At 41.1% G+C, this 60,948-nt stretch overlaps 1 protein-coding gene across 1 annotated transcript; it reads right to left on the bottom strand.

Moving 5' to 3' along the window:
* Positions 1-1,915: 1,915 nt before the first annotated feature.
* LOC135748571 (guanylate-binding protein 2-like) lies at positions 1,916-19,198 on the bottom strand. Its single transcript, XM_065266790.2, has 12 exons — positions 19,134-19,198; positions 18,902-18,965; positions 11,106-11,287; positions 10,892-11,019; positions 10,484-10,593; positions 10,168-10,379; positions 9,720-9,962; positions 9,300-9,448; positions 8,456-8,587; positions 3,205-3,417; positions 3,017-3,119; positions 1,916-2,825 (listed from the first exon to the last, which is right to left on the bottom strand). The coding sequence occupies exons 2-12, from the start codon at positions 18,904-18,906 to the stop codon at positions 2,455-2,457; spliced, it is 1,848 nt and encodes a 615-aa protein (XP_065122862.1). The 5' UTR covers positions 18,907-18,965; positions 19,134-19,198; the 3' UTR covers positions 1,916-2,454.
* Between the last annotated feature and the right edge of the window lie 41,750 nt (positions 19,199-60,948).

The raw sequence follows: 60,948 nt of genomic DNA, 5'->3' as shown, positions 1-60,948 counted from the left end.
ACGCTCAAGTTTCACACACGTTTTCAAAAGACGATTTTCACCTCATTATTCATTCCACGATTGCTGGATATGTGATGAAAATAGACGTAAAATAAGCCTTATTCCTGAGAGTGAGAGCTTTCATTTGATATAAGACTTGCCCATGTTTGTCATACTTATGAAATATGTGAATATTAAATGATATAAAAATATGGGGGTGATAGTGTACATTAAGTGTAAATAACTTTCTTACAGTAAAAGATATCTGCAAAGTGATGTATATCTACAGAAAGTAGAGATTCTAAGCTTTCAAACAGTATCTGTGGTACTGGGTCCGTGACAGACCATTAAAAATTAAAGGAATATTTTATACTAAGTCATGATATTTAATTTTGGACCCGGTACAGGGTCCACAGATTTAAATTGGTTAAAGCACAAGTTTAATCACACCGACCAGACCGCTGAACAGCAAGAACGATTGTCATGTGTTCACTTTCACTTTCTATGCCGTCTGTGTATGTAAGCAACGCACTTACTCATGCTTTCAGTCTCACCCTCTATGGTAAGCCAAATTAGCTTTTTTTCATGATATGCATTTTTGATATCAACAATTTGATTGATCCTTTATACCAGTAAAAATCTATTCTTGATATCACACATAGAATTGTTACAATCAAAAATTAGATAGGCTACTATTAAAAACTTAAATGCTTGATATCAAAAATAACATCATCACTCTGAACCATAATCCTCTGTATGATACCGTAGTAATCATACAGAGAAAACATAGTTGCATACCTTTATCTTTTGCTCGTTTCTCCTCTTCTTCTCTTTCTAATTTGGGCACCTGATGGTTTTTGACCCTTTCCTGTCCATCTCTGTGTTTTTTTGGCACTAGGAAACCAACAGATTTGTATGCAGCTGTGAATATGGGCAGGGAGCAGGAATATGATGCCACAAGCCACATTATTATTATTATTATTTTTTTAAGTTATTTTGTAATACTGTAATGTCATGTTATATAAAGTAGCACGACGTGACACAGCTTAAATTACAGAAAGTTAGGCAGAAAGTTTTTGTGAGAAGTTCAAGTGTGCGTATTAATACGAAAAACGTACGCAATTATTAGTAAACAAGACCCAATGTTTCCCTTATGCTTTTTCTCTGCTCTTCTGCTTCTTCGTGCTGATCTCCATGAGCTCTGCTCTTGGACTCTGCTCTCTATGCTTTTCTTCTTCACCTAAGTTCTTGGGTTCAGGCCGTTAGGCCAAGCTTCCAGTTCTCAATGGTGACTCTTTTTTTCTTTCTATCTACTATCAGGTAATATCTCAAATACATTGGAAAAAATGTATTATGTACCATTTCATGCATTTTTGGTGTAACCATTTCAATTGTAACTTTAAGTCAGTTCTGATATTAAACCTTTTCATTTATAAAACTGTTGTTTCGTTTTGATTAAATGGTAATACTTTAACGCTACCTATTGCAATACAATATATTCATACTCTGGCAAAGCACTCCGATATATTGTGTCCGAAACCCGGGGAAAATTGCAGTTTGAATCTCCTTCCGAAACCAGAGATCACTTACACTAAATACACAAAATAACATTGTATTTTAGCAATGAAATATGTGCCCTTTAATCTATAAGATTAGCAAATCCAGTGGATTACATGAACATGGTGACTGCATCAGCGAAGGTGGCCTGGGTTGGAGCCAAATTCCCTTTGAATTATTGTCTCAGTTCGCCCCTGTTGACCTATGTAGTACTTGCTGAGTGATATATTACTGACTGTGGTAATGCTGAGGTGTGCTTTTGGTCTGTTTGAGTGTTGTGTAAACGGATGTTGACTATGTCCCATCACATTTGGTTGGTGTCCTTTCTAAAAGTCTGTTTACAAACTGGATCTGTCTTGCAGCTGTCCAGAACTATAATGTCCACACTGATTTATGAGACACAAATTTTTCCACATTTATTGCAATACAGATAAAACATTGACAGCAATGACAATGAGAAGCACAATTCTCTAAAGGCCTTAGAAGATGAGAAGAAAAAAGCACTTCAGTACTTGAGTCTGAAGCCACTAAACGCTTTAAAATAAATGCATTACTTGCTGTAGATATGACTGATATGCAAACTCTTTTATTTCTTTTTTTAATTAAATTTTTGGTGAGAACAAGAAAGTACAAGGTGGAGAGAAAGGAGCGGGATCAGCAAAGGATCTGGAGCTGGGAAGAGAACTTGGATCACAGAATGCGTATTTGCCCCACACGTCGGAACATTAGCAATCACCATAGGCTCAGACCGTATTAATTCGTTAAAAAAGCAAGGGGATTAAAGTGCATCTACAGTAGGCTTGACTGTAAAACTCCAATAATTTCCCAATCCAAGTGAAAATATTTTTTATCTGAGCAAGTAAGCAAATATGTACAATTGTAGCAGAGCAGTTTGCAGTATAATGTATTTATGCCAATTTAACGCCATTGAAAGCCCTTGCCAGTGAGAAGATTGGGAACTATGTCTACAACATTACCCACAAATTTCCCTACAACTTCTCCAATACTCTCTTTTTCTTCTTGTAACTTCTTTATCTCTTGACCAAGGAGGTCAGCTTTTTCATTAAAGCCTTTCTTTAGCAGCTCTTCATGCTCCTTCAGTTTGCTGCACACAGCTCTCTCTATCTCCTCCTGTTGTTGCTTAATCTCCTTTCCAAACTTCTCCTCCATCTGTATCTTGATTTCCTCCTGGCGCTTTTTCTCTGCCTCCAACAGTAGCTCACCCTCAATACGTTTCTCCTCTTCCTCTTTACACTTCTGTTCCAACAGAGTTTTCTTTTCTCTCTCCTCTGGCCATACAGAAAGAAAATGAAATTAATAAGCAAGTAATTAGTCATGTATATAGCACTAAATTAAATCAAACCTCCAGCACACATACTACACAAACACTTCCAGTATTATTTCATATTGTATGTTCCAGAATAAAACAACATAATGAATACATTGTTAACTACATTTGTTGATATAAATGAAGATTTACCCTGAACTTCTTTCTCTTTTTTAGTCAGCTTTTCATCAGTGTGAAGGATGGTGTTTGCTTCAGCTACTTTCCCCTTTATGAACTCATTCAGCACAGCTTCAGCCTGCACATAAATAGTTTACAACTCAAGAGCACACAGAGATGTACAGTAAACTCCACACATACACATTCAGAGTAAATGTCCCCACCCTGATTCCTTTGTTTGGTTCACTGTGGTACTTTTCAATGTTGGCGTCTCTGTCTCTACAGTAAGCTGCATATCCTCCACACCGACTGTATTCTCCATTCTTCAGTCGTTCACTCATTTCAAAGAATAGATCCTTTAACAGCTCTTTGCACTTCTTGTCTGACGCCATCTCATTCTCATCCAACAGGTTTACATAGTATTGACCTATGTTTTCCTATAAACATACAAACACATAAATAAATAGTCGCATACCACAAATGCACACATAATTACCACATACAAGTGGTCTGCTGACTGAGTAACTAAACTCCTGGTCAGAGCCTGACTCCACCCACTGGCAATATTTGAAAAATGCAAGAAAAGTGGGCAGATCCCAACGGAGATAGAGGGGACAAACTAAGCTTGTACCAAGTGTGTGGTGAGATCGTAAAAAGGGCGTGGTGAGCTTGAACCTGCTTACATCACGAGGTATTTTTTGGACCCAACATCCAATAGGAAAATTCAACTGCAGTAGCCATTTAACCTGAACGTTTTTACTAGCCTGGTCCAACCAGACTCTCGTACATTAATTTCATTTGTACAGAGAGTCTGGCCACGCTCCATTGGAAAGCGTTACTTCCGTTAAGGAGGGTCCATTGTTGAAGTTTAAAACTATTGGATCTGCCCAGAGTCACTCAGGATCTGCCAAAGCCAATCGCTAACGTGTGGTCGTGACGTATATCATGCACCGAAACCGGACGGAAACAACAAGTCAGAATAATCAGACAAACAAAACTTAGCAAACCTGGTTCTTACTCCGGCTTTAACTTCTGTATATTCGGCAGTTTTGCAACAACGGACCGAATATCTTTTCTCACGTTTTCTCCGCTGCCATTACTGAACTACAACTCAAACTGACGCGCGACCTCAACGTCATCGTTCTTAGCCACCCCCATCTGTTCGCTGATTGGTCCTGCAGATTTTTGCAGGGGAAAACGAAACTCTATAGAGAAATCCCAGACGTACTGCTGAAGGGAAATGAAAATTAAGCGGAAGCACGTAGGAGGGCGGAGCCAGGCTACGTTTTTACACCATGTATTGTGGTATTGAAACACTTTATATTCAAATGTCAAAAAAGGTTCTCAAATCAATGAACAGAACTAATAACGCCCCAATCTTACAGATCATTAACTAATAAAAGTTGGTTTAAGGTTAAGTTACTCTTTTAAGGGATAGTTTACCCAAAAATGTAAAATGATGTCATTAATGACTCACCCTCATGTCTTCCAAACTTGTATCTTTCTGGACATGGACAGTAAACCGTACATAGATTTTCAGTGAAGGGCCAGCAAGCTCTCGGACTAAATCTAAAACATCTTAAACTGTGTTCCGAAAATGATCTTAGGTCTTACGAGTTTTTTTATATTTGGGTGAACTATCCCTTTAAAGTAGGGGTGAGCAAACTTTTCTTACTCGAGGGCCACATCGGCTAGGTTTTGAAATAAAGATGAAGGGCCGTATACTATGAATGACTAATGTAGCTTTTTTATCCAAAATCCACACTCAGTTACCATTGTACTACATACTTTCATCTTTACCCTTCTTTTGTGAACACTTTTACTATTTTCATATAAAAAAGTCTACTCTTGTGTATCACTGGATATACATACAGTTTTATATACAGTTCTGAAGAAAACATAGTATTACTGTCAGGATCCGTCTGAAACCATCTGTTTTATTACATCTAGTCTTTGTGTTCGGGGTCCTGGCAGTACCATGTTTTATGTGGGAAATGTGTGGTTTTTGTATTGGTTTATTCTGACCACACATTTTCCAGGTCTCGTCACTTTTTCCCCGATCCCTTACTCGTGATTATTTTCCAGGTGTATGTAATTTACTTTCTCCCTATTTAAGAGTCCTTGTGTTTGTTGTCCAGTGCGCGTTCGTATTGTTACTATCCTGTCGTGTTCTTCAGTCGTGCATCTGTGAGTATCAAGATCGTTTAGTCTAGTTTGTTATTTGTAGTTTTATGTTGGTTCATGTCTAGTTTTATGTCAGTTTAGTGTAGCGTTTATACTGTCTTGTTTTGCCCCCTCGTGGGTTTTGTTTTCCATGTTTTGTTGTCAATAAATCATTATTTTAGTTAAGTCTGCATTTGGGTTCATTCTCTGCACAAATCCTCACATTACGAACGCGCCAACAAAGAACCCAGCAGACATGTATACCGGTAGTCGCCTGGCGAGACGGGGAAGGGGTTCCTGTCCCGCATACGAGTCGGGTTACGAGTTTTATGACCCGCTCGTATGCGGACCCGAAGTCAATGCCAGGCGGAACCCGATCCGAACCGCCGAACCCCATCGACTCCAGTCCATCCGAGAGGGAAGAACCGTTGGGATGTGGGGGTTCGGCGACCCTGAACTCTCTCCTCCGGCTCCAGAGAGCCGCTCCCCGCCTCTGTCCCTTCGAGGGAAGCGTGAGAGGAGGATCTCCTGGGAGTCTTCGTCTGGGGGGTCCTCCTCCGACTTAAGAGCACCACCACATCCTCTATCTGCTCCGCGACCCCGAAGGAAGAACAGGAGGAAGGGGAACCTGGTTCAGCCTTCGACGCAGTCGCCAGAGCGCCCAGAGCCGTCGACGCAGTCGCCAGAGTGCCCAGAGCCGTCGACGCAGTCGCCAGAACAGCAAAAGCATATTTAGCTAAATCAGCATGAATGAACAAATTAGATTTTACTTGGATCAGGGTTTCGCTCTAGATTAAACAGATTTGCCAATATTGACCATTTGATATTGGTGAATTTAGGGACCGTCTATAAAGTAACTCCATATATGTTTATACTTTAAACAGCATTTAAATGGAATAACTTAAAGTCAACAAACAGTTACAAAAACAACTGTAAAGTGTTCACGTGGTTGTCAACTATGCACAGTTTTTTAGATTTCTTATATTTATTCAAATAAACTGTTAAATACTTTTGAAGATAGAAACATGTACACTGTTACTTTAGAGATGGTCCCTAAATTCACGAACATCAAACATCCAACTTTATTTATTTATTAAGTCTATCGACAATTAGCTACGCGTGGTAATGGCGAAGACCCCAACTCATATATGCATCAGCAGTCCAATCAGACTTTTCAACACAAACTGACGCCCATGCGCGGCCCACAGGTGACTGATTGCACACCTAACTCCATCCAAAAATGACTTTCTACACATCTGACTACATCAAGGGTTCTGAACCTTGTGGTGACACAAAACACATAACCCAATGAACCTCATTTATTGTTTATTTAAAAAAAAGTTTGCCTAATTTACAGTGCTATATAACCTGCATATTAAATATGCAGCTTAAAGTGTTCCTGTAGCTAAATTGGTAGAGCATTGCTAACAGTGCAAAGGTCATGAGATTGATCCTCAGAGAACACAAAATCTCATGTAAGTATATCTTGTACAGTATTGTTCAAAATAATAGCAGTACAATGTGACTAACCAGAATAATCAAGGTTTTTAGTATATTTTTTATTGCTACGTGGCAAACAAGTTACCAATAGGTTCAGTAGATTCTCAGAAAACAAACAAGACCCAGCATTCATGATATGCACGCTCTTAAGGCTGTGCAATTGGGCAATTAGTTGAAAGGGGTGTGTTAAAAAAAATAGCAGTGTCTACCTTTGACTGTACAAACTCAAAACTATTTTGTACAAACATTTTTTTTTCTGGGATTTAGCAATCCTGTGAATCACTAAACTAATATTTAGTTGTATGACCACAGTTTTTTAAAACTGCTTGACATCTGTGTGGCATGGAGTCAACCAACTTGTGGCACCTCTCAGCTGTTATTCCACTCCATGATTCTTTAACAATTCATTCACATTTCTTGGTTTTGCTTCAGAAACAGCATTTTTGATTTCACCCCACAAGTTCTCAATTGGATTAAGGTCTGGAGATTGGGCTGGCCACTCCATAACATTAATTTTGTTGGTTTGGAACCAAGACTTTGCCCGTTTACTAGTGTGTTTTGGGTCATTGTCTTGTTGAAACAACCATTTCAAGGGCATGTCCTCTTCAGCATAGGGCAACATGACCTCTTCAAGTATTTTAACATATGCAAACTGATCCATGATCCCTGGTATGCGATAAATAGGCCCAACACCATAGTAGGAGAAACATGCCCATATCATGATGCTTGCACCTCCATGCTTCACTGTCTTCACTGTGTACTGTGGCTTGAATTCAGAGTTTGGGGGTCGTCTCACAAACTGCCTGTGGCCCTTGGACCCAAAAGAACAATTTTACTCTCATCAGTCCACAAAATGTTCCTCCATTTCTCTTTAGGCCAGTTGATGTGTTCTTTGGCAAATTGTAACCTCTTCTGCACATGCCTTTTTTTTAACAGAGGGACTTTGCGGGGGATTCTTGAAAATAGATTAGCTTCACACAGACGTCTTCTAACTGTCACAGTACTTACAGGTAACTCCAGACTGTCTTTGATCATCCTGGAGGTGATCATTGGCTGAGCCTTTGCCATTCTGGTTATTCTTCTATCCATTTTGATGGTTGTCTTCCGTTTTCTTCCACGTCTCTCTGGTTTTGCTCTCCATTTTAAGGCATTGGAGATCATTTTAGCTGAACAGCCTATCATTTTTTGCACCTCTTTATAGGTTTTCCCCTCTCCAATCAACTTTTTAATCAAAGTACGCTGTTCTTCTAAACAATGTCTTGAACTACCCATTTTCCTCAGCTTTCAAATGCATGTTCAACAAGTGTTGGCTTCATCCTTAAATAGGGGCCACCTGATTCACACCTGTTTCTTCACAAAATTGATGACCTCAGTGATTGAATGCCACACTGCTATTTTTTTGAACACACCCCTTTCAACTAATTCAACTAATTGCCCAATTGCACAGCCTTAAGAGCGTGCATATCATGAATGCTGGGTCTCATTTGTTTTCTGAGAATCTACTGAACCTACTGGTAACTTGTTTGCCACGTAGCAATAAAAAAATATACTAAAAACCTTGATTATTCTGGTTAGTCACATTGTACTGCTATTATTTTGAACAATACTGTAGGTATCTGCTAAATATGTAAATGTAATGTGAGCTTTCAATAATTTATACAGTACAGTATATGAAAATATGCAGATGTGTGCATAAATATTACTTAATGTAGCGCACATAGAAAAAAAGCTTTGCATACTTTTGGCATTTTCTAAAAAAGCTAAATTGACTTCATATCGATACTACATATTGTGATTATATCTAGAACTCACCTCCAACTTCTTAAGGTACTCTTCATTGTCATCTTTAAAGGAACGTTTAATGAACTCAGATGTGGCCAGACTGCTGACGCTCTGATGCTTTTGGGTAACATCAGTCACATTTACTGGAAACTTCTTCTTCACCTAGAAAACAATTAGACTTTACATGCTGCTTGCACACTTGTATTCGGCTGACCTGAATTTTCAATTTAATTTTGACACTCTTAACCAGAGCTACAGAATCTCAAGAATTTTCATCTTAAGCTAATAGGTTCGTAAATATTTTACGAGTTGGCTAATTCATATTAATTCATACAACCACATTTGTAGATTTTTGTATGATTTTGTCTATATAATGACTTTAATCTCGAGATGGTTTAATTTTTTTAATTTTAGCTAATTTGTTAGTACTGTCGCGTTGCTTTTAAAACATTTGATGAAACTTAAAATGAAAATGTAATTTAATATTTTTTTTGCGAAGATAAACGACAAAATATGTTTACAGTTACATATAAGGTCATAATCATGTATATTTACTAAAAACAAGAGTAACACAAAAATCTGACTTGTTCTGTTACTTTTGACCTACCTGTGTGTTACTTTTTGTCCCAGCTGACAGGGTCGAAAGTAACAATGCGCTACTTATATTTAACATGAAATTATACTGAAGTTATTTTACATTTGTTCAAAATTCCACTTAGTAATAGACCACACTTGTGAGTTACTGACCACAGCAAAAATATCTCTGCGTAAAACATGGTATTTTCGTCCCTGCTCTCCTCTACACTAATAAAAACAGAGCAGCATAATGAGTTAAAGGGTGAACAGGTGTATATAATCAGAATGTCTGTCTTACCTCTTCCATGCCATTCTTATAAACTTTTATAGCTTCTTCAACAGCCGCCTGGTTCTCCAGATTTGCAAGAGCAACCACTGCATTGTCCAGACAGGCCACATTACCACTGTTGATTGTGTCTACATAAATCCGAGCCAGATTACCAAACACTAAAATCACACATACAAAAAACTGTTAAAAATAGACTTCATGCCCTCATTGTATTTTTTCAGCCATTAAGATCAAGGTTTGCTTGAGAAACATAAAAATGAATTCATTCAGAAAATGTGATTACTTAGCCCAGTAAATTTTATCTGTTAGACTGCATTTACTGCCAAATGTTTAAACAGCAATGTTTTAATCAGGTCCTGTTTTTACTGTAGAAGTTTAAAACACTATCATCTTTCAATGATGCTGTTATTGTCAACGGAACATACTTACTTTTCCCAGTAACTTTGTGACCCTCTTTCAGTGTTTTCACAGCACTCTCTGCAAAGATGTATTCACAGAAACGACGTGTGGCCTCCAGGAAAGCTGGTTCAAGGTCCTGCTCTTTTAGGCTCTCTAAACGCTTCATGTTTTCCGGTGAGGCTGGAGATTGGAAAACAAAACACTTCCGGGAAGGGAAATAACTCCGAATACATTCACGAGGCAGGTTGTAGTCACTGACGATTCTGCTTTTACCTAAAAAAATTATTCAGAAGACAACCCTTAATAAATCAATTGCATTAAACTGAATTGGTCATCTATAGCACAAACAGGACTGGTGCATGATGTGTGTGATAAAGCATTTCGGACTAACTTCCATCATTGCTGATAGGAGTCTATTAAATTTGCTTCAAAGCAAAGTGGGATTTTATTGGTGGTAAGATGATACTGCCAGACATACCATGTTTTAAATTCAGGGCAAAGTCGAGATATTCATCCTCTGTCACTTGTTTTCCAGCAACTTCTAATTCCAGGGTGAAATCCCTCACAGACCAGACAAATGATGGGAAAAAGCACACAAACTTATAATCATCTTCCCCTGCCACATCATCTTCTTCTGATGGAGATGATAGGGATTTGATCTTGATTTGCTCAGCAAGATTAGTAACATAGCTGAAGAACATTGAGGAATAACAGCATTTTGTAAGTGTGTGTGTCTGTGTGTGTGTGTGTGTAAAAGAGGAAGAGGGTCATGTATGTAAGATGATAAAGGATACTGGAGCTTTTGCACTGCATCATTATCAATGGTTCCTCTGCTGTTGTACACCAGGGTGCTGCTGAGCAAAACCGCCAGACAGAAGATCCAGCCGTCATTCTTGGAGTCTCCCTGAAACAAACATCTCTTGTGTCTCTTGTGTATATTATTACCTTTGGATAAGTTAGTGGCCTTGTTTATACATCTCATGTTTAAAAAAAATAAATACAATTATTTGGATGGTTGTAATAGATGTCTTGCAATCACCTCACAGAATGATCAGAAATGTACTCACACTTAAGACAACTTGTTTTGGCAAGTCATTACTATTTTAAGTTTTGACTTGTGATAAGTTGACATACTTGTTGACACTTTTTATGTTTACATATTTATTTAAGTTATAGTAACATAGCATTATTTTTCAGTGCACCTTGTCTACGTCACCCAGTCCTTCTGTGTCCAGCAGCACCAGAGTCTGTCCTGCTTTAGATGGGTGAGGTACACACCACATCCAGATACCTTTGGTCTTCGACTCAATGGTGTTGCCAAGAGCAAAGCCTGTGAAGTGTTCATTAAAAAATTCTCAAACATATTGCTTTGTCTTTGTTGTCGTACAGAAAAAGAGTTTTTGCATTTTATCTCACCTGACTGTTGTCCTGCAAGACGGTTCATAAGATAAGACTTTCCAGTACGGTAGAGTCCAACTACAGACACCACCACCACCGGCTCATTAATTCCATCCAGAATGTCTTTGCCCTCTTTTCTCAAATTAAACTTTCCACTTTGATCACTTTCAATCAAACACACTGGTGCTGACATCATGACTCTGTGCAAAAGAGGAGGCAAATAAAGAAAATAATAGTTTTGAGCCTGTTCAGTACAAAAACATTTGAGTTTTAGTGTTGTAAATTTGTTTATACAAGAAACTAAATCAACTTTTAAAACATTTAGGGCCAGATTTACTAAACAGGGCAAATTAGCGCATGAGCGCAATTCCAAAAATGCGCTGATGGGAGTGGTGATATCTGCGGGTTATTTACTAAAAAAGCGCTTTTTAAATAACACAGGCGCAACAGCTGATTTCCATAATGACCAACCAATCTACTAAGAGCAGCGCAAATTAGCGCATGGTTGCAAATAAGCAGAGATGATGCTCCTGCAGGTGCATGTGATATACAGGCCGATTAATAAAGGCAGAGAGACGCGTGAACTTATCTGGTAAAATGATCCTGGAAATCCTCTCCCTTCTACCATGCAGTCTCTGATTTCTGCGATGTCTCCTCCTAGCAACAACAATTGCAGCCATTTCGAGCGCAAAATGATTTAAGACATGCTTTTTTTCGGCGTTAAATAGTCGCGCAAATGCCATACATAACACATGCGCAAACATTAGTAAATCGCGTTGCGTGAATCATTTAAATAGTCTCCTCCCAAAATGTTTGCGTCTGAAAGGGAAACTCCTAGAAATGCATATGCAATCAGGTCAGTCGCAAGAAGAACTAGACCACACCTTTTCAGCGCTAATGATCCACTGCGCGTCTTTAGTAAATTCCGACATCGCTATTTACCGCCAAAATGATGGTTTACGCTGGCGCAAGCGCTTAGTAAATCTGGCCCTTAGATCTTAATCAAAAGGTTTGATAATCAAATATAAAGGCAATCATTCCAGTACATTTCTCTGTGAACTTGTTTCTATGGGTGTACTTACATTATGTGAACCGTACTGTACCAGAGTACGTTTGACCACACAGTACGGTTTTTGTTTGGCTAGTGTGATCGATCATACTGTACCATGGTACGCTTTGCACAGGTGGTCTTGCATACAGTTTGCTCCATTACCCTTCAAATTACAAATTGAAAATACGGCCAATGGAAACATGCCAATTTCACGAAAGCTCCAATATTTCGCAAAACTTTTTACATACGCATAAGGTGGTTTCTCAGGCAATTGAGAAAAAGGTGTATTTCGCAAAACTGCAATGGAAATAGTTTATTGGCATTTTCAGGTCACCTGATGTACGTAAGTCACATAATCATTATTTAAAGATGACGCAAAATCTATTAAAACCTCCCAGAAACACCTCATACGTGTTTGCTCCCAAGTATTAGAGGCTTTTCTCACCAATAATGTTTGGATAACACTCCTACATCTCCTTCGATTAAAATAATGGCTTATAATAACCAACATCAGTCAACCTGTGCAATAAAACCTTTTCCATTGTGCCTTTTACTTCCTGACCTCCACCTGAATTTCATGCGTCATCAAAATCACATGACTGCAAACAAGCTATATAAAGACAGATAGAAAGTGCCGTGATTGGCAGGTATGGTAGCCCACACTCGCAATGTGACCTGCATTTCATTCAAGTAAGTTGACAAACGTAAGCAAATAGCGAAAGAACGAACAATCACACAAGACGGAGCCAATATACGTGAGAAAAAAATGTGTGTGAGAAAGAACGAGTGTGCGTGCAAGAGAGAGAGAGCGGGGCTGTGTCCGAAATTGCATATTGTGACAATACGTACTGAATTAGATGAAGTACCTACTTATCGACCATTAAAACAGTAGTATTATTTAGTGTGAATATGGATAGTATGAATGAATGCGGACGTACTACATCCGCCATGTTGATACATCACATGACATACTGGGCCCTATCTTGCACCCAGCGCAATTGACTTTGTCAGTGACGCATGTATCATTCGTATTTTGCACTGGCGCACAGCGGGTTTTTCCCTCCACAGACGCACATCGGCAAACTAGGGAATGAACTTGCGCTCCCTGGGCGGTTCAGCGCAAAAAAGGAGGCATGTTCCGGCGCAAACCATCCTTGATGCTATTTTGCAGTTTCAAAAAACAATTGTGCCACTGACCAAAAAAAAACTAGTTTAAAGTCAGTGGCGCGTTGCGCATTGTTCATTATGCTATTTTAAGGGCGCATGCTTGACCATAATGTATAGCGCACAACGTGCACACACTTTGCTTTTCTAATCTACACAGATCCAACAGTTATTTTTGCAAATCATAAATTGTTACAATAAAAAATATTAACACATGAGATAAGGGGAATCATAGTGGTGAGTATTGTGGTGATAGTTTTTATTTATTGTGTGGCTGCGTTAAAAAATTCTCATGCAAATAACGATTAAAATATTTATAATTAATAATAAATAATAATAAAGTTTGTTGTGTGGCTGTATTATGTTTATTTTATGTAAATAATAATTCAAATGTTTTCATAAGAAACCTTAATGTATGTGAACTGGATTTGTAAGAGTACTTTGGGGTTGGACTGCTTGCGTTTCTTGGGTCCGATTTCAAAGCCACCAAACCCTTTCAGCGGTGAGGGTGGATGCAGCGATGTCCTCTGCTGGCGTCAGGTCCTGAGGCAGATCCACCTCCTGTTACACGGCGTGCCCGATTTATGCTGGCAAGCTTGGGATTCCCCCGTCTCCTGACATCATTGTAGCGCTTGGCGCAACGTCCTGTGGATGCCAGCTGAATAGACAATTGTGGCTATTTCCTCTCATGCCTGTTTAACCGACACTGATTTGGGCGGGTTTCTCCTATCCCCATACAAAACAACTTCTCTGCCTTTGACTGCTCTTACAAGAACGTCGGTCTCCTCGGCTGTGAACCGCTCCTGGCGTGCGCCTGGTAAATCCGTCATAATAATAGCAACCCGCCATGGAACTTGCGCACTTGCGTTTAAAGGGAATGTTGGATAGCGTTCTGATTGGTTTATTTGACGTTACGCCCAAACCACACCTATGAATAATGAACCTACTTCAGACCAACCCCTTATTGATTTGCGCCTGGCGCGAGAGTTATTTCTCCCGCCGGGAAAATAGCAACAGCGCCCAAGATCCGCCCACAAAGTCACTTGCGCATTGCGCTTCGCACTTGCATTTCAGATTGTTAAAATAGGGCCCACTGTATGTCATCATTACACCAAGTTAGTCGTTAACTGGAATGACGTTAAACTAGCACAATTTAACCACAAGGGACAGCTGTTTAATATATGTATTTGCATTTGAATAGAGCCATGTCAACGCTTTTGGGCATTTCTGCATAAAACAACACATCATCTTCTTCTTCGTTTGATAACTCCTTTCCACAGATCACAACCAAGCCACATGTGTCTCAGACACTGCTTGGTATACTTCCGAGTTTTTTGTGTGTACGTCTAATTCCACTCACAGTATATATGGCAATATGCATAAGCAACCTGTGGTCAAGATGGCCGCCGCAATGTCTGTCTCTGTTTCTAGAACGGATATTGTTTTGCCTGCTCCAGTTTTCGAGATGGCTACCGCCATTCCTGCCCCGGTTTTCCAGAGAGCCATCACCACGACTACACCTGTTTAAAAGAGGGCTACACCTGCACCAGATTTCAAAATTGCTTCCACACCTGAGACACTTCACAAAATGGCTGCTTCACCTGATCCATTTCACCAATTGACTGCCTTTCCGATTTCTCTGTTTTTTGCTTTAAACCGGCAGCTGATCTCCAGTCTGTTGGATACCCAGGTGATGTCTATGCGGGCGACCAGGATTTATAGCCAAGTTAAGTCCAGCTCCCTGCTCCTTATGGCATCAGAGGTATGTCCATTAAATTCTGTACTTTCTGCATTTGCTTTGGCTCTGGGGTGAGTATGGTCTGCTTTCTGCTCGTCTGTCTCCTGTGATGTGTCTCAAGTTCTAGAATCTAAGCCCGGTGAACTGCCTAGTGTGCTGTCAGTGAACTGCCTAGTGTTCTGCCCAGTGAACTGCCTAGTGTGCTGCCCAGTGAACTGCCTAGTGTTCGTTTGAGTTTAAACTCATTAACATGAGTCTCCTGAACACCCTCTCACGGCTGGAAGTTTCGAACCTGTGTCACCTACCATCACGACTAGAAGGTCCAAAACTGAGCCAGATGTATCTCCTGCTTCAGTTGAATCATCAGAGTCACTACCCTGCAAGTAAGCTTACAATGGGCCTGTATGGGCATAGCCTAAGGGCCCCGCACAGGTTTGCTCACTGGCGAAACGTTGGCCCCTTAGCGCTGGCCCTGCATGGGCAGCCCTCACTTAGCCCCCAGGAAGCCCTCACTTAGAGAAATCCAGAGTTTAATGAACACTGTTGGATGTATATATTGTCCCAATCTTACAGAGTGTTAAAAAGTAACAATGAAGCAGAATTAAAAGCGCTGTTATCCTCTCTCTCACCATCTCTGTCTGAAACCTAAAATTGCATTTTACATCTTACTTGTAGAGTCATTTTCTTACTTTAGGTTGAGATTTTTTTTCATTTAAAGTCACCACTGTTGTGATCAGTGTTTGATTTAGTTAAACTTGACTCGTGACTCTTACATTGTTCAATCGTTTGATTGCTATAACTTTGTGTGTTTAAGACATGTTTGTTATGGCAGCGTGTGATCCTTTGGTGGTGGTCAGTTCAATAAATAAAGTCTAAATATCATCATATAAAAACGTATGTATTAATTTATTGTTTGCACACTTATCAGAAGGATCTTTCTCTGACAATGTGATACTATGAGATCCAGCTCTCTCTTAGCGGTTTGTCTTTCTGAAGAATTTTGAAACACTGACACTCAAAATTAACTGCTCTACAATGTAGACACTTAAACATCAAGAATCAGAGTATGAATCACAATGATGGTGACAATAAAATGAAAAGCTTCATGCTGCAATGCATGCTGGATATCAACAAATTACAAATCTCATCCAGGACTCCCAGAATGCACTGCGGCATGAATAAATAATGAACTTTATTTACCATTTTCTTTGTCACCATTGTTGAGATTCATACTCTGATTCTTGATGTCTGTGCAACTACATCATTCAGCGGTTAATGTTTACGTGCAAACTATCAAAATCCTTCAGAATAATAAACTGCTATGAAAGTTCTGGACCTTACACTGTAGTATTTCATTATTAACAGAAAATGATGCGTCTGATGAGGGGGGAAAACTATATTAATTAATCTGTTCATTAAATGATTATGTTTGATGTTGTTTATGTATCAACCATCAATACTCAATTACTATAGCCTTTTTTTGCTATAACATGTGTTTTAAACACACTTAGATATAGCAGCTAGAAAACACTAACAAGCCAACGGTCAAGAGTCAAAGTCCAATTAAAACAACCACTGATCACAATAATGGTGACTTTAAATTAAACAGCCAACATCTTAACATAAGTTAAGAAAATGACTCTAAAAGTAAGATGTGAAATGCAATTTTAGATTTCAGACAGAGATGTTGAGAAAGAGGATAACACAGCTTTTAATTCTGCTTCATTGTTACTTTTTAACACTCTGTAAGATGGGACAATATATACATCCAGCAGTGTTCATTTAACTCTGGGGATTTTTCTGTATGAGGGCTTCCTGGGGGCTAAGTGAGGGCTGCCCGCGCAGGGCCAGCGCTAAAGGGCCAACGTTTTGCCAATGAGCAAACCTGCGCGGGGCCCTTAGAATAGCCCTAAGTGGGCCCATAAAGGGCCATCGTAGGCTTACTTGCAGGGTAAGGTCACGTGAGTCCACTACACTTTCTTTTACGGCTGAAAGGTCAGAGATTGAGTCCCATGAGCTACTGTATCTGCCTCGACCAAGTTTGCTAAACCTGAATTTCCCAAGTTTCTTGCCCCGACCATAAGGCCTGTTTCTGAATCCCCTGAGCTCCGTGTAAAAGCTGAGATGGTTAATCCTGAGTTCCCTGTGTCATGTAGGTCAGCTAATACGGTCTCGCTTAAGCTCTTTTAACTCTCTGCCCTAGCCAAGATGGCGGTGTATCACTGTCATGAACTGTTTGCCGAACCTAAAATGGCAGATTCTGAACTGTTTGCCCACCTAAAATGGCTGATTCTAACATCTTTACCCTGCCTGATATGGCCGACTCTGGACTCATTGTTTGTTCTAAAGTGGCCAGTTATGATTCGCTATGAACATTTTGAACTCTCTGTCCTGCCTAGAACAGCCAATTATTAACTCTCTGCCTGGCCCAAGATGTCCCCTTCCGGGTCCCATGCACTTTATGCCTGTTCTAAGTCACACAAGGTCAAGCTAACCAGTCAATCTGTTTTATTTGCTCTGTGTTCTGTTTATTTGGCTTCGACAGTCTCTCTCTCTCTATTCCCGTCCTTGTCTACTGGTCCAGAGCACCACCTTGGTTACCAGTGCCACCTGGATCACTGCTGTCTTCAGCGCCACCCTGGCCGCCAGCTCGGTTATGGTCTCTGGATCTGCCTGAGGCACCACCCTGGTCTCCCACACTGCATTGGTCTCTGGTTCCACCAACTGCTCCGCATTGGTCTCTGGTTCTGCCCGCGGCTCTGCCTTGTTCCCCTGGCTTCCTGCTAGGCTGGCTCCGCCCTGGCTTCCTGCTCTGCCGGCTCCGCCCTGGCTTCCTGCTCTGCTGGCTCCGCCCTGGCTTCCTGCCCTGCCGGCTTCTCCATGGATTCCTGCTTTCCCTGCTCTGCCTTGGACTTGGTCTCTGCCTGCGGCTCCACCTTGGACTATTATTATGGTTTCTTGGACATTTGTTTGCCCTCCACCTCCCTCCTGGACTCTTGTTTGTTTTTTAGTTTTTTTTTCTGTCTGGTAGCCATCCCTTGGGGGGGTTACTGTTGGGGTTTGTGTCTGTAATGTTTTTTGTAATTGCACTATGTCCTGCCTTGTTATGTTTCCTATTTTTGTCTATTGTTTCTAGTGTTATCTTGTGTATAATGTTTGATTTGAGTCTTGCCTGCATCTCCCCATGTTGATGATTTGTTTACGCCTAGTCATTTGTTACAATGGTTATTCATTGTTTTTGTCTTCTAACAGGTTATTGCTTTGTATATTGTCACATCCTGTTCCCCTGTCGTGTTACAGTTGTTTGCCACGTTGTTGCCCTGAGTGCCCTGTCGTGTTTGTTATTTTTTGTCTTACCTTGTTTTTTGCTCTCTCATGTCCTCACTCGTTTGTGAGCAGCTGAGCCATAATTACAATATCATCATGAAGAAAATTAACCATGGCTTTGTTTTTGTAGTCATTTGTTTAACTACAAATAAATATTGTAAAAAAATACCATTGTGTTTTATTTTAAACAAAATGACACGTGTTAAAAGCATAACACAAAAATGTGTAAAAAATTAACACATCCTTTCTTAAGGTCAAAAGATCTGAAGTGCATTGCTTGATAATTATTACATATCTGTTATCATGAAAAAAATCTATGTTTAAAACAGAAAAGCTGGATGTTGCAAATCACAAATACTGACTTTTCAAAAGGCGTGCTATTTATACCCAATTCATGAAAATGGGTTAAAAAAAATGCATAGGCATAAGTATGCAAAGATCTTTCTCTTAAGTAAAAAACAAATTGTTTTACAATGTGACAGTATAGGCCAACAGATGATTTCCTTTTCTAAATCTGACTATTGATTAGCCTACCTCATTGAGATGCAGATGATCTTTGCTGAGTTTAAATTCTGCTTTTGAAGATTCCGGATTTTAGCTGCAATTAAAGACAATCTTAAAAAAACTGTGCCTATACTCAAAATGTAATAGGCACAAATAAACACCTTTTAATGCTCTCTAAGAAGATTGTACTCTCCCTTAAGAGATGTGAAAAGTTTGGTTTACTTTGTATGAGGAAATATAGCAAAAAAAACAAAAATCTTACAGTTGCTTTCTTTCTCTCATGAAGTCTCTCACAGAACTGAATTGTGAACGAGATCGTGTCTTATAAAGCAAGCGGAGTGATTTTGTGGTTGTTTACCATAGGTTTTAGTTTTGGTTTCAAATTCGGAGTTACTGATCATGACAATTCCCTTCTAAAAAACATAGTTACATTGTAACTATGTTCTCTGTGGGTTTATTCTGTGTTGGGTTCTATTGTTGGGACCATTAAATCCTACTGGAATATGTCCCAAAACACACTACAGAAATGAATTTTGTAGTGGTGTTAAATGGTAAAAACTAATGGTTTCTAATCGTATTTTAATGGAAACCAATAGAATTTCTGTGATGGTTTCTATTGTTTTTTCATAATCTTTTCCTGTTTATTTGTGTCACTTTTCCCTTTTACCTTAAGTGGTGTCCTACCTTTCTTTTAGGTCCACACTATAAAAAATGACGTAGCATACAGCTATAGAGCTAAGCAAGGTAAGACTTTATTTCGATAGTCCACTTTAGACATTTTACTAACTATAAGTAACTTTGCAACTACTTATCAACTACCAATCTTTAGAGAATAAGTAGACTGTCTGCTTACTATCTACTAACACTTTATTGTGATGATATCTCAACAGACATTCAACTGTCTATAAGTATCTTTGCAGGTGCATGTCAACTTATTCCACTAACCCAAACCTCCTCCCTAACCCCAACCCTTACAGTCTACTAATACTCTAATGACAGTTAGTTGACGTATAGTGGCAAATTATTGAAAGTTAGTTGATATGTAGTTGCAAAGTTATTTATAGTTAGTAGAATGTCTAAAGTGGACTATCAAAATAAAGTGTAACCCTAAGCAAATGTAATTATTTGTGCATTTAAATATAATCCTTTAGCCTATTTGTTTGTTTGAAAATTAATATAAATAGTAGGCTACAAAAAACCTGATACTTTTTTTTAAGAATAAACAAAACATTTAAACAAATGTAGTATTTATTATGGACTAAACTTATAATTATATCTAATTATGGTGGCAATTAAACGTAAATAAAACACAGATTTAAAAATCTGAACACACAAAGTGAAACAATACATCAGTGAGATTTTTGTCTGTCAGAGGCTATAGTCGCTAGCTTTACAGTTCTAAACTCAGTTTAGGCTTCACTGTATGTGAATGTTATACAGGAATAATTTACACCAGCATTTAAAGGAAGAACAAACTAGAGGTTAAAGTTTGTGTACAAACTTTGATGTTGGCTTGACCCCGGCTAAACATGCATGCGCATCTGCTGGACAGTAATCAGTCTTATCACTGTCACTCTATCAATTCGTTCGTAATATTTGTTATGTAGGCCACATTTTATCAAGAACCAATGGAAATCCCCGAGTAACACTAACACTGGTTTCACACCACAAGCTGCACAAGTTTTTCCGGTGCACATGTTATGCACACATCACATTCATTTTCGACTTAGACTTTTAGTTTTTGACTTAGACTTTTAGTTTCAAATTTAGACTTTTAGTTTTCGTTTAAGACTTTTAGTTTTAGACTTTTAGTTTACAATCTGACCTGAAAATCCCTCCATACACGCTCAATTAAAGTGAATTCTCGGGAATTGAGGCAAAAAAATTAATTTTACCATAAAACCATGAATGTGGTACCAATTGTGTTTTAAACAGTCATGACTTTAAGCAATTTAATAAAATATTTAAAAAATCATTCATCTCTGCACAGCAATAAATGTATTCTCATCTTTCTTCATAACCTTCAGAAAAGCAGATCAATCTAAATCTTATTCTCATTGGAGCGGAACACAATTGGATGCTGTCAATCACTGTGGTTCTCAACTCCAGTCCTTGGCCCCCCTCCCCAAATATGTTTGATGTCTCCTTAAATGAAACACCTGAATCCACTCATCAGGCTTCTGCCGAATGTTTGAAACGTTTCCTTAATTAACACACTAACAAACTGATGAACTGAATCAGGTGTTTTATATATGGAGGACTGGAGTTGAGAACAGGGAGTACGTTTACATGCACAGAATAAGCGGATACTATAAAAAATCTGCTTATTATAAAAAAATGTTTTCATGCGTTTACATGCGAATCAATAAACCGGCTATGCAGACAACTGCGTTTACATGGGACTTGAAGATTTGTCAGGTTTCTCGCAGGTAGTGACGTCATAGCCTGTAGTACATAATAGTCGATCAAAAAGCCTGTCACAGGTCGGAGAAGCGAACCGCCCCTGGCGCGGGTCACGCTCCTCCTATTTCCACCTCGAGGAGGTCCCAAAACACCCCAATGACCAGACAGATAAGCATTAAAATTTAACAGCTTTATTAAATATTAAAAATGATAGAAAAGGGAGGGGGGATAGAATATTAAAACTAAAAAATCAGTCCTTGGACCTTCGTAGCGAGGGTGGGGGGGCTAGGATGCCCTAGGTAAGTACGTCACAGTTATTGGACTCAGTCTCTCTCCTTCTGCAGGCTTTTAGCTGTAACACAGAGGATCCATTTGCAGACACTGGAACTTACACGGGTCACTTGGGACCACACACAGGTAGGTTCCTCACAGGTAATGAACTCAGTCTCTCTCCTGCTCTAGGCTTATAGCTGTAACACAGAGGATTAGTTCACTCGTCACTCCAGAGCCACACACCGGCAGGTATCCCACAGGTAATGACTCAGGCTCTCTCTCCTGCTGTAGGCTTATAGTTGTAACACAGAGGATTAGTTTACAGGCGCTGGGATGTTCACTCGTCACTCCAGGGCCACACACCGGCAGGTATCCCACAGGTAATGACTCAGGCTCTCTCTCCTGCTGTAGGCTTCAACCCAGGGGGTTACACACAGCATCTACTATAAGTTATTTCCCCGGCCTCCACAGCCTCTCCTTGTCCCACGACGAATTCAGTGTAGGGGGCTACTGACAACACCACACAGCATCACACTGCAATAATTTAAAGTGTACTCTCACAGCAAAGTCTCAGACTCACCCACAGCACTCTTCACTCTTCTACGTGAAAAATAGGGTCGCAGCCCCAACCTCCTTAGACCGTCTTCGGACCGATTGGCGTGTTGCAGTGCAGACCAGGGGTGTAAACGTCGCTGCTGCGGCCCTTCACTCCTCTCTGGGTCGTTGCTTCCCGGCTCTCCCATCACTCTACTCCGTGGTAGGGCCGTTGTCTTATACACTGAAGGCTCAGAATACACGTTGAACAAGCACTCCAAAATGACACACGGTATCAGACACTGAGTACTCACAATATTGAAGATTGCTCTCCTTTGTTTACTTCCTTAGGGCGGATGAATTCCTCTTCGCCCCAATGTATATGTCACCGTCTGACTTTTTGGGATAGGCGGAACAAAAAGTTAGCGTCTTGGGTTCCGCTGAAGATGGTTCCGCCCGTACGACTTACCTGCAACACCGGACTTCCGGCAGCCGTTTAGTGACGAATGCAGCCTGATGAGGCGCAGGTGGAAAGAATTAATGCAGCGATTATCGATTGGCTGACGAGAAGGATGGTAGGAAGATAAAAGGAGCCTTTGAAGCACAGTTAAGGAAGAGTTTTCCTGCAGAGAAGTTGGGCTGCGCTGTGTTTGTCTGTGCTGCTGTGTTGTGCTGTGGGGCTGCTATACGGTGACTACTACGAAGGAATTGAAGCTGGACAAACGGAGTGAAGGAGGATCGCTAAGCGAATTGCTAAGACGGCTACATTGAAGACGGTTGCGGTCTTAAATGCGGATAGCCGAAAGCCACATTAAGTGTGAGTAGACCGAAGCCAGCCTATGTTGTGTATTGTGGACCTTACAGTATTACCTGTTACTGTGTTGTGAGAAGCTCCGTAGCATTACGGCCCCACTGGAGAGAGAGAGAGAAAGCGTGGGCGAGCCGGGAATCCATTCTGGAAATAGAAGATATACGTGAGTAACATTTCAGCCTATGTTGTGTACTGTTGACGTTAAAGTATTATCTGTTGCTGTGTTGTGATAAGCTCCGTAGCATTACGGCCCCACTGGAGAGAGAGAGAAAGCGTGGGCGAGCCGGGAATCCATTCTGGAAATAGAAGATATACGTGAGTAACATTTCAGCCTATGTTGTGTACTGTGGACGTTAAAGTATTATCTGTTGCTGTGTTGTGAGAAGCTCCGTAGCATTACGGCCCCACTGGAGAGAGAGAGAAAGCGTGGGCGAGCCGGGAATTCATTCTGGAAGTAGAAGATATACGTGAGTACCATTTTGGCCTATGTTGTGTATGGTGGATATTGAAGTATTACCTGATCTTGTGTCCTGAGTGTTCTAAAGTGTTGCGGCCCCATTGAGGAGAGAAGTGTGGGCGAGCCGGGGAATTGCCCTGGAAGTAGAGGTACACGTGAGTGAGCTTACCGCCGGTGGTGTATATTGTGAGTGTAAGAAGGTATCATCTGACCCTGTGCTGTTAGTTGCTACGTAGCATTTCGGCCCCACCAGAGAGGGAAGTGTGGGCGAGCCGTAGGATATCTGAACCACCGCCGGGGAAAGTCCCACGTTCCTTTTCGTTTCATCTCATCCCCTCCACCAGGAGATATCGTCCAAACCACCACACGGCGGTCCCGGGCCGTGTTTGGCTTTGTCCATAACTCGCCGAGGGTATGTGCAGTGCTGTGGGTGAGTCTTGTCTTCATTTGTGTGTGTACACTTTACCGCTTGCAGTGTCGTGCCGTGTATTTGTATTGATAGAAGCCATTCAAGGCCAGCAGAGCCGTGAGGGGAGTCAGCTGTTGGGAAACGGTGGCGTGTGGACCGAGGCACTTTATAACGTGGGACTTTCTTGAGTGTGCAGCGAGTATACTTTTCCCTTGAGGAGTGGACGGGCAGTGGTGAAGCATTTGGAAGGTTGAAGTGAGTAGTTTGATTACGACCAAATACTTCTGCCAAGGGGCGAGTGGGCTGACAGTTGCGGGAAGATAACTATCTTAGTGTGGAGCCACTTCAAAGGTTTGCCGCTGTTCTGTGTGTCCGACGCTGTGAGTGGAGGAAGGAGCAGGGAAGCGTTCGGCTCTGCACTGCTGTCCTCTACGTCTATCCCCTGCCCTGGGAAACCGTAAGTCGAATCACTTGGTGTAGAACCTCCTTGTTGATAAGTCCACTGCCTTCGAATCAAAGAGAAGGAGGAGTCCAGCTTTGTGTAATACTTACCTTTGCTTACAGCACATACCTAAGGAGAGGAAAGAAAAGTCCAGTTTTGTGTATCACCCACCTTTGCTTACAGCCTATACCGGGAAGAGGAAGAAAAGTCCAGTTTTGTGTATCACTTACTTTTGCTTACAGCCTATACTGTGGAAGAGGAAGAGAAGTCCAGTTTTGTGTATCACTTACCTTTGCTTACAGCCTATACCTGGAAGAGGAAGAAAAGTCCAGTTTTGTGTAGCACTTACCTTTGCTTACAGCCTATACCTGGAAGAGGAAGAAAAGTCCAGTTTTGTGTATCACTTACCGTTGCTTACAGCACATCCCTAGAAGAGGAAGAAAAGCCCAGTCCTGTGTAACACTTACCTTAGCTTACAGCACGTACCTAAGGAGAGGAAGGAAGAGTCCAGCGTTGTATATCACTTACCTTTGCTTACAGCCTATACCTGGAAGATGAAGAAAAGTCTAGTCCTATATAACACTTACCTTTGCTTACAGCACGTACCTAAGGAGAGGAAGACAAGTCCAGTTTGGTGTACCACTTACCTTTGCTTGTAGCACGCACCTAGAGAAAGGAAGGAGAAGTCCAGTCCTGTGTGACACACACCTCTGCCCGCCACGTGGGTCTGTGAAAGAAAGCAGAAAGATTGTATTACAACACGCATCCAACCCAGTAAACACTCTGTTTGATCTGCCTCCAGGAGAAGGGGAGCGCGCCACGGGATCAAGAGGGAAAGACCCGAAAGCTTGGCCCCCTGCCCCCGTGGAAGCCCCGCCTGGAGGCGAAGAGATTCCTGTTTTTAAATTGCCCTTCCCTTTTTTTTCCTTTAAATATTTTAAGTAAATTAATAAAGATTATTTTTAATTATAACTTTTCTCTCGTGTGTTTGGTCATTGGAGTGGCTTTGGGACCTCCTCGAGGTGGGAACTTGGAAGGGGTTCGCCCCGACCTGTGACATATATCCACAGCTAACGTTTCCTCCAGTAACACTTACGGTGAGTCGGCTTTCAGCCTCTATCTCCCTCTCCTTCTTTTCGCCTCTTACGGCCCGTACTCTTTCCGCTCGCTTCAATAGTGATCCCCGGATCATCGGCACCTACGGAGTCTTCAGAAGGAGCGTATAACTCGGTCCGCCCTTGGCGGAAAGGAGCTTTCCCCGCAGCAACCGCGCTAAGCGGAACTGTGTCTGCCCAAAGTCAACCGCACTCACTTGTGTTTGAAGCTCCTTTTTATATCCCTCTTCATCTGTACATCCTCCAATCCCCAGTCACTACGTTCATCGGCACACCTGTGTTGTATCAAGCTTAATTTCGCCTCGCGGCGCTTACCGGAAGTTCCGGTGTCTCTGCTTTGCCGTCCGGGTGGGAAACACTTCCGGGCGGAACCAATCTTCCCCATCTTTGGTTCCGCCCCCTTGGAAATCGTCACCGTGTGACAAGCCGACAGCATATCTGTCTTAAGCTGTAATGTTTTATCTCTTTTCGTGTTTTCGCAGATTCTCTGCTAACTGGTTTAGTAGAGAAGAAACTTGTATGCGTTACTTTGCACTTACTTTTGCATCTGATGTTTATCTTTTACACGAGGGGACATGCGCACATGGACAAAACCGTGAGAAAACCGGTTAAGGTGTTTACATGCCACGCGAAATCGGGGTAAAGAGCAAAAAACTACCTGTGCCGATCGTTCTTTGCTTACGCCGTTTATGGGCTTTCCCTGATTAAAGAAAACAGTTTTACCCATTTACATGACCCCACGTGTTATCAGTTTATTAAGCATAATTGGCATAAGACTGTGCATTTAAATGCAGTCACTGACTTGAACCCTTTTCTTCTATTGTAAACCTCAGAGAAAGTGATTTAATAATGTGGCATTGGCGTTTAATATAATTGTGTATTGTGTAAATATGTCTATCTCTGTCATTACACGGACCAGAGCAGCACGAAAACAATACGGATTAAACAAATCACAGTTATATAAATTAACAGTCAAAAAGTGTCTTGAAGAGGTTTTGCTCATAAATTTATGTAAAATAATGATAAATAATAATAAATAAACTTGAGATTGAGACTGTATGCACTGCAATTGCAGTCAGTGTGAAAGCACAATGGCCATGTACGGCAAATGCTCTCCTGAAGCTGGGTACATACCAAAAGCTTCGCTTCGTAGACAGAGTCTGGCTGGGCATAATTGATAAGCGTTTACCTTCTCGTGGGGGTGGGGGGCTTATCGGAAGTTTAAGATCATTGCTGTAAACATAAGTGTAGTAGATATTTTTATTGTTTGTTCATTTTTTAACTTGTATCTGCTCACTTGCTATTTTACTCAGAAATGTTTATAAATGTTTTAATGATTGTTTAACCGTAAGAAAGGCTTTGACAGAGATAGTTAAGTCTAGTAAACATCATGTGTCTCTGTAAAATTAGGAAGTGTGTAGAAAGTGCATCCCCAAGTCCAAAAGAAATATGTAGGTTTACGAAAGAGGAAGTATGAAATGTTCAGCACAGAGAGTTGACCTTTCTACCTATAAATGTTGTCAAAAACCTAGAAGAGCTTTGAGCTTTGGTACAGAAATTCACTGTGACCATTGCTCCCAAGATCTTGTAAAATCTTAGACCATTATCATCTCGACCATTAAATTATATATTAAAAGACAAGAATGTTGTCATTCAGAAATTTTTCCACAACAATTTGGTGTCAGAATTGGGATCCCTTGACCGGACTACTCAGACCTCGAAGGGACAGTGATTGGCATTCTTGGACTTAGTTCCAACTTCCAACCCTACCCTGGCAGAAATAAGGGACCAGGGGCCGTCCTTTTGAAGGATCCTGGGGAAACGGCAGCGAGATCCAAAGAATCCTGTGGAAAACTGACTGACAGAATTAAGGTAAATTAACAATTAAAAAAATCCCTGACCACATTCTGTTATAGCAGAAAGGGATCGTAGACTGCCATTGTCAAGAGCGAGGAATGGATCACCCTTTGAGACAATGTTATTGAGGCACAGGATATGTGTACAGTAGTGATGATAAATGACCAAATATGTGTACAGTAGTGATGATAAATGAACAAATAAAGATTAGTCAGCTAATGAAATATAATATGATGTTGGTCTTAGTAAAGATTGGGAACCTGTTATCATAACCCGAAAATCAAATTCTAGGTAAAGATGCTTCAATATCCTGTAAATTGTCGACAGCATTAACAAAATTTTTGAATTATTATTGAATGTGGGTGTTATGGTACCATGTCATGAGTTGCCCTGTGCGGACTCCCATTTTTTTCCTGTAAAAAATCAGATTCTGGCCAGCCAACAGTGTGGAGATCTGTGCAAGACTTCTGTGCAAGAAAATCTGTTGTTTCACCTGGGGCCCCATGTGTGTCTAATCTGTCCTGCTTCAATATGTTGATGATCTGTTGTGTGAGATTGAGCATGTGTGTGTGTGTGTGTGTGTGTGTGTGTGTGTGTGTGTGTGTGTGTGTGTGTGTGTGCGTGCGTGCGTGCGTGCGTGCGTGCGTGCGTGCGTGCGTGCGTGTGTGTGTGTGCGTGTGCGTGCGTGCGTGTGTGTGTAAAAGATTCTGTTACTCTCTTAACACATTAACTCAATAAAGGTAACAAAGTTAGCATAAACAAACTGCAGTTTGTAGGGGAAATATATATATATAGTTTGCACCCTGTTGCTTACTTTTGAGAAAAACCTGACCCAGTGGCTGCATGACTACCTCCATCCCTGCAGAGTGTTGCGGCAAATATTTATATTTATGTATTTATATATTTATATTTATTTATATATGTATTTATTTATGAGTTGTCTCCTCATTTTAAGATGGGACCGCTTAAAAATAAAATTGCAACTCTCTGTGCAGAACATTTCATACTTCCTCTTTCGCAAACCTTGACATTTTAATGCTCTTTTGGACTTCTGCTGACCTGGGTATGCACTTTCTATGCACTTCCTAATTTGCAGAGACACGTGATATTTACTAGACTGAACTATCTTTGTCAAAGCCTTTCTTAAAGTTATAAATAAATAAATACATAAATAAATAAATATAAATCTCGCGCAGTCTCAGTTAAAACCACACCTCGAGTTAATGCCAGACTGACCTCAGTACAGCCTTAGCATTAAAGAAGGATATCTGAACATAATCTTTTTTACTCTTGATATGTGGTTAAAGAAGCAAAACATAAATAAGAAAGACTTAAAAAACATTCCCAAATACACTACAGGCAGAACCTGAAAAGATTACAATAGTATGGATAGAAATATGCACACCACATCAGCTGCCAACTAACCCATCTTTTTCATTCACTTCACCACCACCTTACCACATGGCTGAGCTGCGAGCACTGAGAATCAACCGCAACCTCGAAAGCTGCCCCCCACGGCAACCACATCCTGAATCAACTTCACCATCAGTCCTGCCTAGTGCACCGACAACATTGGACACATCATAGAAGCCTAGTTTCTCTACACCAAGCCACCACTGACCAAGACCCCAACATTTACACTCACCGGACATCAGTATGGCACAAGATCAAAATCCAAGAATTAAAAAAGCCAAAGTGGAATCTATTGAACTGGAATAGAGCGAGGACAGTGAAGAGGAAATTATGGTTATTTTTCTTATGGTTTAAGTGTCTGGACCTACAGGACCAATCATGGTTTTTTCGTTCATGGCCAACCCAGTCTCATGAAAAAACGTACCCTGACTACGTTGGTCCAATTTGCAAAACGTAGAGGGGTTACAATAATGGCCCTAGAATTGTATGACTGTTACATATTTTTTCGCCTATTCTTTTAATGGCCCTTGAATTGTATGACTGTTACGTTTTTCTTTCGTCCAAGTCACGTGACTTTCAAGCTACCGGCCGTGAGAACAAAAAACATGGCGGACATTTCTCTCATTTTTAGTGGAAAAATCTATATTGTGAGTTAGTTTCTGCATAAAAATAAGTTTTGATTACATTTCTAGCGAGAAATATATATTTTATTTTCATAATATGCACTCAGTGAATTTACATAATCACTCGCTTGCTCGATGTTACGCAGATTTTTCAGATCTCGCCAGAATAATGTAAAACTGATACGTTTTGGTTGCTATGGTTGCTGCCAGGGCTCGTCACATGACCTCTTCTACATACTATAATAAATAAGAATAAATAGGAAGAGGCAACAATAAATGATCTATGCCAGCGCAAGTCAATATTTATCTGGCCAGTCAACTGGTTTTTAATTTTAAAAATCCCTCGCAGTCTGAACTGCAACAGCAACAGTGAGTTAAACAACGTTCAACTGCAGGATCAATAGCATTCAGCGGTGAGTTTAACAACCCTCAAATGCGGTTAAAACAACATTCAGAGGGAAGCTTTATTTAAACCGCGTTCAACTGCAGATAAAACAACATTCAGAGGTGACTTTAACAACGCTCCACGGCGCGTGGGAGTAGCATTTTAAGCTTTTTCTGATCATGTAGGTAAGTGCTTTGATTACCTTTAGACGTGATGCATGCTGGGAGGCAAATAATTTTTTATCAAAGGCTCATTGATGGTAATAAATATACATATAAATATACATTTTACTATACTACGATTGTGTTCGATTAATTAATGGGTTGTTTAATTATTAATTTGTTTATTTTAAATCCTGTAATTTAACAACTCTGACGTCATCGAATGCGACGATGCCAAGGTCCATTGCGATTTCCACTCGGTAAGTTGATGGAGATAATTCTTACATTTACACAGCAAAGAAATTTTTAATCGTGACAATAAGTTGTGTTTGGAACATTCTAATGTATAAGGTAGCAATCTTAGGATGGTAAATAATATAAGTCATTAAACAAATAACTTTGTTGCACCACATATGCATAGGCTAATAGCAAAAGTAGCTAATTAAACTATTTTTTTGTCGCAAATAAGTTGATAATGCAAGATACAGGGAAATGCAAGATTTTCAGTAGCGATATGTTACCTATATTACACTAGCTCGCAACAATTAAGCCTCTTTTAGCCAACATGATCAGATGAAGAACAGTGTTGCCAGATTGGTTTGTTTTCCAGCCCAGTAATTACTTAAAATCCACACAAAATTATACAATAAACTCCCAGAATGATCTATAATGAACAATACAACTTAATTCATAACAGCACCATTATTGTGGCTCATCATGTTTTAATATGAAGTAATTAAAGCCAATTTCAGCCAACACGATCAGTATAAATTATAAACATTTAACTGTACAAAATCAATATCACATAGATTTGAGCTTAAATTTGTTTGTGTGTGCATACATATATGTGTGTGTTTATATATAGGTGTGTTATTTATTTCTTTTCTGTTTAGGTCCTTCAACTCTTTATGCCCCCATCACAAACACACACACACGCACGCACGCACGCACGCACGCACGCACACACACACACACACACACACACACACACACACACACATTCTGGTTTCCATGTTTTGTGGGGACATTCCATAGACGTAATGCATTTTATACCATACAAACTGTATATTCTATTCCCCTTACCTACCCTATTCCCTAACCCCAACCATCACATAAAACTTTCTGCTACTTCACATTTTCAAGAAACATCATTCTGTTTGATTTATAAGCTTGTTTCCTCATGGGGACATCAAAATGTCCCCACAAGGTCACAAAAACACTGGTATTCCTATCTTTGTGGGGACAATTGGTCCCCACAACGTGATAATTACCAGGTACACACACACACACACACACACACACACACACACACACACACACACACACACACACACACACACACACACACACACACACACACACACACACACACACACACACACACACTTTCTTGGTGATCTGTAAGAAGAGGAGGCAGCAGCACCAGAGAAGACACCTGAGCCGAGGGTGCATTGGAGACAAAGAGACACTGATGTAAATATTGTCTATGCAAGGCCAAGGTCAAGCAGGAATCAACCAAAGAAAGGTCAGTATTGTTTATATTTTAAAATATATTTTTAGGATCTACACTGTTTAGGACTTACAGGTGTATAAAATTAATGGATTCTACTTCTAAGGATAATGTCAATGGCCAATCAGTTTGTTTCTTTATAATCTGTTTTATTAAAGCATTCTTATTTGCTGTCATCATCTGCATGACATAGATAACCATCCATAACATTTGGGTTTGGGAAATTAAAGTGTCGTAGTTTTTCTCTTTAGCTATAATGTTTTTTGTGTAAGGTTGCTGTTAGTGCATAAACAATACCTGCAGAATTATAAAGCTTAAAGTTCAATGCCAAGCGATATGTTTCCTTTACCAGGATTCCCCTTTCAAAACAGGAAAAATGGGACCTTTAAACAGAGAGCTTGCACCATTTCAAACTGGTAACCAGACTGTGCCACTAGCCTTGGGACAAGTTGGAATTTTGTATATATGTATATTATATATAAATGTTGCTTTGTGTTGTTTTTATCCTCTAAAGCTGATCACATTCAGAACACTGATCCTCCCAATGCTCCTGACACTCATTGTGAGGTGGCCTTTGCTCCAGAGACTGTTGGTGTGTACATCAATGTGTTTAAATTACAGTATATAACAGTAGGTTATAATGTAAATACATCGTTTATTTTCTTAAATTTGATAGAATACCGGACCTTTTACACTCAAAGCCATTCCATGAAGTACAATAAATGCTGTAAATGTATATTCATAAAGGGAAATATAAAAGTATTGTTTTTGTATACTCCATACTATTTTTTACAGAGTGCATTCACTGAACGATTTCTCAGGTGACGAGGCATCACCTCCTGGAACCCCAAGAGATCTTCTTCTGGCTTCCTCAAACTGGAGAACACGTCAAAGTCTCTTCAGAGAGGTGGAGGGCATGTGGTAGCACACATCTGCCTAAGTAAGTAGTTAAGCTACAGTAATAAGCTTTACTATTTCAATTATACCTTTTTGTCTCTTATTTCTGTTTGATGATGGATACTCCTTGTCAGCCACCATTATTCAATTACAATCTTATATTATTCAGTCAAATCAAACAATCTTAATTGTCCTGCACTGTATGATGTTTTTCAGTGCGGCTTGTACCCGTGGAAATGTCTGACAAAATCTGTGGTTGTTCACCAGAGTGAAGAACTTTGTTTTGTTCTGTTATAGTAGAATCTTAAAAATCTTTACATACTTGATTTCCAATAATTTAGCATTGATACAACATTTAAGTATGAAAAGTAGAAAGAAATGTATAAATTGTACAAAGAAATCAAACACTAATGAATCTAATTAAGGTTTATATTACAGGGAATGTGCAGTGGGAGACTTAAACAGAAGTGGGTACTGGCCTGCAACCTTTCAATTCACCACAATTTATGACATAGATATCTTGTTTTCATTTCAAGAGATGAAGATGGCGGCACCAGGACTGTCCTGTCAAGCATTTTTTAAGAATGCTGGATCAGCGAACTGTCTGCTTTGGTCGTGTGAGTATTTATCCTACAGTATTGATAATATATTTGAATTGTGGGTTGAAAGCTGCTTGGTGCTAATGTATTTGTTGCACATTATTAGCTGTTGATTTCCTTATTTTTAATAGACTGGCAAGATCTCAACAGAGAGTTTTCAGAAAAGTTTTTTTGAGTGGGAGGCTGTGCGTTTCAAGGTGGACAATATTTGCAAGGAAGAGCCTTTCATCTGCCCTGCATGCACCCCAGAGATGCTTGCAGTTCAGTAGATCATTTCAAGAATACTGCTAGGTACTCCAAACTTTTTTTCACAGTGTTTGTATTAAAAAGAAAATGGCAACACTTTTAGTGCTGCCTCACGATTATATAATTCTTATATAAATATATTTTTTTTCTTAAAATTATACATGTATGTGTGTGTATTTATATATACATAATTATTATACACAGTACACACACTTTTCTTCTGCAAAGCAGCACAAAACGCTTTACAATAATGTATTAGTAAACGCATTAACTAACTTGAACAAACAATTAACAATATCGTTTTCCAACATGTTTTAATTCTTGTTAATGTTATTTTATGTCATTACAGTAATTAATGTTAGCTCATGGTGTATGACTTAAAATTTACAACATTTGATTTTATAAATGTATTTGTAAATGCAGAAATTAACATGAACTAAAATTAATTAATGCTGTAGAAATATTGTTTATTGTTAGTTCATGTTAGCTAATGCATTAACTAATTGTTAACAAATACAATCTTACTGTAAAGTGTTATCTAGAAACTTAAATCTTGTGCATCAAGTAAACCTACACAATAAGTTATCATAAATTGTTTTGCCCCATTTTTAGATCTGAGGAACCGGCCATCTTTGAAGGTGTCTTTATAGCCAAGGATAAAGATGTTACCAGATTTGTGGACTACATTCACAACACAACCACAACGAAAAGCTTGCCAGAAAACAGGATGTAACCTGTAAATATTGGCCTTCAATAGTTGTGAAAAGCTGTCCAGAGCTCCAGCACCTTCTTAAAGGAACACGCCGACTTCTTGGGACTTTAGAGAGTTAGATAACCCCCAGAGTTTGATAAGTCCATACATACCTTTTTCATCTCTGTGCATGCCATAACTTTGTCTGACACACCCACTGCTAGCCTAGCTTAGCACAAAGACTGGAAGTAAATAGCTCCAGCTAGCATACTGCTCCCAATAAGTGACAAAATAACGCCACCAATTTCTTATTTATATGTTGTGATTTGTATCGTCACCTCGTGTACAAATAACAAGGTCATATGAGACATAATCATCTTTTAATCGTATATATACTGTGAACAAAATTCTAAGAAGGCAAAGCACTGCTACTTGGGCGGAGTGATTAGCTAACTCTCTTCTCCTCACCATTCTCAGGTGCTGCGAGCAAATTATTCTGCCCAAGTAGCAGTGCTTATATATATATATATACACGCACACGCACACACACACACATACACACACATACACACACACACATACACATACACATATACATATACATATACATACACATACACATACACACATACATATATATATATATATATATATATATATATATATATATACATAAACTATACAAATTGAGAGCAGTATGCTAGCTGGAGCCATTTACTTCCAGTCTTTGTGCTAAGCTAGGCTAGCGGTGGGTGCGTCAGACAAAGTTACGGCACGCACAGAGATGAAAAAGGTTTATATGGATTTATCTAACTCTGGGGATACAGTGAATAAGCTAAAGTCACAAAAAGTTGTCGTGTTCCTTTAACATGAACCCATTCCTTTCAGTTTTTCATGCCAAAGCCCATAATTTTAAATGTGAGGTATGGAAAAGTTGCTATGTGATAGAAAATAAAGTGAACATCTATATATTTTTTTTTCTTTAACTAGGTGAAATGGAGTGGGGCAAATGCAGGATGTTGCTGTATTAACACTAGGAGAGGAGGTGGGACAGTGCAGTACCTTCCTCTCTAGGATTGCAGTGACTACAAAACAATTGTGAAAAGCAGGTAAGACAACTGCACTAGTTATATAATCATATAATAAATATGTTGATATCTGACACATTTTCTGTGTTCGCAGGACGCGCAGACAATCTGCCTCTCATGGCCATGCGCTGGAATCAGCAAAAGTTTAACAATTTAGCCATCTCAATTACTCGTCGATATCAGAAAGTAATGAAATCAGTAGAATTTGTTTTAGATGTTTTGAAATGTGTCTGAGCAATGTTTGAAGCAGTGCATTAAACAACATTTGTTTTTGTTTCTTGCTATCTGTGATTGTTTGTCATTGTAGACCAAAAAGCTCTGGAAAGCCAGTTAGAAAACCTAGAGTCCATGAAAGCCCAATTGGCAGTGACAGAAAGCTAATTGGAAGGCTAGGTCAGTGATATAAAGGAATGGGCAGATTGTGATGAAATAATAATTTGTTATATTATGAATGCATTTGACAAATTTTATGAAAAAGGACACAATTTCCAAAATGCTTCAAATATTAGTCTGTATCCCTATACAAGTTCAGAGATTATTTGAAGGTTGACTTTTAATACATATGACTTAAGACTTTTTTCATTATTGCATTCCAGACTCTGTACATCTAAGTCAGTTTGGAGACTTCAGGAGGAGCAGAAGATGCTTGTTGCAGAGATGGACCATCATTGGAAATCTCTAAGCTTGTGCTGATGCCATCAGAGAGCTGTCCTGCTTGTTTTCTAATGAGACAATGAAAAGTATGTATTTGTAATATATGGCATAATGGCAATGGATATTTTTATTTTGTTTTTAGTAAGAGTATAACCTATTAACTTAAATCTGCTAAAGTGCACATTCACATAACTACATATAGGACATATCCTCTCTAATCATTGAAGTAACAAGTAGTAATGAAAACACATTTTATTAAACCATAAGTGGCTGTAGGTCAACAAGTCATTGCACTTTTTTCTTCCTGAAATATATAACTACTTTCTAATAACCATAGGGACCAGCCGTGTGGTCCGTCGGATTGTCACCACATCCTATAGACTTTTTGTGCAGCCACCAATCAAAATTTGCCAGACTATGACTCTTCTGACCAGCAAACATTTTGTTGACTTATAGTGGCTGCCCTAATAAATATACTGTCTGTTTATTAAGTTTCTAATTAAAGTTATTGTGTTCCTCTTTTAAGATTCACCATGTGGCCTAAGTGAAGAGGGTCTAAAAGGTCTGCTGAGCACCATTCTCGGAGAGCAACATAAAATCAGAAAAATTTGCAAGCAAGAGACTGTTACCTACAAGTTTTGTCTGGAGCAGAGAACATCAACTTCTTGTACAGTGCTTCACCTGATGAGTACGACAGTGACTTTGACATTTCTGATGATGGTCTGTAATCCACAAGACTGTCACCTTCCATCATTCTGGACAAAGACTTCTAACTGTCAATATAAAGCATTTAATAAAATCTACTTTTCATAACCTTATGTAGCCTCTTTATTCACATAATACCCATACTGTATACATGTACAATATGCTTCTACAACTACTCAGTGGTGGAAATAAAGTGAATAATTAAAGTAGGGGTGAGCGGGGCACAAATAAACATGGGGTTGATTGTAAGACGGTTACATATTTTTTAGGGCCAAGCAATCTGTGCTTTTGGTCTTTTTTCTGACTGTCAGAAGATGAATTTGTGTAATGTGTTTTGGTTAAGATATTGAACAGAGAGTGTTTTAGAGGCATGGAAGTAAATTTCTTTGTCTAATGTTTTTTTCTATTTTTGAGTTGGGTGTGTAAGTCAAATCCAACCTTGCATTATTTTGATCACTGTCTTGTTACCTTAAACATAACAGGTTTTTGAAACATGTCAGCATATAGCTGATAGCTGGGATTGAAATAATTTTTACACAGCGGGGTTAGTTGTAACACAGTCGGGTAGACAATGATAGTGAAATGAAAACAGTGTAAATACTAAAATGATAATACAATATCAGGGAAAATAAATCACAATTATGATTTTTTTTTGTCTTAATTGTGCGGCCCTATAAAAATCTATTTATATGCATTGATGCATAATGCAAGGATGTTAGATGAAGGATGGATAGACCAGTGGTTCTCAAACTTTTTCAGTGTGCGGCCCCTCTTGTGTACAGTGCATTCTTTTGCGGCCCCCCGGAATTTTTTATGACAAAAACAGTTCTAAAATGTAATATTTTAATTAAACAAAACATATTAAATAATACCTAGTAGTGCTGTTGGTTAGTTGGCTTATTATTTTTTGAGGTTTAATTACACAGAATTCATGATAAATGAATGTATTTTATAAAATGTCATAAAACTGGGCCCCCCCTGGCACCATCTCCCGGCCCCCAGTTTGAGAACCACTGGGATAGACATTCACACATTCATCTATTATAGGCAGATATGAACATCCACCTTTATTATATAGACTGAATTGAACTGAATTATTTGTCTTTTAACCAAATTTTCAAACCCTCTTTTTGTTACAATGAACCCCACCTATGAGGTAAGTTGTAATGTTTGCACTCCAGTAACTTTCGGTGTAATTGTACAATAACGGTGGGTCACATAAACAAACTATAAGTGTTCATTTGTAGCAGAGAGGTGTGTGTTGATTGTGTAAAAAAAGTATTAATCTATCTTAAATATCTTTTGAATGATAGAGCCAAAGTCAAAGTGCACAACTCCAACAAACATCCACTGTATTGTAGTAGAGATTTGAGGTATTTCTTCTCATCCGACCTTCTATTTTTATTCCATTGTCATTTAGATAGAAAAAAATGAACTAATATTGTTATAAGCAAAACGTCTCAGAATAAACTATTTGATTGGCAACTAATATTTACACAACCTCAGCTAATCACCTCAACTACACCAACAAATAATCTTGGATGAGTAATAATAATCAAAGAATGATTGACAGGGAGAAATTGGATGTTTGAACATCAGCTGGTGGCTGAGAATAAAATAGTACAGTTTAGTTGAACTGTAGTGTGCTGTATAAAAATTTAATCCTGAAAATCATTATGATACAGTATACAACAATTTTTCTGTGTAATTTATTAAAAGTATCTTTGTCACATTATGTTATGACATTTGTGACAATAATGCTCTATTATTGTCTTTTATATTGTGATTGTTTGCATTGCATGATTTTTATGACTCGCCTGACTTATCTGTTAAATTTGTTACTGTATTTCTGTATTCTGATTTTCTCATAATATCAACAAAACCTAACACAATGAATTTGGAAAAGGTGGGAAATAAGAATATTGTTCAGATAAAAATGTCACTCAGCACAGATTGTTATCCATGATGAAGAGGGTACATCTGTGTAGGTTTTACTGTCCTCCCTCTCCCAGGGGCCCAGTAACAGCCCATGGAAATGCAAAAATAATGCACATTTCAAATGGCTTTAAACCAAAGTCTGATTAGTTTATTAAAGAGAAAATTGTTAGGACAACTATTTATGATATGATATGTTTACTAAATAATGTTGGACAGAGATTTGTGACATGCATGGAAAGCTGTTAAAAAGCATTATAAAAAGTAATCACAATAAAATACAACATTTCATTCTAACTCTTAAATATGTTATAGAGGTTTGTACAATGAACATATTTACATGCCATTTTGTTCATTAAAGATTGTATTTATTTAATTGCAATACTAAACGTTTTTAAACTACATTGCCCATAAGCCATTGTCATTCTATCGATGGGACGGGAAAACATGGCGTTGTAAATTGTAGTTCATTGAAGAGTGTAGTTATACCATAGGGTTAGCATCTCGATAATTGGGTAATTTCTTTTAACATAGCAATACCTTACAATAACTGACAGTATTACTAACGTCATAACAACAGCAAAACATAGTTTGCAAAACGGATCACTTATTATTTTTGAATTAAAGTTAGTCCAACCAAAGCTTAACGCCAAGGAAACGTCACACGTCTATAAATGGTAATCACGTGCACGTTCTTCCTGAATGTAAATTATCAGCACCGCTGTAAATCGCTGTAGGTACGATTATAATGTTTATTACACACGCAGAAACACACACTTAAATGAAACAGGAAAAAAGGTTTTCTCAGTTATCTAAGCAAATACCTATTGGTTTCAATAGTATAAACCTGAAGGTTACTAATATTATATACTTGTTCCAAATGTATAGCCTACTGTATGTGAAATAAATAATAGGCTACAATATTTCAAAATGTTTCATTTTTGCTTGCAAAATAAAATAAAGTTATTGCAGCATGCAGGCTGCTACCAAAAAATATATTTTAGGTCCTTTAAAGAAATATACAAAAATAAAATATATTTGAATTACTGTTTTAAATTTAGAATGACTAAATTTTTATTGTTTTACTCTGAATAAATGTAAGTAAATTACAATTTGTTAATAACAATTATAAATGTCAAAGTAACTCTTATTATGTTGGCTTGAGAAAGCCAACATACTGTTGTTGTACATAAACTTTTTATTATTATTATTATTATGTTGGCTTGAGAAAGCCAACATACTGTTGTTGCACTTAAACTTATTATTATTATTATTAGTGGTGCTTGCATTTATGCAAAGCATCACTATTACTATCTTGCATACTTATTATTATTAGTGGTGCTTGCATTTATGCAAAGCATCACTATTACTATCTTGCATACTTATTATTATTAGTGGTGCTTGCATTTATGCAAAGCATCACTATTACTATCTTGCATACTTATTATTATTATTATTATTAGTGGTGCTTGCATTTATGCAAAGCATCACTATTACTATTGCTCAGGGATATTATTATTAGTGGTGCTTGCATTTATGCAAAGCATCACTATTACTATTCCTCAAAGATATTATTAGTGGTGCTTGCATTTATGCAAAGCATCACTATTACTATCTTGCATACTTATTATTATTATGTTGGCTTGACAAAGCCAACATACTGTTCTTCGATCTAAGCTTATTATTATTATTATTAGTGGTGCTTGCATTTATGCAAGGCATCACTATTACTATCTTGCATACTTATTATTATAATTATTATTCTTATGTCTGCACGTTTTTTCGGCACCTAACTCGTCCCACACGGTTTGTCGTAGACCCATGAAAGAGGGCTCAAATCGACCGGCTTATTGAGGAGAGGTGTGCTATGACTTTTATAAGCGATCGGGTGCAGGGTTTCTGAAAGGGGGGCGAAAAACCACCCGAAAAATCCCATTGACTTAACATTGCGCCCAACTTTGACGAGTCATAGCTCCGCTCGAGGATTTTGTAGAAACATGTGGGTTAGAACATTTGAAGAGGGTGGTAGGCTCTGTAAGAACATACATGACATTGGGGTGTAAGTTGTACCCCTGGGGTGTAAGAGGCACCCGAAAATTCCCATTGACTTAAAATGGGGCAGGAAACATGCCCATATAAGGGAATAAAGCAGTTCCAGATGGAATATCTTTGCTTTACAGTGTCGTAGAGATAAGTGGGTGGGCTCATTTTACTCGGGCATCCAATCAGTCTCTCAGGATCACCCCAGAGCTATTAAGCCACGCCCCTAGCAACAATTATGGGCACCCTAGCAACATCTCCCATAGACTGCCATTATAAAATGCCCAGATGGATATCTTTGCACCACAGTGTCATAGAGACATGGGGGTGGACTCATTTTACTCAGGCATCCAATCAGTCCCTCAGGATCCTTTCATAGGTATTAAGCCACGCCCCTAGCAACCACTTTTGAGCACCCTAGCAACATAATAAACAAAGCCTTATATCTCTGGATCCGAACATCATAGAGACATGGGGGTTGGGTGTTTGGGTCATGTTAGCTTCATGCTAGCTTCATGCTAGGTCATACTAGCTTCATGCTAGTTTCATGCTAGCTTTATGCTAATTTCATAATATATCTTGCTAACTTCATGCTAAATAATGTTAGCATCATGCTAGCTTGATGCTTATTTATGTTAGCATCATGCTAGCTTCATGCTAATTTATGTTAGCATCATGCTAGCTTCATACTAATTCATGTTAACATTATGCTAGCTTCATGCTTCTTCATTTTAGCATTGTGCTAGCTTCATGCTAATTCATGTTAGCATCGTGCTAGCTTCATGCTAATTCATGTTAGCATCGTGCTAGCTTCATGCTAATTCATGTTAGCATCGTGCTAGCTTCATGCTAATTCATGTTAACATCATGCTAGCTTTATGCTAATTCATGTTAGCTTAATGCTAGCTTTATGTTAATTCATGTTAGCATCATGCTAACTTCATGCTAATTCATGTTAGCTTCATGCTAATTCATGTTAGCATCATGGTAGCTTCATGCTAATTCATGCTAGCTTCATGCTAATTCATGTTAGCATCATGATAGCTTCATGCTAATTCATGTTAGCATCATGCTAGCTTCATGCTAATCATGTTAGATTCATGCTAATCATGCTAGCTTCATGTTAGCTTCATGCTAATCATGTTAGCTTCATGCTAATCATGCTAGCTTCATGTTAGCATCATGATAATCATGCTAGCTTCATGCTAATCATGCTAACATCATGCTAGCTTCATGCTAATCATGCTAGCATCATGCTAGCTTCATGCTAATTATGCTAGCATCATGCTAGCTTCATGCTAATCATGCTAGCTTCATGCTAGCTTCATGCTAATCATGGTAGCATCATGGTAGCTTCATGCTAATCATGCTAACATCATGCTAGCTTCATGCTAATCATGCTAGCATCATGCTAGCTTCATGCTAATTATGCTAGCATCATGCTAGCTTCATGCTAATCATGCTAGCTTCATGCTAGCTTCATGCTAATCATGGTAGCATCATGCTAGCTTCATGCTAATCATGCTAGCATCATGCTAGCTTCATGCAAATCATGCTAACTTCATGCTAGTTTCATGCTAATCATGTTACCATCATGCTAGCTTCATGCTAATCATGCTAGCTAGCATCATGCTAGCTTCGTGCTAATCATGTTAGCTTCATGCTAATCATGCTAGCTTCATGTTAGCATCATGCTAATCATGCTAGCTTCATGCTAATCATGCTAACATCATGCTAGCTTCATGCTAATCATGCTAGCATCATGCTAGCTTCATGCTAATCATGTTAGCTAATCATGTTAGCATCATGCTACCTTCATGCTAATCATGCTAGCTTCATGCTAGCTTCATGCTAATCATGGTAGCATCATGCTAGCTTCATGGTAATCATGCTAGCATCATGCTAGCTTCATGCAAATCATGCTAGCATCATGCTAGCTTCATGCTAACTTCATGCTAATCATGTTAGCATCATGGTAGCTTCATGCTAACTTCATGGTAATCATGCTAATGTTAATCATGCTTAATGTTAATCATGCTAGCTTCATGTTAGCTTCATGGTAATCATGCTAACTTCATGCTAACTTCATGCTAATAATGCTAGCTTCATGCTAATCATGCTCGCTTCATGCTAATCATGCTAGCTTCATTATCTCCGCATCAGAACATCGTAGAGACACGGGGGTTGGACCGTTTGACTCGTGACTCGGAGTGTAATCATTATGGGATGCCTATTTTTTCCCTAGCAACCAAATACAGTACCCTAGCAACAGAGTAAACAAAGCCTTATATCTCCGCATCAGAACATCGTAGAGACACGGGGGTTGGACCGTTTGACTCGTGACTCGGAGTGTAATCATTATGGGATGCCAATTTTTTACCTAGCAACCAAATACAGTACCCTAGCAACAGAGTAAACAAAGCCTTATATCTCCGCATCAGTACATCATAGAGACATGAGGGTTGGACCGTTTGACTTTTGCCTTGGAGTATAATCATAAATTGTCCCCCGAAATTTGCCACGGCAAGCACCACTCACATTTTCTTCAGGAAATGTACCTATCTAGTTAGTGGTGCTTGCATTTATGCAAGGCATCACTATTACTATTGCTCATACTTATTCTTATTATTCTTATTCTGGACACTTTTTTCGGCGCGTAACTCGTCCCGCACGGTTTGTCATAGACCCATGAAAGATAGCTCAAAATGACCGGTTTATTGAGGAGAGGTGTGCTATGACTTTTATAAGGGATCGGGTGCAGGATTTTCGAAAGGGGGGCGAAAAACCACCCGAAAAATCCCATTGACTTAACATTGCGCCCAACTTTGACGGGTCATAGCTCAGCTCGAGGATTTGGTAGAAACTTGTGGGTTACAACATTTGAAAAGGGTGGTAGACTCTGTAAGAACATACATCACAATGGGGTGAAAGTTGTACCCCTGGGGTGTAGGAGGCGCCCAAAAGTGCCCCATTGACTTATAATGGGTCACGGAACATGCCCATATAAGGGAATAAGAATTTTCCTGATGGGATATCTTCGAATTACAGTGTCGTAGAATCAAGGGGGTGGGCTTATTTTACTCAGGCATCCAATCAGTCTCTCAGGAGAGTCCCAGAGCTATTAAGCCACGCCCCTAGCAACCATTTTGGGCACCCTAGCAACATCTCCCATAGACTGCCATTATAAAATGCCCAGATGGATATTTTTGTAGCACAGTGTCATAGAGACATGGGGGTGGGCTCATTTTACTCAGGCATCCAATCAGTCTCCCGGGATCCTTAAAGACTTACCAAGCCACGCCCCTAGCAACCACTTTTGAGCACCCTAGCAACATAAAATTCAAACAGTTATATCTCGGCATCAGAACATCGTAGAGACACGGGGGTTGGACCATTTTACTTGTGACTAGGGGTGTAACAATTGGGCACATAATTGGCCACTCCCAAGGCACGCCCCTAGCAACCAAATTTGAGCACCCTAGCAACCGAATAAACAAAGCCTTATATCTCCGCATCAGAACATCGTAGAGACATGGGGGTTGGACCGTTTGACTCGTGACTCGGAGTGTAATCATTATGGGATGCCATTTTTTCCCTAGCAACCAAATACAGTACCCTAGCAACAGAGTAAACAAAGCCTTATATCTCCGCACCAGAACATCGTAGAGACACGGGGGTTGGACCGCTTGACTAGTGACTCAGAGTGTAATCATTATTGGATGCCAATTTTTTCCCTAGCAACCAAATACAGTACCCTAGCAACAGAGTAAACAAAGCCTTATATCTCCGCACCAGAACATTATAGAGACACGGGGGTTAGACCGTTTGACTCGTGACTCAGAGTGTAATCATTATGGGATGCCAATTTTTTCCCTAGCAACCAAATACAGTACCCTAGCAACAGAGTAAACAAAGCCTTATATCTCCGCATCAGAACATCGTAGAGACATGGGGGTTGGACCGTTTGACTCGTGACTCGGAGTGTAATCATTATGGGATGCCATTTTTTTCCCTAGCAACCAAATACAGTACCCTAGCAACAGAGTAAACAAAGCCTTATATCTCCGCATCAGAACATCGTAGAGACATGGGGGTTGGACCGTTTGACTCGTGACTCGGAGTGAAATCATTATGGGATGCCAATTTTTTCCCTAGCAACCAAATACAGTACCCTAGCAACAGAGTAAACAAAGCCTTATATCTCCGCATCAGAACATCGTAGAGACACGGGGGTTGGACCATTTTACTTTTGGGTTGGAGTATAATCATATATTGTCCCGGGAATTTTGCCACGGCAAGCACCACTTCACATTTTCTTCAGGAAATGTACCTATCTAGTTATTATTATTCTTCTTTTTCTGGACACTTTTTCGGCGCGTAACTCGTCCCGCACGGTTTAACGTAGTCCCATGAAAGAGGGCTCAAATCGACCGGATTATTGAGGAGAGGTGTGCTATGACTTTTATAAGCGATCGGGTGCAGGATTTCTGAAAGGGGGGCGAAAAACCACCCGAAAAATCCCATTGACTTAACATTGCGCCCAACTTTGACGAGTCATAGCTCCGCTCGAGGATTTTATAGAAACATGTGGGTTACAACATTTGAAGAGGGTGGTAGGCTCTCTAAGAACATACATCATAATGGGGTGTAAGTTGTACCCCTGGGGTGTAAGAGGCACCCAAAAATTCCCATTGACTTATAATGGGGCAGGAAACATGCCCATATAAGGGAATAAAACAGTTCCAGATGGGATATCTTTGCTTTACAGTGTCATAGAGATAAGTGGGTGGGCTTATTTCACTCGGGCATCCAATCAGTCTCTCAGGATCATCCCAGAGCTATTAAGCCACGCCCCTAGCAACAATTTTGGGCACCCTAGCAACATCTCCCATAGACTGCCATTATAAAATGCCCAGATGGATATCTTTGCATCACACTGTCACAGAGACATGGGGGTGGGCTCATTTTACTCAGGCACCCAATCAGTCTCTCAGGATCCTTACATAGGTATTAAGCCACGCCCCTAGCAACCACTTTTGAGCACCCTAGCAACTTAAAATTCAAACAGTTATATCTCGGCATCAGAACATCGTAGAGACACGGGGGTTGGACCGTTTGAATCGTGACTCAGAGTGTAATCATTATGGGATGCCAATTTTTTCCCTAGCAACCAAATACAGTACCCTAGCAACAGAGTAAACAAAGCCTTATATCTCGGCATCATAACATCGTAGAGACACGGGGGTTGGACCGTTTGACTCGTGACTCGGAGTGTAATCATTATGGGATGCCAATTTTTCCCTAGCAACCAAATACAGTACCCTAGCAACAGAGTAAACAAAGCCTTATATCTCCGCATCAGAACATCGTAGAGACACGGGGGTTGGACCGTTTGACTCGTGACTCGGAGTGTAATCATTATGAGATGCCAATTTTTTCCCTAGCAACCAAATACAGTACCCTAGCAACAGAGTAAACAAAGCCTTATATCTCCGCATCAGAACATCGCAGAGACACGGGGGTTGGACCTTTTGACTCATGACTCGGAGTGTAATCATTATGGGATGCCAATTTTTTCCCTAGCAACCAAATACAGTACCCTAGCAACAGAGTAAACAAAGCCTTATATCTCCGCATCAGAACATCGCAGAGACACGGGGGTTGGACCGTTTGACTCGTGACTCAGAGTGTAATCACTATGGGATGCCAATTTTTTCCCTAGCAACCAAATACAGTACCCTAGCAACAGAGTAAACAAAGCCTTATATCTCCGCATCAGAACATCGTAGAGAAACGGGGGTTGGACCGTTTGACTCGTGACTCAGAGTGTAATCATTATGGGATGCCAAATTTTCCCCTAGCAACCAAATACAGTACCCTAGCAACAGAGTAAACAAAGCCTTATATCTCCGCATCAGAACATCGTAGAGACATGGGGTTTGGACCGTTTGACTCGTGACCCGGAGTGTAATCACTATTGGAAGTCACATTTTTCCCTAGCAACCAAATACAGTACCCTAGCAACCGAATAAACAAAGCCTTATATCTCCGCATCAGAACATCGTAGAGAGACGGGGTTTGGATCGTTTTACTCGTGACTGGAAGTATGATCATATACTGTCCCCAGAAATTTGCCACGGCAAGCACCACTCACATTTTCTTCAGGAAATGTACCTATCTAGTTATTATTATTATTCTTCTTTTTCTGGACACTTTTTCGGCGCGTAACTCGTCCCGCACGCTTTGTCGTAGACCCATAAATTAGGGCTCAAATCGACCGGCTTATTGAGGAGAGGTGTGCTATGACTTTTATAAGCGATCGGGTGCAGGATTTCCGAAAGGGGGGCGAAAAACCACCCAAAAAATCCCATTGACTTAACATTGCGCCCAACTTTGACGAGTCATAGCTCCGCTCGAGGATTTTGTAGAAACATGTGGGTTACAACATTTGAAGAGGGTGGTAGGCTCTGTAAGAACATGGATCACAATGGGGTGTAAGTTGTACCCCTGGGGTGTAAGAGGTGCCCAAAAGTGCCCCAATGAAAAGTCAATGGGGCAAAATCCCATAGACTTACCATTGCAAAAATTTTGACGGGTCATAGGTCCGAGCCAGGATTTCATAGAAACATGTGGGTTACTAAATTTGAAGAGGGTGCTAGACTCTGTCAGGACGCCCCCCACAATGGGGTGTAAGGTTACCATAGCAACCATTTTGGGCACCCTAGCAACCTATACCATAGACTGCCATTATAAAATGCCCGGATGGATATCTTTGCACCACAGTGTCATAGAGACATGGGGGTGGGCTCATTTTACTCAGGCATCCAATCAGTCTCTCAGGATCCTTACAGACTTACTAAGCCACGCCCCTAGCAACCACTTTTGAGCACCCTAGCAACATAAAATACAAACAGTTATATCTCGGCATCAGAACATCGTAGAGACACGGGGGTTGGACCGTTTTACTTGTGACTAGAGGTGTAACAATTGGGCACATCATTGGCCACTCCCAAGCCACGCCCCTAGCAACCAAATTTGAGCACCCTAGCAACCGAATAAACAAAGCCTTATATCTCCGCATCAGAACATCGTAGAGACACGGGGTTTGGACCGTTTTACTTGTGACTCGGAGTGTAATCACTGGGCACATCATTGGCCACTCCCAAGCCACGCCCCTAGCAACCAAATACAGTACCCTAGCAACAGAGTAAACAAAGCCTTATATCTCCGCATCAGAACATCGTAGAGACACGGGGGTTGGACCGTTTTACTTGTGACTCGGAGTGTAATCACTGGGCACATAATTGGCCACTCCCAAGCCACGCCCCTAGCAACCAAATACAGTACCCTAGCAACAGAGTAAACAAAGCCTTATATCTCCGCATCAGAACATCGTAGAGACACGGGGGTTGGACCGTTTTACTTGTGACTCGGAGTGTAATCACTGGGCTCATCATTGGCCACTCCCAAGCCACGCCCCTAGCAACCAAATACAGTACCCTAGCAACAGAGTAAACAAAGCCTTATATCTCCGCATCAGAACATCGTAGAGACATGGGGGTTGGACCGTTTGACTCATAACTCGGAGGGTAATCATTAGTTGATCCCATTTTTTTCCCTAGCAACCAAATACAGTACCCTAGCAACAGAGTAAACAAAGCCTTATATCTCCGCATCAGAACATCGTAGAGACACGGGGATGGACCGTTTGACTCATTACTCGGAGGGTAATCACTAGTGGATGCAATTTTTTTCCCTAGCAACCAAATACAGTACCCTAGCAACAGAGTAAACAAAGCCTTATATCTCCGCATCAGAACATCGTAGAGACATGGGGGTTGGACCGTTTGACTCATAACTCGGAGGGTAATCACTAGTGGATCCCATTTTTTCCCTAGCAACCAAATACAGTACCCTAGCAACAGAGTAAACAAAGCCTTATATCTCCGCATCAGAACATCGTAGAGACACGGGGGTTGGACCGTTTGACTCATGACTCGGAGGGTAATCACTAGTGGATGCAATTTTTTCCCTAGCAACCAGATACAGTACCCTAGCAACAGAGTAAACAAAGCCTTATATCTCCGCATCAGAACATCGTAGAGACACGGGGGTTGGATCGTTTGACTTTTGGCTTGGAGTATAATCATAAATTGTCCCACGAAACTTGCCACGGCAAGCACCACTCACATTTTCTTCAGGAAATGTACCTATCTAGTTATTATTATTATATCTTATTATTCTTATGTCTGCACACTTTTTCGGCGCGTAACTCGTCCCACACGGTTTGTCGTAGACCCATAAATTAGGGCTCAAATCGACCGGCTTATTGAGGAGAGGTGTGCTATGACTTTTATAAGCGATCGGGTGCAGGATTTCCGAAAGGGGGGCGAAAAACCACCCAAAAAATCCCATTGACTTAACATTGCGCCCAACTTTGACGAGTCATAGCTCCGCTCGAGGATTTTGTAGAAACATGTGGGTTACAACATTTGAAGAGGGTGGTAGGCTCTGTAAGAACATTGATCACAATGGGGTGTAAGTTGTACCCCTGGGGTGTAAGAGGTGCCCAAAAGTGCCCCAATGAAAAGTCAATGGGGCAAAATCCCATAGACTTACCATTGCAAAAATTTTGACGGGTCATAGGTCCGAGCCAGGATTTCATAGAAACATGTGGGTTACTAAATTTGAAGAGGGTGCTAGACTCTGTCAGGACGTCCCCCACAATGGGGTGTAAGGTTACCATAGCAACCATTTTGGGCACCCTAGCAACCTATACCATAGACTGCCATTATAAAATGCCCGGATGGATATCTTTGCACCACAGTGTCATAGAGACATGGGGGTGGGCTCATTTTACTCAGGCATCCAATCAGTCTCTCAGGATCCTTACAGACTTACTAAGCCACGCCCCTAGCAACCACTTTTGAGCACCCTAGCAACATAAAATACAAACAGTTATATCTCGGCATCAGAACATCGTAGAGACACGGGGGTTGGACCGTTTTACTTGTGACTAGGGGTGTAACAATTGGGCACATCATTGGCCACTCCCAAGCCACGCCCCTAGCAACCAAATTTGAGCACCCTAGCAACCGAATAAACAAAGCCTTATATCTCTGCATCAGAACATCGTAGAGACACGGAGTTTGGACCGTTTTACTTGTGACTCGGAGTGTAATCACTGGGCACAACATTGGCCACTCCCAAGCCACGCCCCTAGCAACCAAATACAGTACCCTAGCAACAGAGTAAACAAAGCCTTATATCTCCGCATCAGAACATCGTAGAGACACGGGGGTTGGACCGTTTTACTTGTGACTCGGAGTGTAATCACTGGGCACATAATTGGCCACTCCCAAGCCACGCCCCTAGCAACCAAATACAGTACCCTAGCAACAGAGTAAACAAAGTCTTATATCTCCGCATCAGAACATCGTAGAGACACGGGGGTTGGACCGTTTTACTTGTGACTCGGAGTGTAATCACTGGGCACATCATTGGCCACTCCCAAGCCACTCCACTAGCAACCAAATACAGTACCCTAGCAACAGAGTAAACAAAGCCTTATATCTCCACATCAGAACATCGTAGAGACATGGGGGTTGGACCGTTTGACTCATGACTCGGAGGGTAATCACTAGTGGATGCCATTTTTTCCCTAGCAACCAAATACAGTACCCTAGCAACAGAGTAAACAAAGCCTTATATCTCCGCATCAGAACATCGTAGAGACATGGGGTTTGGACCGTTTGACTCGTGACTCGGAGGGTAATCACTAGTGGATGCAATTTTTTTCCCTAGCAACCAAATACAGTACCCTAGCAACAGAGTAAACAAAGCCTTATATCTCCGCATCAGAACATCGTAGAGACACGGGGGTTGGACCGTTTGACTCATGACTCGGAGGGTAATCACTAGTGGATGCAATTTTTTTCCCTAGCAACCAAATACAGTACCCTAGCAACAGAGTAAACAAAGCCTTATATCTCCGCATCAGAACATCGTAGAGACACGGGGGTTGGACCGTTTGACTCGTGACTCGGAGGGTAATCACTAGCGGATGCCATTTTTTTCCCTAGCAACCAAATACAGTACCCTAGCAACAGAGTAAACAAAGCCTTACATCTCCGCATCAGAACATCGTAGAGACACGGGGTTTGGACCGTTTGACTCGTGACTCGGAGGGTAAACACTAGTGGATGCCATTTTTTTCCCTAGCAACCAAATACAGTACCCTAGCAACAGAGTAAACAAAGCCTTATATCTCCGCATCAGAACATCGTAGAGACACGGGGGTTGGATCGTTTGACTCGTGACTCGGAGGGTAATCACTAGTGGATGCCATTTTTTTCCTTAGCAACCAAATACAGTACCCTAGCAACAGAGTAAACAAAGCCTTATATCTCCGCATCAGAACAACGTAGAGACACGGGGGTTGGACCGTTTGACTCATGACTCGGAGGGTAATCACTAGTGGATGCCATTTTTTCCCTAGCAACCAAATACAGTACCCTAGCAACAGAGTAAACAAACCCTTATATCTCCGCATCAGAACATCGTAGAGACACGGGGTTTGGACCGTTTGACTCGTGACTCGGAGTGTAATCACTAGTGGATGCCAATTTTCTCCCTAGCAACCAAATACATTACCCTAGCAACAGAGTAAACAAAGCCTTTTATCTCCACATCAGAACATCGCAGAGACACGGGGGTTTGACCGTTTGACTCGTATCTCGGAGTGTAATCACTAGTGGATGCCAATTTTTTCCCTAGCAACCAAATACAGTACCCTAGCAACAGAGTAAACAAAGCCTTATATCTCCGCATCAGAACATCGTAGAGACACGGGGGTTTGACCGTTTGACTCGTGACTCAGAGTGTAATCACTAGTGGATGCCAATTTTCTCCTTAGCAACCAAATACAGTACCCTAGCAACCGAATAAACAAAGCCTTATATCTTCGCATCAGAATATCGTAGAGACATGTGGGTTGAATTGTTTTACTTTTGGCTTGGAGTATAATCATATATTGTCCCCCGAAATTTGCCACGGCAAGCACCACTTCACATTTTCTTCAGGAAATGTACCTATCTAGTTATTATTATTCTTCTTTTTCTGGACACTTTTTCGGCGCGTAACTCGTCTCGCACGGTTTGGCGTAGTGCCATGAAAGAGGGCTCAAATCGACCGGATTATTGAGGAGAGGTGTGCTATGACTTTTATAAGCGATCGGGTGCAGGATTTCCGAAAGGGGCGCGAAAAACCTCCCGAAAACGTCCCATTGACTTTACATTGCGTCGAACTTTGGCAGGTCATAGCTCCACTCTAGGATTTTGTAGAAACATGTGGGTTACAGCATTTGAAGAGGGTGGTAGGCTCTGTAAGAACATGGATCACATTGGGGTGTAAGTTGTACCCCTGGGGTGTAAGAGGTGCCCAAAAGTGCCCTAATGGAAAGTCAATGGGGCGAAAATCCCATAGACTAACATTGCCAAAAAAATTTGACAGGTCACAGGTCCAAGTGAGGATTTCATAGAAACATGTGGGTTACTAAAATTGAAGAGGGTGCTAGACTCTGTCAGGACGTACCCCACAATGGGGTGTAAGGTTACCATAGCAACCATTTTGGGCACCCTAGCAACCTATACCATTGACTGCCATTATAAAATGCCTAGATGGATATCTTCGCACCACAGTGTCATAGAGACATGGGGGTGGGCTCATTTTACTCAGGCATCCAATCAGTCTCTCAGGATCCTTACAGACTTACTAAGCCACGCCCCTAGCAACCACTTTTGAGCACCCTAGCAACATAAAATACAAACAGTTATATCTCCGCATCAGAACATCTTAGAGACACGGGGGTTGGACCGTTTTACTTGTGACTAGGGGTGTAACAATTGGGCACATCATTGGCCACTCCCAAGCCACGCCCCTAGCAACCAAATTTGAGCACCCTAGCAACCGAATAAACAAAGCCTTATATCTCCGCATCAGAACATCGTAGAGACACAGGGTTTGGACCGTTTTACTTGTGACTCGGAGTGTAATCACTGGGCACATCATTGGCCACTCCCAAGCCACGCCCCTAGCAACCAAATACAGTACCCTAGCAACAGAGTAAACAAAGCCTTATATCTCCGCATCAGAACATCGTAGAGACACGGGGGTTGGACCGTTTTACTTGTGACTCGGAGTGTAATCACTGGGCTCATCATTGGCCACTCCCAAGCCACGCCCCTAGCAACCAAATACAGTACCCTAGCAACAGAGTAAACAAAGCCTTATATCTCCACATCAGAACATCATAGAGACACAGGGTTTGGACCGTTTTACTTGTGACTCGGAGTGTAATCACTGGGCTCATCATTGGCCACTCCCAAGCCACGCCCCTAGCAACCAAATACAGTACCCTAGCAACAGAGTAAACAAAGCCTTATATCTCCACATCAGAACATCATAGAGACACGGGGGTTGGACCGTTTTACTTGTGACTCGGAGTGTAATCACTGGGCACATCATTGGCCACTCCCAAGCCACGCCCCTAGCAACCAAATACAGTACCCTAGCAACAGAGTAAACAAAGCCTTATATCTCCGCATCAGAACATCGTAGAGACACGGGGGTTGGACCGTTTTACTTGTGACTCAGAGTGTAATCACTGGGCTCATCATTGGCCACTCCCAAGCCACGCCCCTAGCAACCAAATACAGTACCCTAGCAACAGAGTAAACAAAGCCTTATATCTCCGCATCAGAACATCGTAGAGACATGGGGGTCGGACCGTTTGACTCATAACTCGGAGGGTAATCACTAGTGGATGCCATTTTTTTCCCTAGCAACCAAATACAGTACCCTAGCAACAGAGTAAACAAAGCCTTATATCTCTGCATCAGAACATCGTAGAGACATGGGGTTTGGACCGTTTGACTCGTGACTCGGAGGGTAATCACTAGTGGATCCCATTTTTTTCCCTAGCAACCAAATACAGTACCCTAGCAACAGAGTAAACAAAGCCTTATATCTCCGCATCAGAACATCGTAGAGACACGGGGGTTGGACCGTTTGACTCATGACTCGGAGGGTAATCACTAGTGGATGCAATTTTTTTCCCTAGCAACCAAATACAGTACCCTAGCAACAGAGTAAACAAAGCCTTATATCTCCGCATCAGAACATCGTAGAGACACGGGGGTTGGACCGTTTGACTCGTGACTCGGAGGGTAATCACTAGTGGATGCCATTTTTTCCCTAGCAACCAAATACAGTACCCTAGCAACAGAGTAAACAAAGCCTTATATCTCCGCATCAGAACATCGTAGAGACACGGGGGTTGGATCGTTTGACTTTTGGCTTGGAGTATAATCATAAATTGTCCCACGAAACTTGCCACGGCAAGCACCACTCACATTTTCTTCAGGAAATGTACCTATCTAGTTAGTGGTGCTTGCATTTATGCAAAGCATCACTATTACTATTCCTCAAAGATATTATTATTATTATTCTTCTTTTTCTGGACACTTTTTCGGCGCGTAACTCGTCTCGCACGGTTTGGCGTAGTGCCATGAAAGAGGGCTCAAATCGACCGGATTATTGAGGAGAGGTGTGCTATGACTTTTATAAGCGATCGGGTGCAGGATTTCCGAAAGGGGCGCGAAAAACCTCCCGAAAACGTCCCATTGACTTTACATTGCGTCGAACTTTGGCAGGTCATAGCTCCACTCTAGGATTTTGTAGAAACATGTGGGTTACAGCATTTGAAGAGGGTGGTAGGCTCTGTAAGAACATGGATCACATTGGGGTGTAAGTTGTACCCCTGGGGTGTAAGAGGTGCCCAAAAGTGCCCTAATGGAAAGTCAATGGGGCGAAAATCCCATAGACTAACATTGCCAAAAAAATTTGACAGGTCACAGGTCCAAGTGAGGATTTCATAGAAACATGTGGGTTACTAAAATTGAAGAGGGTGCTAGACTCTGTCAGGACGTACCCCACAATGGGGTGTAAGGTTACCATAGCAACCATTTTGGGCACCCTAGCAACCTATACCATTGACTGCCATTATAAAATGCCTAGATGGATATCTTCGCACCACAGTGTCATAGAGACATGGGGGTGGGCTCATTTTACTCAGGCATCCAATCAGTCTCTCAGGATCCTTACAGACTTACTAAGCCACGCCCCTAGCAACCACTTTTGAGCACCCTAGCAACAGAAAATACAAACAGTTATATCTCCGCATCAGAACATCTTAGAGACACGGGGGTTGGACCGTTTTACTTGTGACTAGGGGTGTAACAATTGGGCACATCATTGGCCACTCCCAAGCCACGCCCCTAGCAACCAAATTTGAGCACCCTAGCAACCGAATAAACAAAGCCTTATATCTCCGCATCAGAACATCGTAGAGACACAGGGTTTGGACCGTTTTACTTGTGACTCGGAGTGTAATCACTGGGCACATCATTGGCCACTCCCAAGCCACGCCCCTAGCAACCAAATACAGTACCCTAGCAACAGAGTAAACAAAGCCTTATATCTCCGCATCAGAACATCGTAGAGACACGGGGGTTGGACCGTTTTACTTGTGACTCGGAGTGTAATCACTGGGCTCATCATTGGCCACTCCCAAGCCACGCCCCTAGCAACCAAATACAGTACCCTAGCAACAGAGTAAACAAAGCCTTATATCTCCACATCAGAACATCATAGAGACACAGGGTTTGGACCGTTTTACTTGTGACTCGGAGTGTAATCACTGGGCTCATCATTGGCCACTCCCAAGCCACGCCCCTAGCAACCAAATACAGTACCCTAGCAACAGAGTAAACAAAGCCTTATATCTCCACATCAGAACATCATAGAGACACGGGGGTTGGACCGTTTTACTTGTGACTCGGAGTGTAATCACTGGGCACATCATTGGCCACTCCCAAGCCACGCCCCTAGCAACCAAATACAGTACCCTAGCAACAGAGTAAACAAAGCCTTATATCTCCGCATCAGAACATCGTAGAGACACGGGGGTTGGACCGTTTTACTTGTGACTCAGAGTGTAATCACTGGGCTCATCATTGGCCACTCCCAAGCCACGCCCCTAGCAACCAAATACAGTACCCTAGCAACAGAGTAAACAAAGCCTTATATCTCCGCATCAGAACATCGTAGAGACATGGGGGTCGGACCGTTTGACTCATAACTCGGAGGGTAATCACTAGTGGATGCCATTTTTTTCCCTAGCAACCAAATACAGTACCCTAGCAACAGAGTAAACAAAGCCTTATATCTCTGCATCAGAACATCGTAGAGACATGGGGTTTGGACCGTTTGACTCGTGACTCGGAGGGTAATCACTAGTGGATCCCATTTTTTTCCCTAGCAACCAAATACAGTACCCTAGCAACAGAGTAAACAAAGCCTTATATCTCCGCATCAGAACATCGTAGAGACACGGGGGTTGGACCGTTTGACTCATGACTTGGAGGGTAATCACTAGTGGATGCAATTTTTTTCCCTAGCAACCAAATACAGTACCCTAGCAACAGAGTAAACAAAGCCTTATATCTCCGCATCAGAACATCGTAGAGACACGGGGGTTGGACCGTTTGACTCATGACTCGGAGGGTAATCACTAGTGGATGCAATTTTTTCCCTAGCAACCAAATACAGTACCCTAGCAACAGAGTAAACAAAGCCTTATATCTCCGCATCAGAACATCGTAGAGACACGGGGGTTTGACCGTTTGACTCGTGACTCGGAGTGTAATCACTAGTGGATGCCAATTTTCTCCCTAGCAACCAAATACAGTACCCTAGCAACCGAATAAACAAAGCCTTATATCTTCGCATCAGAATATCGTAGAGACATGTGGGTTGAATTGTTTTACTTTTGGCTTGGAGTATAATCATATATTGTCCCCCGAAATTTGCCACGGCAAGCACCCCTTCACATTTTCTTCAGGAAATGTACCTATCTAGTTATTATTATTATTCTTCTTTTTCTGGACACTTTTTCGGCGCGTAACTCGTCCCGCACGCTTTGTCGTAGACCCATAAATTAGGGCTCAAATCGACCGGCTTATTGAGGAGAGGTGTGCTATGACTTTTATAAGCGATCGGGTGCAGGATTTCCGAAAGGGGGGCGAAAAACCACCCAAAAAATCCCATTGACTTAACATTGCGCCCAACTTTGACGAGTCATAGCTCCGCTCGAGGATTTTGTAGAAACATGTGGGTTACAACATTTGAAGAGGGTGGTAGGCTCTGTAAGAACATGGATCACAATGGGGTGTAAGTTGTACCCCTGGGGTGTAAGAGGTGCCCAAAAGTGCCCCAATGAAATGTCAATGGGGCAAAATCCCATAGACTTACCATTGCAAAAATTTTGACGGGTCATAGGTACGAGCCAGGATTTCATAGAAACATGTGGGTTACTAAATTTGAAGAGGGTGCTAGACTCTGTCAGGACGTCCCCCACAATGGGGTGTAAGGTTACCATAGCAACCATTTTGGGCACCCTAGCAACCTATACCATAGACTGCCATTATAAAATGCCCGGATGGATATCTTTGCACCACAGTGTCATAGAGACATGGGGGTGGGCTCATTTTACTCAGGCATCCAATCAGTCTCTCAGGATCCTTACAGACTTACTAAGCCACGCCCCTAGCAACCACTTTTGAGCACCCTAGCAACATAAAATACAAACAGTTATATCTCGGCATCAGAACATCGTAGAGACACGGGGGTTGGACCGTTTTACTTGTGACTAGGGGTGTAACAATTGGGCACATCATTGGCCACTCCCAAGCCACGCCCCTAGCAACCAAATTTGAGCACCCTAGCAACCGAATAATCAAAGCCTTATATCTCCGCATCAGAACATCGTAGAGACACGGGGTTTGGACCGTTTTACTTGTGACTCGGAGTGTAATCACTGGGCACATCGTTGGCCACTCCCAAGCCACGCCCCTAGCAACCAAATACAGTACCCTAGCAACAGAGTAAACAAAGCCTTATATCTCCGCATCAGAACATCGTAGAGACACGGGGGTTGGACCGTTTTACTTGTGACTCGGAGTGTAATCACTGGGCACATAATTGGCCACTCCCAAGCCACGCCCCTAGCAACCAAATACAGTACCCTAGCAACAGAGTAAACAAAGCCTTATATCTCCGCATCAAAACATCGTAGAGACACGGGGGTTGGACCGTTTTACTTGTGACTCGGAGTGTAATCACTGGGCACATAATTGGCCACTCCCAAGCCACGCCCCTAGCAACCAAATACAGTACCCTAGCAACAGAGTAAACAAAGCCTTATATCTCCGCATCAAAACATCGTAGAGACACGGGGGTTGGACCGTTTTACTTGTGACTCGGAGTGTAATCACTGGGCACATCATTGGCCACTCCCAAGCCACGCCCCTAGCAACCAAATACAGTACCCTAGCAACAGAGTAAACAAAGTCTTATATCTCCACATCAGAACATCGTAGAGACATGGGGGTTGGACCGTTTGACTCATGACTCGGAGGGTAATCACTAGTGGATGCCATTTTTTTCCCTAGCAACCAAATACAGTACCCTAGCAACAGAGTAAACAAAGCCTTATATCTCCGCATCAGAACATCGTAGAGACATGGGGTTTGGACCGTTTGACTCGTGACTCGGAGGGTAATCACTAGTGGATCCCATTTTTTTCCCTAGCAACCAAATACAGTACCCTAGCAACAGAGTAAACAAAGCCTTATATCTCCGCATCAGAACATCGTAGAGACACGGGGGTTGGACCGTTTGACTCATGACTCGGAGGGTAATCACTAGTGGATGGCATTTTTTTCCCTAGCAACCAAATACAGTACCCTAGCAACAGAGTAAACAAAGCCTTATATCTCCGCATCAGAACATCGTAGAGACACGGGGGTTGGACCGTTTGACTCATGACTCGGAGGGTAATCACTAGTGGATGCCATTTTTTTCCCTAGCAACCAAATACAGTACCCTAGCAACAGAGTAAACAAAGCCTTATATCTCTGCATCAGAACATCGTAGAGACACAGGGGTTGGACCGTTTTACTTTTGGCTTGGAGTATAATCATAAATTATCCCCCGAAATTTGCCACGGCAAGCACCACTCACATTTTCTTCAGGAAATGTACCTATCTAGTTATTATTATATTTTATTCTTACATCCGGACACTTTTTTCGGCGATTAACTCGTCCCGCACGCTTTGTTGTAGACCCATGAAAGAGGGCTCAAATCGACCGGATTATTGAGGAGAGGTGTGCTATGACTTTTATAAGGGATCGGGTGCAGGATTTCCGAAAGGGGGGCGAAAAACCACCCCAAAAATCCCATTGACTTAACATTGGGCCCAACTTTGATGGGTCATAGCTCCGCTCGTGGATTTTGTAGAAACATGTGGGTTACAACATTTGAAGAGGGTGGTAGGCTCTGTAAAAACATAGATCACAATGGGGTGTAAGTTGTACCCCTGGGGTGTAAGAGGTGCCCAAAAGTGCCCCAATGAAAAGTCAATGGGGCAAAATCCCATAGACTTACCATTGCAAAAATTTTGACGGGTCATGGGTCCGAGCCAGGATTTCATAGAAACATGTGGGTTACTAAATTTGAAAAGGGTGCTAGACTCTGTCAGGACGTACCCCACAATGGGGTGTAAGGTTACCATAGCAACCATTTTGGGCACCCTAGCAACCTATACCATTGACTGCCATTATAAAATGCCTAGATGGATATCTTCGCACCACAGTGTCATAGAGACATGGGGGTGGGCTCATTTTACTCAGGCATCCAATCAGTCTCTCAGGATACTTACAGACTTACTAAGCCACGCCCCTAGCAACCACTTTTGAGCACCCTAGCAACATAAAATACAAACAGTTATATCTCGGCATCAGAACATCTTAGAGACACGAGGGTTGGACCGTTTTACTTGTGACTAGGGGTGTAACAATTGGGCACATCATTGGCCACTCCCAAGCCACGCCCCTAGCAACCAAATTTGAGCACCCTAGCAACCGAATAAACAAAGCCTTATATCTCCGCAACAGAACATCGTAGAGACACGGGGTTTGGACCGTTTTACTTGTGACTCGGAGTGTAATCACTGGGCACATCATTGGCCACTCCCAAGCCACGCCCCTAGCAACCAAATACAGTACCCTAGCAACAGAGTAAACAAAGCCTTATATCTCCGCATCAGAACATCGTAGAGACACGGGGGTTGGACCGTTTTACTTGTGACTCGGAGTGTAATCACTGGGCTCATCATTGGCCACTCCCAAGCCACGCCCCTAGCAACCAAATACAGTACCCTAGCAACAGAGTAAACAAAGCCTTATATCTCCGCATCAGAACATCGTAGAGACACGGGGTTTGGACCGTTTTACTTGTGACTCGGAGTGTAATCACTGGGCACATCATTGGCCACTCCAAAGCCACGCCCCTAGCAACCAAATACAGTACCCTAGCAACAGAGTAAACAAAGCCTTATATCTCCGCATCAGAACATCGTAGAGACACGGGGGTTGGACCGTTTGACTCGTGACTCAGAGTGTAATCATTATGGGATGCCAATTTTTTCCCTAGCAACCAAATACAGTACCCTAGCAACAGAGTAAACAAAGCCTAATATCTCAGCATCAGAACATCGTAGAGACACAGGAGTTGGATCGTTTTACTTTTGGCTTGGAGTATAATCATATATGTTCCCCAGAATTTTGCCACGGCAAGCAATACTCACATTTTCTTCAGGAAATGTACCTATCTAGTTAGTGGTGCTTGCATTTATGCAAAGCATCACTATTACTATCTTGCATACTTATTATTATTATTATTAGTGGTGCTTGCATTTATGCAAAGCATCACTATTACTATTGCTCAGGGATATTATTATTATTATTATATTTTATTCTTACATCCGGACACTTTTTTCGGCGATTAACTCGTCCCGCACGCTTTGTTGTAGACCCATGAAAGAGGGCTCAAATCGACCGGATTATTGAGGAGAGGTGTGCTATGACTTTTATAAGGGATCGGGTGCAGGATTTCCGAAAGGGGGGCGTAAAACCACCCCAAAAATCCCATTGACTTAACATTGGGCCCAACTTTGATGGGTCATAGCTCCGCTCGTGGATTTTGTAGAAACATGTGGGTTACAACATTTGAAGAGGGTGGTAGGCTCTGTAAAAACATAGATCACAATGGGGTGTAAGTTGTACCCCTGGGGTGTAAGAGGTGCCCAAAAGTGCCCCAATGAAAAGTCAATGGGGCAAAATCCCATAGACTTACCATTGCAAAAATTTTGACGGGTCATAGGTCCGAGCCAGGATTTCATAGAAACATGTGGGTTACTAAATTTGAAAAGGGTGCTAGACTCTGTCAGGACGTACCCCACAATGGGGTGTAAGGTTACCATAGCAACCATTTTGGGCACCCTAGCAACCTATACCATTGACTGCCATTATAAAATGCCTAGATGGATATCTTCGCACCACAGTGTCATAGAGACATGGGGGTGGGCTCATTTTACTCAGGCATCCAATCAGTCTCTCAGGATCCTTACAGACTTACTAAGCCACGCCCCTAGCAACCACTTTTGAGCACCCTAGCAACATAAAATACAAACAGTTATATCTCGGCATCAGAACATCTTAGAGACACGGGGGTTGGACCGTTTTACTTGTGACTAGGGGTGTAACAATTGGGCACATCATTGGCCACTCCCAAGCCACGCCCCTAGCAACCAAATTTGAGCACCCTAGCAACCGAATAAACAAAGCCTTATATCTCTGCATCAGAACATC

This window comes from Paramisgurnus dabryanus, chromosome 6 (genome assembly GCF_030506205.2).
Source record: "Paramisgurnus dabryanus chromosome 6, PD_genome_1.1, whole genome shotgun sequence".
In the NCBI taxonomy this organism is placed as follows: domain Eukaryota; kingdom Metazoa; phylum Chordata; class Actinopteri; order Cypriniformes; family Cobitidae; genus Paramisgurnus; species Paramisgurnus dabryanus.
This window is presented reverse-complemented; position numbering and strand designations above follow the sequence as displayed.

Bases quoted from the DNA above. Each gene is read 5' to 3' on its own strand.
- LOC135748571 (XM_065266790.2), bottom strand. The intron at 11,020-11,105 runs GTGAGATAAAAT...AACACTTCACAG, and splicing joins TCTTGCAGGACAACAGTCAG to GCTTTGCTCTTGGCAACACC. The intron at 9,963-10,167 runs GTATGTCTGGCA...TAATTTTTTTAG, and splicing joins TGCCCTGAATTTAAAACATG to GTAAAAGCAGAATCGTCAGT.